This window comes from Dysidea avara, chromosome 11 (genome assembly GCF_963678975.1).
Source record: "Dysidea avara chromosome 11, odDysAvar1.4, whole genome shotgun sequence".
Lineage (NCBI taxonomy): Eukaryota > Metazoa > Porifera > Demospongiae > Dictyoceratida > Dysideidae > Dysidea > Dysidea avara.
In genome coordinates, this window is record NC_089282.1 from 7,391,016 (window position 1) to 7,462,550 (window position 71,535).

General features: G+C 37.9%; 7 protein-coding genes and 1 long non-coding RNA gene across 8 annotated transcripts; 6 read left to right on the top strand and 2 right to left on the bottom strand.

The window, feature by feature from the left end:
- Nucleotides 1-10,142: 10,142 nt before the first annotated feature.
- On the top strand, nucleotides 10,143-12,228 carry LOC136239151 (uncharacterized). Its single transcript, XR_010693371.1, has 3 exons — nucleotides 10,143-11,291; nucleotides 11,350-11,476; nucleotides 11,538-12,228. It is a non-coding gene; the product is annotated as an uncharacterized lncRNA (long non-coding RNA).
- Nucleotides 12,229-12,945: 717 nt separating this feature from the next.
- Nucleotides 12,946-15,210, bottom strand: LOC136237640 (zinc finger and SCAN domain-containing protein 26-like). The gene is made up of 4 exons (XM_066027856.1): nucleotides 15,084-15,210; nucleotides 14,576-15,024; nucleotides 13,336-13,476; nucleotides 12,946-12,960 (listed from the first exon to the last, which is right to left on the bottom strand). Exons 1-4 carry the CDS (start codon nucleotides 15,208-15,210, stop codon nucleotides 12,946-12,948), a joined length of 732 nt encoding a protein of 243 aa, XP_065883928.1.
- Nucleotides 15,211-15,289: 79 nt separating this feature from the next.
- Nucleotides 15,290-17,409, bottom strand: LOC136237641 (uncharacterized). Its single transcript, XM_066027857.1, has 7 exons — nucleotides 17,383-17,409; nucleotides 17,243-17,310; nucleotides 16,818-17,057; nucleotides 16,613-16,699; nucleotides 16,475-16,533; nucleotides 16,168-16,411; nucleotides 15,290-16,088 (listed from the first exon to the last, which is right to left on the bottom strand). Exons 1-7 carry the CDS (start codon nucleotides 17,407-17,409, stop codon nucleotides 15,290-15,292), a joined length of 1,524 nt encoding a protein of 507 aa, XP_065883929.1.
- A 495-nt stretch (nucleotides 17,410-17,904) lies between these two features.
- LOC136238023 (uncharacterized) lies at nucleotides 17,905-19,994 on the top strand. The gene is made up of 5 exons (XM_066028331.1): nucleotides 17,905-18,093; nucleotides 18,142-18,172; nucleotides 18,964-19,079; nucleotides 19,129-19,255; nucleotides 19,308-19,994. Exons 1-5 carry the CDS (start codon nucleotides 18,029-18,031, stop codon nucleotides 19,833-19,835), a joined length of 867 nt encoding a protein of 288 aa, XP_065884403.1. The 5' UTR covers nucleotides 17,905-18,028; the 3' UTR covers nucleotides 19,836-19,994.
- An 8,131-nt stretch (nucleotides 19,995-28,125) lies between these two features.
- Nucleotides 28,126-29,829, top strand: LOC136238776 (uncharacterized). The gene is made up of 5 exons (XM_066029370.1): nucleotides 28,126-28,245; nucleotides 28,303-28,339; nucleotides 28,789-28,910; nucleotides 28,957-29,083; nucleotides 29,145-29,829. Exons 1-5 carry the CDS (start codon nucleotides 28,178-28,180, stop codon nucleotides 29,673-29,675), a joined length of 885 nt encoding a protein of 294 aa, XP_065885442.1. The 5' UTR covers nucleotides 28,126-28,177; the 3' UTR covers nucleotides 29,676-29,829.
- An 8,232-nt stretch (nucleotides 29,830-38,061) lies between these two features.
- LOC136238777 (uncharacterized) lies at nucleotides 38,062-39,656 on the top strand. The gene is made up of 5 exons (XM_066029371.1): nucleotides 38,062-38,168; nucleotides 38,226-38,262; nucleotides 38,666-38,787; nucleotides 38,834-38,960; nucleotides 39,021-39,656. Exons 1-5 carry the CDS (start codon nucleotides 38,101-38,103, stop codon nucleotides 39,549-39,551), a joined length of 885 nt encoding a protein of 294 aa, XP_065885443.1. The 5' UTR covers nucleotides 38,062-38,100; the 3' UTR covers nucleotides 39,552-39,656.
- Nucleotides 39,657-43,234: 3,578 nt separating this feature from the next.
- On the top strand, nucleotides 43,235-50,951 carry LOC136237642 (uncharacterized). Its single transcript, XM_066027859.1, has 6 exons — nucleotides 43,235-43,344; nucleotides 49,684-49,720; nucleotides 50,086-50,207; nucleotides 50,254-50,380; nucleotides 50,442-50,816; nucleotides 50,865-50,951. Exons 1-6 carry the CDS (start codon nucleotides 43,277-43,279, stop codon nucleotides 50,949-50,951), a joined length of 816 nt encoding a protein of 271 aa, XP_065883931.1. The 5' UTR covers nucleotides 43,235-43,276.
- A 3,785-nt stretch (nucleotides 50,952-54,736) lies between these two features.
- Nucleotides 54,737-56,320, top strand: LOC136238499 (uncharacterized). The gene is made up of 5 exons (XM_066029032.1): nucleotides 54,737-54,842; nucleotides 54,900-54,936; nucleotides 55,292-55,413; nucleotides 55,460-55,580; nucleotides 55,641-56,320. The coding sequence occupies exons 1-5, from the start codon at nucleotides 54,775-54,777 to the stop codon at nucleotides 56,169-56,171; spliced, it is 879 nt and encodes a 292-aa protein (XP_065885104.1). The 5' UTR covers nucleotides 54,737-54,774; the 3' UTR covers nucleotides 56,172-56,320.
- The last annotated feature ends 15,215 nt before the right edge of the window (nucleotides 56,321-71,535 follow it).

Consider the following 71,535-nt stretch of genomic DNA (forward strand, 5'->3'; position numbering starts at 1 on the left):
GAACTCTCTACATGGTGGTTTCTTTGTAGCTGAACTCTCTACAGGGTGATTTTCTTGTAGCTGAACTCATTACATTGTGTCTAGTTTCTAGCTGATCTCTCTACAGGGTGATTTGTTTGTAGCTGATCTATCTACAAGTTGATTTGTGTGTAGCTGATCTCTCTGCAGGTTGATTTGTTTGTAGCCGATCTCTCTACAGGGTAATTTGTTTGTAGCTGAACTCTCTACAAGGTGATTTGTTTGTAGCTGAACTCTCTACAGGGTGATTTGCTTGTAGCTGAACTCCTTACATTGTGTCTAGTTTCTAGCTGATGTCTCTACAGGGTGATTTGTTTCTAGCTTATCTCTATACAGGTTGATTTGTGTGTAACTGATCTCTCTACACGTTGATTTGTTTGAAGCTGATCTCTCTGCAGGTTGATTTGTTTCTAGCTGATCTCTCTACAAGTTGATTTGTTTGTTGCTGATCGCTCTACAGGTTGATTTGTTTGTAGCTGATCTCTCTGCAGGGTAATTTGTTTGTAGCTGAACTCTCTCCACAGTGACTTGTGTGTAGCTGAATTCTCTAGAGAGTGACTTAATTGTAGCTGAACTCTCTACAGGGTGCATGATTTGTTTATAGCTGAACTCTCTTCAGTGTGACTTGTAATGTTCTGAATCTCTACACTGATATATTTGTAGCTTAACTCTCCACAGGGTGACTTGCTTCCAGTTGAACTGTCTATAAGAGTAACTGTTTGCAGCTGAACTCCTTACAGAATAACTTGCAATGTAATAGAACTTTATAATGGAGTAAGCTGAATGCTCTATTAGGGTGACTGTTCTATTAGAGTATCTCAATCTCGCATTTGCTACACAGAGTTGGCTTTCGAATCATAACTCAGTGGTTTGTAATCCGATTCTTCTGTACTACTGCAAGAACTTGCTTTCAGACCACCAAAAGGCACTCCTACAGTAGTTGATCTATCCACAAACCGAATTTGAGCTCATTCCATGAAGCGGTTTACCCTGTAGGCGTGACAACAAATCGATCTTGTTTTACGTGAATAATTGGTCATAAATCCTGAACCATTCATTGGATTTGCACCAAATTTGATGCTAGGATTCGCCTTTGGACTCCCTTTCTGTGTGCCAATTTCAAGGCAATTGGAGTACGCGCTTGTGTTTTATAGCAATTTTTGCAAGTGTGCGAAAAGACGAAGAACAAGGAAAAAAAATGAAGAAAAACTGAAACTTTGGCTGCTCTTATCTCGGAAATGGCTATAGTGATTACCTTCAAATTTGGAATGTGGACTCCCCTAGTTGGCAGGCAACTCTGGCAACCAATTTGGTTATAATCGGATAAGTTATCACCAAGATACAAAGGTGACGTTTTCTTTCTTCCTGTCAATATACCCACGGTGTGGCGCGCCGGCTTCTTGGGCCGCACGACACACCATCGTGTGTCTTGATACCATGCATGCTCCTTACGTATCACACAGTATGATAGTAATGCGTATTAAGGATCTGCACTTTCCCATAAAGAAGTGATGATCAGAAACCAGCCAAACGCTATGTATCTTGGCAGTATTTGTTAGCTACAATCAAATCCAAAAATGCCTTCAGTGTGACTATAAAATTGAAATTTTAAAATTTTCTTTTAACTGCTGCCTTCAGACACACATAACTCAACAATGGCTAAGACTATGGGCTTGGTTTTATCACTGTTGGATGTCACTTGACTCTTCAAACTGACAAGTGTCTTTCAGAATGGTCAGAAAGAGTAGAAAACTACGTGAAATGACTACATCACTTATGATTAGATTAGGGGTACATGTTTTGTTGTACATCAGTTTGTAACCTCATACATTTGGCATTATTCTTAGGCCACTCCAAATAAATTCTCTGTTTCCCGTCCTGGACTCAGGCATATTTGCATGCGGGCGGGCGGTCCATTTCCATTATAGTATTGGCAGCTTTTCAAGCCATTATTTGCCTGAATGGCAATTGATAAAACCATAAAAATCTGCATAAAACCATGCTTAAGCTTGTTCTTTTCTTTTTTAAGTTGCAAAATAGCACAAACGTGAAGTCTGCAGAAGTCTGTGCTGAACTGCTGACACGTGAGCCGATACTGTTTCAAGATAGGTCTGTAAGTATGCAAGAATAACCGGAAAATAATGAAACAATACGGAATAATGGACTAATTTAGAGCTGACAGTAACCAGATACGGGCAGTGGACGGGAAACAGAGAATTTATTTGGAGTGGCCTTACCTTGAAGCTGTAATAATTCATAACGATTTCAAAAGGAACATAGCGGATGATTTGTGTAATGGGCGGACTCACAGGCATTTTCCTTTCTTTTCATCTGTATGAATATTATTATTGTTAGCCAGCTAATTTTCCTTACACCTATACAAGTACAAAATTTAATCCCTACTTTAGCCATGGTATTGCTATAGTAGATATGCGTTGAGCTGGATCATTATTTTAATAACTGATGGATTCAATTACACATGATCTTGAAATAAGCATTGCTTGACCTGTTAAACTTATTTCAAAATCTTTTGTTCAAATCTCTGTTGTAATATTTATGGTCAGTCAAAATGTTCACCAAACATTTCCTAGAAGCCATAAAGTACAGTGTCTTGTAATGGAGCCAAACCACACATGTCTGTTGTTGCTGTCACTACTAATCACCTGGTTGTCCTCCTTTGTTTGTCCCATTTGTCTTTGCTGATAGTGCAAGGTGTCAATTTGTGGTAGCACCACGTGATGGTTTCCCTATACTGTACATTTGTAATGGGAGTTGTCCAAGTTTTCCATTGTGACTGGATCAGGTGCGTAGCTAGCCAGAAGGTGATGGAGGGGCAGGCATGCCCCCATGAAATGCTCAAAATCATTCATGATTGTAAGAAAGGCTAATGACCCAATGGTGGGCTATCCAACATACGGTGTTGTATTATTACAGCTTACACAACTAGCTACGTAACTATTTCAGTACTGATTGCTTATCACTAATCAATGGAGGTATATTCGTCGAGCATCATCGCATGTGCCACAACTGTACTCCAACAAATTCATCCACAGTCCGGTAGGGGTGTAACTAATCACTGGACTGGACTACTGGACTTATATATTTTTGGTTTCTACACATTTTGAGGTTGGTTAATTGAATCTTGCTAACCAAGGGCCTTCAGAATAGTTGCAGTCTGCTACTAAAATGATGAGTGTGAGGAGTGGAGTAAGCAAAAACTGACTTCTAGTGATTTCACTACTTATGTTCTTCTACAATACATATACCTATACTCCTTATCAGTATGCTGCAGAGAATGTGCTAGTTTTGGTTAACTAACGATGAAGTCTTGGAGCTGAGATAGTAGCAATGCTATTAAATTTGGTCACATATTACAGTGTGCCAACCAGCATGGTTAAGAACTAATCATGATAACAGAAAAACCCTACAGTTGTGTATATTGCATGTAGGAACGAAGTTAGCTACAATAGATTGTTTTAGGAAGGATAAGTTGTATCTGAGCTATTTAGTTCAAGGATACATAGGTAGCAAAAACATAGTAAAACGATTTTTGGTTAGCTATTGCTATATATTATAATCTCCAAAACACAATACTACACTGTTAAAAATAAAGAGTAACCACCACTCTGAGAGTTCCCAGTGTAGGGAGGATTTAACACCTCATGGAGAGTAACCAACACTCTGAAGAGAATAACCGTTACTCTGAAGAGTAAGCAACACCACCTTCAGAGCATGTGTTACTCCCCAGTTACTCCTTTAGAGTAATGGTTACTCTCCAGGGGTGTTAAATCCTCCCTACACTGGGAACTCCTTGAGAGTTGTGGTTACTCTTCATTTTAACAGTGTATAAGTGTATAAATGCTGTAGAGCATAACAAGTACTGAGAAGTCAGTTTTTACTCCTCACACTCATCATTTTAGAAACAGACTGCAAGTTTTCTGAAGTCCCTTAGCTAGCAAGACTCAATAAAATCAACCTCAGAATGTGTAAAAACCAAAAATATGTCAGTCCAGTAGTCCAGTCCAGTAGTCCAGTCCAGTAGTCCAGTCCAGTGATTAGTTACACCCGTCTGGTAGAGCTATATTGTTAATATTTTAGTGCAAATACAAGTTACTTTACGCCAACCACAGCCTGTGCTGCAGTCCTAGCACACTGCCGACAGGATGACGTGTTCACTCACTTCACTCGATCAGCGAAGTTGAAATGCCACGTATTGCATGAAATCCCACCTGTCTTTTTTGCTAGCAGAACTTGTAAGCTTGTAATGCACCTATCAATGTATTGCCCCACTACCCCCCCCTCGGGCATATATGGGGCTATAGTGGGGATTTGACACAGCCGAATGTCAAATGCCCCATAGTAGGGCAAACCTATCGTGTCAAATCCCCACCTTTGGCCCCAGTTGCAACGCGGGATTTACTCGGGATTTGACATAGCGAAGGAAGTTACAACAAAAAAATATTTTGGTGCTTACTGAACGATCGTCAAATGCCCCATAGTGGGGCAGCAGTTTCGTGTCAATTCCCCCTGTAAAGCCCCACTTACGCCCGAGGGGGGGGTGGTGGGGCAATACATTGATAGGTGCATAACTGATCCGCCTGACAAAGTAAAAAAATAGAATGCACTGCCGTAGCTACAAAGATCCAGTGTGATCAAGTCGAGAAAATAAATTTGGTACATTTAACACTTAAAAAATGGATGGTGCTACAGGGCAGGTTTATTATACTAGTCGCATGCATGAAATATGCGCTTAGTCATCCTTGAGGTGTTGTCAAATCCCCTACTATGGGGGTGGAGACATAGTGGGGATTTGACAGCCGATTTTGCCCCAGTTGTGGGTAATTTGACACTACGATTTGTCAAATCCCCTGGGTTCCAATCGTCTTCTTACTTCATTTATACCCCTATATTAAGGCCACCGTCCACCCCTACCCTCCCACCCTATTACTACCAGCTGTGATATTATTACCCGCTCGAAAAAAGCTGCCCAAAACAGGGCAAATTTTGGGTATCAGGAATGCCGGTATACACCCACTCAGTGATAGCTAGTAAACAGATGAATAATTGGTGCAAATTTTGTTTGCACAGCTGTAGGCACTGGGAAGTAATTACACAATGATTCCTTAAAATCGCCATATCTCCTAACAAAGCTTTGTGCGTCGAAGCCTTGTTTTGTCAAATTCAGTCAAAAATATAGAAGTGTGTCTCTAATATTTTCGTTCGGTGGATTCACGAGCGACTCATTATTATTATTATTATTGGTAATACTGTGCAGACCTCTATTAGAGTATAGTGCACAGGTCACAACATACATACAAGTATACAAATTAAATAATTGCTAGTTTTTGTTTGAACTGATCAATATCATTGGAGTCAATCACATTTTGGGGTAGATCATTCCAGATTTTGATTGCCGAAGGGAAAAAGGAGTACTTGAATGTTGTGTGCGCATTCACTAGCAACCCCTGGTGATACCGCGTAGTAGAGCACAAAATTTATAGGTCAGTTTAATACTGGTAAGCTTGTGACAAAGGTTTAAAAAAAAACACTACGGTGATGGGGGGCAATGGGTCGCCTAACCTGACATAGGCGGTGGAGACGCCCCCCCCCCCCCCCCCCCCCACTTTTTTGGGACACTGTTTGCAAGAAAAGATCGAGATACTCTAATAGAACAGTCAGGATCTGAATACTCTAATAGAGCAGTCACAGTATTCAGAGAAGCCGAGAGAAGCAGTGTAGCAAATTACTTAGCTACGTATGTGTAGTTATAAATAAGGAGATATAATTGGTGGAGAGCAGCTATTGTTAGCAAGCTGTGACCTTTTTGTTTTTGGTCAACTCACAGCTGGCCTGGCCCCCTCACTCTTTGGCCTGCTCCACCGCCCCTGCACCTGAAGATATATACTAGTGGCCCAAGGATTAAAATTAATGTCCACTAGTATATCTTCAGGTGTAGGCAACCTCCCTTGTTTCACTATTTTTATTTCTTTGATCCCTAATCAAACTTAAAATTCCTATTACTTGTGCATCATATGTGCTCGACAATCACCCAGAGCTCTTCCTATTGAATTGTTCTTGGGCTTATATGAAACCTGCAATTACCACATAAAAACCTGCCAACTTTAAATACAGTTTTCACACAACTATGTTAAAGGAAGAAAGTCCTTGTGTCATTTGTCAAAATTAATTCCATGACATTGTACAAAAATGCCTTTTTTTTTTTTTTTACAAAAATGCTAGTGGTCAAAGTTCGTTCTCATAAATGCCTAAATATTATTATTGCTGTAAAAAATTGACATTGGGTTAAATCACTTAAGTGTCTGACAGACAGCATGCATATATCATGGATACTCAACACTCTTTCTGTAATCAATGATTTGTGTTAATGTGATTTATAGATCAACTCACAAGTAGATCTAGATAAAGGAGTGAAGGTGAAATCAATGGAAAGAGTTGGGTCCTCTACCAGTGAGTCGTACAGCACATGTACAGTGTTACTACACGAATCAGTTTATGTTGGTGGAGGGCAGGGGTGTAAGGAGGGGGGTCCAAGGGGTTCAGGAACCCCCTGTAAAAGTTAGACTTCTGCAAGCAGGACCCTAACACACCATTTAGTGTGGCAGGACAAAATGAGTGAGTAATAATATATAGTGTAATGGCACAGCACAACAATTGATAAAGCTTGCATTCATCGCTCAGGGAAGGATTTACAGAGGTAACTTTAGTCTTCTTCAAAACTTGAAGATCAATATACTCTAATAGAGCAGTCAGGTATATACTCTAATAGAGCAGTCAGGTATACTCTTAATAGAACATGCATGTAAACATCCATATGAAGTTTTCAGATTTTCTAACATTAAATGCAAAACTGAGCATGGCCTTATACTGGCTGTAGCTTTGGTTTGCATTGTTTAATAATATAGAACCCCAGTAATTTAATTTATCACTTGTGTTATGCAAAATAAATTCATGCTATGCATATTATTTTGTATAGTTATATTGTTTTAATTGACATTTGTATCAAGGGATTTATGGTTCCTATGCCAGTGAGATAACTTACTTACAGATTACTATATATGTCTCTATGTGTTATGTTGTCTGTTTCCAATCGGTAGCTTTATCTAGTACTAGCTTCATCTAGGGACCCGCCGATTATGCTCATAATTTTACCTATTATGCTATGCTGCACTGCTCAAAAATTTACCTATTATGCTTAAATATATGCTCAATACTTACCTATTATGCTCAAATTATGCCCAATTATTTATGCTTCAGTTCCCATGCTCTAGTAATTAATTTCCAATTTATGGATAAATAATAAGTGGTTGAAGCACAAACTTACTTGTCAAGATGCATATCACAGAAAAGATCGATATACTCTAATAGAACAGTCAGTTATATGATTGTTCTATTAGAGTTACTGACTGTTCTATTAGAGTATATCGATCTTTTTGTGATAGCTATTTTGATAAGCAAGAATTCATACTATTACACAAATATTCTACCTATTATGCTAGCATTATGCTCAATGCTTTCAGACACCTATTATGCTCATAATTATGCCAGCATAATCGGCGGGTCCCTAGCTTCATCCCAGGGGCACTTATATGCATTATAATTCAATAATGTACTTTTTGCATAAAATATAGCAATTTGCTGAGTTTAGATTCATTAGAATATTGAAAGTTTCTCAGCAGCTTGGGGCTGCACCCCCAGATCCCTGCTTCTGGTAACTCGATACTGCTGTTGGAACCCCCCTTCAAAAAATCCTGGCTATGTCCCTGGTGGGAAGGAAGAAATGGCAGTGACACAGCACAGGACTGCTACAGAGTAGATGTCTACAATTTTACTACAAACAAATGGGACCCCTCTCCCATAACCACACCATACTTTTTTGTATACCATGACTGTACTGAATGATAAACTGACCATTGCTGGAGGTCATGATAACATGAAGAATTCACTAACAAGGTGTTTGTTCTTGATTGTAGACTGTGGAAACATTATAACAAAATGCCAACTACAAGAATTTTCGTAACTGCCATCGATCATAAGTCATTTTTAATAACGGTATAGGAGGGATAACCAAATGTCATGGTAATGTTACTACTACTACTGATGGTTGGTGCCTTGGTGGTATACTTGTGATGACCTTCCTGTACCAACTTAAGGTTGCTGTTATGAAGAACTCTGTATTTTTGGGTGAATATAATGAATTTTGCAAACCATCTCCACAAGTGTTCACTACTTCTCTTGGCAACCTCTCAAGTCACTAGTTGAAGTGGCAGTCTCTTCCAGACACTCCATGTTGGCATGTTGATGTTCTGCTCCTGTTGCTCTATGCAACAATTTTCTTTTAACGGTTGGAGGAATATGATCATATAAAATTAATGAGGTATACGCTTTCAACCCATCAACTGGTTATGGAAACCACTACTGCAAGAAGTTTTTCTGCAGTAGTGGTTGTGGCTAATAACAGGCTAATTGTTCTAGGTGGAGTGACTCTACTAAATGAATACTCAAGTACTAGCTGTGTGGGTTGGTGAGCCATGAAATCGAAATCCATAGCACATGCTGCTAAGTGTAACCATACTTGACATGCGTAAAAAGTGATGATAAGCTACAGCATTATGTACTGTTTTTCTGTAAATACAGTACTATGTGAGTCAACTTATTAGCTAAGCATTGTTGTATTTTGTAAACAATTAAAAATGTGAAATGAAATTATATGAAGAGCAGGCATGGGTTTGGCTGCAATACTATAAAGTTGGGAATACCTAGATTAATAGAAAAATACATAACAACAATGTGATCATGGGAATACTTCTAAATGATTTGGTGAGAATTTACTGAAGACATGCACTCTACTAAAACATTAATATAAATACCCATTAAGCACTTTATAGTGACTATTTGTAAGGGCAGTAAAGCTTTTCATTATTATATTAATGGTGGGAATTTATTCAGTTTACTGATTGACTTTAATAGATTCATTGACACTACAAATTAATAATTATGCCATATTTAAATCATTTATCCTTTTATCATACAGTTTGATATAGTATGCTGTATATTAGAGGGGCTTGGGCTATCTGGCCAAAAATATCACCCTAAAACCAGCCTTACAATACCTCTGTGGTGCCTTGGTAGTATATTGGTTGGGTATATAACCAATCAAAAGTGCTTTCAGTATGACCTAATCATGAAACACTTCCAAAAGTTGCTACAAAATAACCTTTTGTGTTTGGTGGAATTTTCTACTGACTAATTGCCTGATGTCTTCAGACAAGTGTAACTTGATAACAGCTTCGCTTAATTCAGTTTGACAGGTCCCTTTTGGCATATATACTGCAGTATGTACAATGTATGCTTCATGGACTTACCTACAGCTGTGCATGTCCTAATTTGGGTCCCAGCTTTCTTTGCTGACAGTGCTAGACATTGGTTTGTGATAGCGCCACGTGTTGGCTTCCCTACATTTGATGGGAGTTGTCCGAGTTTTCCATTGTGACTGGATTAATTGCTGAGGTCCTTCTCTTATAGTGTCCTTTTTATTTTAATTCAGTCATGGATATAGAGTGAATCAGGGATTAAATATTCACCAGTATAATAATGTATATATCTTTAGGTGTAGGTGACCTCCCTTATTTTTTTATTTCTATGATTCCTAATTGAACTCACTACTTGTTTTAATATTATAATTGATCATGCAGCCATTGTGATACCTTAACCTTATGCTGTTTGTGCATGTATAATTATATTGAGCTAATTTATGCTCACATACATGCCTCATGATGCCTGGAAACATTTTATTTATAACATTATATAACAGAGTATAATTGTATCTTTTGTCATTGTCATGAGTTGAGTCTAACACAATAATTTCCCAAAATAACCTCAAAACCATTTATGGTCAATGTTGAACTTTCAGTATGTGATTGATCATGCCTATTTGTCCATGCAATAGTGCCACCTGTATACATCCTCTTTGTTAGAAAACAAAGGAATATTAATAGAAATAAAAGTGTGCATTCACACATATAATTATACCATAAGGATATTCAGGACCAGTTGCTGCTTGTGATCTAAATATAGTCAGACAGGTCAAACTCCAATAACAAATAGTATAGACACACAGATGATTGATAACTGCATAGGCTATTGCAAATATAGCGCGGGAATAAAACTTTCTGATTCACCTTATTGGCTAGGTTCAGTAGTTCTGTCATAATGGTGAACCAAATGCTGCCCTGCAGTACAAATTGTTGTCAAACCTTCAGTGCTATATAGTCAATGTAAAAAGCTGGCTTTAAGCAACTGAAGTGGAACCTCTTTTGTCCGGGCAGTCTGGTACATACTAATGTCTGGCGTATCACAGAAATGTCAAGAATAACATGCTGTTATGCTAACTTAAATACAAGTAATGTTGTATTTCTATCAGTTAGTGATATGCAGTTTAGTGGGCAGAGGGGGAAGTCACTACAGAGCATTCATGGTCACTCCCATGGGCTGTAAAAATCCATTATCACCTAGCAACCAAGTGGTATTTATGTAGAATAAACAAGCCATTGAACAGGTAAACAGCAACCTTTATGCTCCCTCCTTGTGCTTTCATCTAAACCAAACTCCATTATGGTCTATAAACTACATGCCACATGACCAATTGGGGCTGTCCAGACAATGGAGGTGCCTGGATAATAGAGGTCTGGACAAGGGATGTTCCACTGCATATAGCTGGCTGTATTTCTGTTATATATACAAATTTGTTGGAGCATCACCAGTACAATGTATAAAATAAAGCCTTAATTTATGTGACCATGCTGCAGTAGTATAGCCTGTTTTGTGCAGAGCATATCACTATACTGTGTATGAGTGTAGGTCATGAGCTATGTGGTAAAGTATGTAATCGATCACATGATCCATACACTCACTAATACCTATGTAAATGTGTAGGGAAATCTTAAAACCAACTAAAGAAATAATTGTTCGAGATATAATGCTACAAAGGTATGATAATTATATAGTCTTGGACCAGGCAAGCCAGGCCCACAATAATGTATTGTATAGCACAGGCCTAGCTATACCTGGGTATGAGACTACATCGAAAGCAAACAGTTAAATAAAAGTACTTAACACTTTTAGCAAGATATTCCACCTCCTCCTCTCAAAATATGCACAACTACAAAAGAAGGAGAAATCTTCCACAGTACCAAATATGCTCATCAAACTGACACAATGTGGATTTGCAAGGACAATGAATGGATTCCACATCTGTAAGTTTATATATACCATTCAATCCACTGTTATAACATTACCGTAACACATGTACAGGCTGGTCCCATCAGTTGGTCTCACAGAATCTTCCAGTACACATTCATATAAGCAAATAAAAGAAAAGCTATCGTCTAGCTGCACAGCACCTGTTAGAAGTGGGGTCTACTGGGTACAGGGTGTGAAGGTACTTTTTGAACATGCTGGCCAAAAGACTTATTTACACTGTTCTATTTAATCACATGCAGGTACACTGTGACATGGAAGAAATAGATGGGGGAGGATAGACATTAGTGTGGCAACATTCTTACATGGAAGATCTTCCCCTCTCTACCAAAATGACCTACTATAGTGACTATTACAAGCCATGCACTACCAAGGCCTCCGGATGGTGTAACATACCCAACAAAGTAAGGTTTGGTGCTACTGAACGGGTGATATGTGCATATCACAGAGGAACTTTAGTGTACTGTTATGCAAGTCTGTTTAATCGTCTAATTGATGACAACTGGAGAGGTGCCATACTCAGTGATGTTGATCTCAGAAAATTGTGGACAAGGTACACAGGCAAATGGTGTACAGCCAGCTCCTGAAAATGCTTTTGCTGTTGGAATATATTTTTTGATAAATATTCATCAAAGGATTATACTGGTGATACATATCGTGGTTCCTAGTGATTGTCGATAGGAGAACTGCATCCTATGTTTCAGGCCATGACCGCTATGTTCAAATGACCGTAGCAATATATGTCCGTTAAAAGGAATAATGCTGCAAGACTCAGCTTACTCTGTGGTAAAGTACCACAACTATTGCACACATTACACAGTTTATTAGTTTTTAAAACACTATAACTGTAGGTACATGTTCACTATGAAATAATACTTACAAGCACCTATGATATATATGTTTATGTGAAGGATAGATGTTTGCTTGTGTATGAAGTGGTCGGAATTTAACAATTTCCAAGGCGGGTCATATCTGGTAGAATAAATCTTCTAAACTTATGCTTCAAAATTTCCATGTAGGTTAAATGTTTGATACACATGGAAATCTCTGAGACTATTGTCCTGTAGGTGAAGCAAGAGAAACAAATAACTCAAACACTTTTTGACAATATATAATATATTTTGGATATCATAGATAACTTTGACAGTAGGAAGTTATTGGTGAATGAACAGAATTTTGTGAAATCTATTGTAGAATTTAGCTCTTGCCAAGTTTTTCTGTTTTACAGTATTATTCAACATCTGAATTGAAATCTAGAAGATCTTGTGTGTGTGTGTGTGTGTGTGTGTGTGTGTGTGTGTGTGTGTGTGTGTGTGTGTGTGTGTGTGTGTGTGTGTGTGTTGCAATATCTGAGCCTCCAAGTGCTTTAATATAGCCACACACATGTACACCTAGACAAATGTGTTATACCATCTGTAAAGAGCTGGATTGGTGAGATCAAGTAAATTATTGACAAAACATTCGTCCTAAGCAGTCAAATACACATCTGCCACACTCACTTGGTAGTCAGTGCCCATTACAAAACACACTGTGATTTACAGATAAACCTCAGGTCAGTCTAGATAATTCCAAGAACACAGCTGGAGCCAGTGTTGACAGATCAAATGAGACAAATGAGAGACATGTTTATGTATAGTGTAAGTCAGAAAATCAAACAGATGCATGCTAGCAGGAAGTAATACACTGCACTAAAAGTGCACATACTTAAAAATATATTTACTAATAGCATGCATTCACAAAAATAATAGCAAAATAGAAGCTAGGCATATCAGAGAATTCAAAAATTCTAGTAGCATATCACATATTCTTAGCTGCATCAACGTTCACTGTGATTACATATATTTGCAAGAAATTTACTTCTATATTAAATCAGCTAAGACACTCTGCCACTTATTGTAGCAACCACTGTCAACAGTACAATGATATTTTATTTCAAAATCCAGTGTTTTAAGCCCAACTTTCTTACAGTACCAATCAATTCACCCTCAATAGGTAACATAATTACTATAGTTGTGAACACAGAAATACATGATGGGTTACCTGTGATGGAGTGTAGCCAGATAACTTGAAGGCTGAATAACAAAGTGGAGCCTCATCTTGTAGGATCAGCTCAACAAGATGGGTAGTGACTGAATAGACTGGAGGAATGCCACTAAATGCTAGTGACTTGAGAAGGTGTACCTAATTATGTTAAAATACAAATGTGGTATCAGAGGGAAATATACACAGAACTGCATACGATATAGAGGGAAATTTTGGTGGGGAAAACTTTGGCGAATTTGGCGATTTGGTACAAAATTGTCAAAGTATAACCCACCAATTACTCGTAGCGCCTCAGATTAGCATCTTTATAGCTAAACATTGAGCTTGAATTCGCCAAAGTTTATTTCGCCAAATGCAATTTAGCTTGTTCTTCGCCAAAGTTTACCCCCACCAAAGTTTCCCTCTATACAGTATATCAATACAATAGCAAAATATCTTCAAGGATATGCACATTGGTATTAATGGTGAAGGTACAACTTCAATTTTGTGGACTTAAGTTTTATTATCACAAATTTGAAGAGTAAAATCTGAAGTTGAAACTCTTCAAATATATTCTGTAAGCTTACTGACAACAATTATGTCTGCTAAACTGAAAAGAGTCTTATACATACATAAAATTTATTCATGCAAACACAAAGTGTAACACAAGTAGTTTATATCAAAAGATGCATATTGTTTACAAGTTCATTGAATGCCAATACTGTATTATGGTCACTAACAGATTTATGCACTCGTGGTGGCCACAGATAAGCAGAGGTGAACAGATGGGACAAGGCTTGTAGTATAGTCAGTGTAAGAAAGTAAGTAATAAGTAGCAACAGTGATTACATAATTACAATGCATTCAGTCATATATAGAGTAAAGAAACTCTAATGTGCAGATAAGATGAACGTATGGAGTTATGTACAAAGAAACTGGACTGTTAAGACATGACAACAGTGCAAATGGAGAATAATTTCTGTTACATACACAGGAGGAACTGGTCATCTGTACTCAGAAGGTACAGGAAAGGATGAAAACAATGGCCAGGGATAACTTGAACCACCTGCATTCTGAGAAAAAATAGCTTTTATCATCATTCAAATAAATCAGAATTACAGTTAGCTAGCTTGGATATCTACACACACACGCACGCACGCACGCACGCACGCACACATACACACACACCCCTGTTGTGGACTACCCATGCGGGTCACGTCTCCCTTCAATTGAAGAGGCAAAAATGAAGATGTCACACCTGGTGTTTCGCTCTCCAATGTATGGTAAGGCCCCTAGTGTTCTTGAACCAACGTTGACAAGTTGGACACTGCACTGCATCTGACTGGGGTTCATTGCATTTATGATGCTTTAAATCTCCAGATCTCCTGAACTGTCTTCCACAAATTCCACATACTAATGGCACCTGCGGGTTGACTGCTGGTCTATTTATTGCTGACTCATCCTCCCTACATCTGTGCACTGCCAAACCTCCCCTACTCCTGAACCATCGATCACAGAGTTGACACTGCACAGCACCAGCCTGCTCCTGGATTGGTTCAGACCTCTCCACAGTACATTTATGACGTGCTTCGTCACATTCTCTTTGGAAGCTCTTACTACACACATGGCATACTACATTCTTTACTAGTTGATTGGGCAGCTCCACACTTTGGCTACAAATAGATCTCCACTTTTCCCTCTCCTGAGCTTGACAATACCAATAACCATCACTTATTCCCACATTCTTCAAATCAAGATCTCTCCACCACTTCCTTGGTCCACAAGAATGAGACAATCATCCAAAGAGACAAAAATCTTCGGAAAGCAAAAATCTGGCATTCTAGACAAACGTCCAAGCCACTCCAGGCGCCAGTATTCCAGCTTAATGTCCATGGTTTCCATATCACCCCACTACTCTCTAGACGTAATACGTTCCTCCCATTGCTTCGTGCTGGAAAATTTTAATACAGTTTTAAGACATCTGTGATGGAAACAATTTAACTTGATGGTTCTTAAGTGGTACCCAGCACTCACTACCATAAATCAGAACAGACAATACACAAGCTCCATACACATGTCTCTTTGTCACAGTGGATAGATGGGAGTTATCAAAAACAGCATGTCGAAGTGCTCCAAAAACCTTTGAAGCACTTGCAATTCTATTCTCAACATTAACATCCAGCCTTCCACTGTCAGCAATCAATGAGTCAAGGTATGGGAACTCACTAACACATTCAATATTGTTGTCATCTATTACAAGTGGCATCCTGTCTTCTTCCGTCAAATCACACCCAGTCACCAAGAACTTAGTTTTGCTAAAACTCACTGTCAGTCCAAGTGAGCTAACAACATCAACATAAGCTTGGGTGGCAGCAACTGCACCCTGCCTTGAGCACGCCAACAACACCACATCATCAGCAAACTCTCCCTTGTACAGCTGTACTTCCTGAGCATTCCTAGTAGCCCTATGAAATAACTTCTGGTCAAGCTTGTGTAACAGAAGCGTACCCACACCTTCCAATCCTTCCACCCTATGAAGCCATCTCTCAGAAACAATGCTTGCATTAAGGTTAAACAGGGTTGGAGCCATCGTACAGTCCTGCCTGAGACCATTAGAAACATCAAAATCATCAAGCAGTGTTCCATCCACTCTGACCCTGGTCCTCATGCCACTATGGAAGGATTTCACCAAGTCTATCATTGCCTCTGGTACACCTAACTTCTGTAAAGCAATCCAAAGAGCCTCACATGGGACTGAATTGTAAGCTTTCCTGGGGTCCACAAAAATAAAAAAATACTGTTTGATGTTATGTTCAAAGGCTTTTTTCAAATAATTGACAAACCATAAACATCATGTCAGTACAGCCACAACCTCGCTGGAACCCACACTGAGACTCTGGCAATTCCACCTCAGCAAGCTTCTGCAAACGATCTTGCACAATTCTTCCCACTAACTTTCCCACTACATCAAGTAATGCTATACCCCTCCAGTTATCACAAAGGTGTAGATTTCCCTTCTTAGGAATGGGGATAAGGATAGCATTTTTCCACGCCTGTGGCACCTTGTGTTCCTTCCAAACTGCATGCACAAAGTCTGTAAGCATGATCACAAATTCTGCTACATGTAATCCAACCTTCTACATCTCTGGCAAAATACCAGAGCTTCCTACTGCCTTGCCATTCTTTATCTTATCAAGAGCTGCCACTACATCCTCACTGGTAGGTAGGGTCTCACATACTCCAATTCATCTACAGAAAATTGACTAACAACACTCAGCAAAGTGGTGATTCCAACCAACATTGGTGTTGTACCTCAACATCCAAACAAGGAGCACCTCCCTCATCATAAATAGTCACTACCCGTAAAGGGAGCAACCCTCTTCTGCCACATTGCATATTAAATAATACATCATCAAACCCGCTTTCCACCAAATCTATCCTTCTCAATCTCCTCTGCTTTTTTCTGGAACCAAGTATTCTTAGCTTTCCTCACTGCTTACCTGACTTCACCCCTCAACTGCCGGAAAAGAGCAATGTCCCTCTGAGCTCTAATTTTCAACCAGTGTGAATAAGCATTGTTCCTAGCTGTTAGCAATGGCCTTAAGCCCCCAAATGACTCAGCAAACCAGTCAGGCTGGCAGTGCCTTGAAGTCCCTAGCACCTCTGCTGCAGTCGAAACAATGGCAGTACGCACAGACTGCCACTGCTTCTCTATCCCACATTCTGCTGTCCAGCTCTCACTGGATATAGGCAATACAAAAAGTTTGTTTATTTTGAAATATGTACACACAACATGGTATGCAGTATTGTAACACTATAAGTACAAAAATGCATAGTTTAGGTGAGTTAACTTAAATGTCTGACAAACTGGTAGTGAAGCATTTGAATCTCTCAAGTTTTCTGCAGTGACTGTCTCAGCTCAGACCGGTCTTCATTAGCCAACAAGTCACCAGGTGAAAACTGATGTAAGCTATGCATCGGCCTCAGTCGAACCTACACAACGAACAATTAAGAGGTCCTTCTCATTACAGCTCTTGTACTTTACAATGTGAACTCACTTGACACCAAAGACTGTTGATCAGGACTGATCATTAACTGCAGTGCTGTTGTTTAACAACTATAGAAGAATCAAGTGTTAGTCAAACAGGAAAATATTTGATAAGCTCATACTTACCATATAGTCTACAGTACTTTCCACACTTGAAACTATAGACTGATACACACTGGTGTACTTGTAGATGAAACAGCACATACATATTATTTGCATGTGTGATTTTGCTAGTATAAGATCATAACAGAAAATGAACATTTAACAAGTTGTGTTTTTGTGGTAATCTCCTTTAGAGGCACCTTCACAGAAAGCCTGCTGTTTTACTGTGATAATTTTAAATTTCCCCAAGGAGGAAAATTTACATTAGTGAAAATGTGACTTTAACATCGAGGAAATGCTGTATACAAAAGTGTTTGACTGTAAGAAGTCCCTTAAAACCTCAAATATTGTCAGTGGTCAGAGTTGAGGTTGGGGTGGAGTACCATCTGATTATGCCCACACTTACTAATCACACCAACTATATTTCTTATTTGGTAGTAAACAGGAAAAGGTTGTGTACTGATTTGATGATTGGCTGAGATATAAAAGTACACACCCAAAATCTGTATACATGTTACTGCTTGTTCTCTGTTCTTGATTCTGAGAAGGATTGGATCAGAAATGGAACAAATAAAGATGGGACTGATTATTTTGCTAGTGGCTGTAACTTCTGTTTTGTGTGAAGGGTAAGCAGCTTAGAATATTGTATATAAACAGTACCTTTGTTCATGTAGACAAGCTAAAGAATTAGTTGATCTCTATAAGGTAAGTAATAAGCTAAGATTTAGAAACATGTCTGTCTATCTAGGAGTAAAATTACTATGTGTATATTGCATCTGTTTTACTGTGGGAGTTTCAGTGAACTAGGAAAACAACCTTCACGAGTGTAGTCTGTTGTATTATCTTGGAACATGGCACAGGAATTTATCTGTGTTACACATGTATGCTAAAGATTGGAATACATCAAGGAGGGTACAACTCGGAGGTATGAAGATGAGGTAAAGAGTTGCTTGAAAGACTTCTTTCTTTTGGGCAACTGTTTAATCTAGCTACTAAACAAGACTGTATGGCGACTATGAAGGAGGGGTGTTTATCAACAAAACCAACAATCACATATTCCTTGATATCAACTTTATACCACAGAGTTGCACTCTCCTTGATGTACTCCTCTATCCTTAGCATACAACACAGATTCGAGTTTTAGGAAGGGCCAAAAATTGTTTTTTACTTTGTTGTTAATCTCATTATTTGTAGCACCATGCAGAATTATTTGCACTAGGTGTTCATTTGAAATGCGGCGTTTACTTGAAACCTGGAATTTTTGTTGTTGTTGTTGTACAACTCTATTGCTACCACTTTTTTCCTCCAATGACTAAAATACAACCAGACATTGATCAATACAGTACCTTATTTCCATTGTTATCGAATGTATTATGTACATGTGTACATACATAGATGACTGTTATATTTATGCATTTACTTTTTTAGTAATACATATGATTTCTTGAAATTTAATGGCCTTATTTATAATGTCATCTTCTACCGTTCCTATATAGAGACAGACTGCTACTCCACCTAGTGAGACATGTGATAGTTCTAGTGAAGGAACATCAACTGGTGCAAGTGGTGACATGATATGGGTCTGTAGGAGTAGTACATGGACCCCATTCAGGTAAAACCATACATGTTTGGTCTAGCATACTGACACTGTTGATACACAGGTTGACCCCAGCAGTTGGTTCCTCTAGAACAATGAGTGGCAGCTCATGTAAGAGGATCAAAGAGCAATTAACAGGTGCATGTAGTGAACCATTAAGTAGTGGAATGTACTGGGTACAAGGCACACAGGTATGTAAGTGCCACAATATTTTGGTATGGTTCAGTACAACTCTTTGACTAGATATACTGTGACATGGATGAATTAGATGGTGGAGGATGGACCTTGGCATGGCAGCACTCTTATACAGAAAATTATCCATTAACCAACAAGATGACATACTTCAGTAATGACTTTCAGGCTTGTACCACACGAGCATCTGGATGGTGTAACATACCAAATAAGGCAAGATTCAGTGCTACAGAACAAATGATTGTGGCATATCATGAAGGAACTGTAGTGTATGCCTATAAGGGATTATTTAACAGGAATATTGATTTTAACTGGAGTGGAGCTATACTACTAGATCCCGTGAAGATTGTGGATAGATGTACACAGGAAGTTGGAATTCAACCAGCTCCTGAAAACAAAATTGCTGTTGGATTTACCTTTGACAAGTGGACACCATACAACTACAAGGCTAACTGTGACACCTACAGAGGTACTTATCCAAGACCTAATGATTGCCGATGGGAGAACTGCAAATTACCATCATCCATTTCAAGCAAAGCAGACCACGTCCAAATGACAGTGGCTATTTTTATGCGTTAACTGCAGTAGGTGTAATGTCTAGACCAAGACTGAACACTTTCTATTGTATACAGTAACATTTATGTTAGGGTGTAGTAGGTGGTAAGAATATGCGCTAATATATAATTTGATGTCTTTGTTTTCTTTTGCTGAACTTTTAAATTAAAATTATTGTCTAAATTTGGAGAATCATTAATATACATATGTATAGTAGGAAAGTTTGGCAAGGAAAATTTTGACAAATGAATGTAGCAACACATATACCAAACCTTTTAAACCAATTCTGTCCCATACAAGCTGTTTATAGCTTTAGTCAAGCTCTACATGAACAAAAACTTTTCATAGTGAATAACTGAAAGTTTCTTTCTAGTATTCCCACAAAATTTCCATGTTTGAAAAAGCACACACACAATTAACAGCACAGATCTCATGATAGCAATCTTGCATGATGATAACAGGAAACACACTTTAACAAGTTATCACATCCCTCTATTTCAAGTTAAGGTCCAATGTGAATATGCACACGCATTTATCCTCTGGATTATATTTTAGGCTGTACCGATACCAATATTATATTGATATCAGTACCGATATTACGACTATCGGTATCCGTCAATTGCAAGGCTATATATAGTACAGATACTTCACTTGAGTAGCGATGTACTAGTAAAAGTAATATTAAAAGCACTTTACCTGTACAGTGACTTTGTAGACATGTGGTAAAATTCTTGGATACTATGGGTTCAATCCTCCATATGGTCATATATAATTTTTTGAGGGTTTTTTGTACTACTTTTTTTGCTGAAACGTTTACAATCTATGACACTGCTTTGACCTCTTGCACTGACCAAAAACAGACAACTTTACACTTTGTGAACAATCATTGGTTAGGAATTTTAAAAAATTCAACACAACCATAGTGATTATGCTGTGTAATCTTATCATCACAATAATACATATCGGTTACACTTTTCAAGTATCGGCTGAATATTTAATATCGGTTTATTAGAAAACCTGTATTGGAAATAGACAAAAAATATCAGATATCAGATATATCAGCTGTAAAATGTGGTATTGGTACAGCTCTATTGTATTGTTATAGTTCTACTAAAATGAAGCACACATCATTAATGTTGTGTGCTTATTTTCTATTTGGTTTGTTTGTTCTCCACAATATATTAATGTATAGAAGGTCATTGTATATAGGACAGCTTGAACTACACCAACATACATTCCTGCCTCCTGCAAACTACATGATCAACGGTTCGAGTACTTTTACATTCAAGAATTGCAGGTACATAGGTTATGCTAGCAAGAGTATAATATATAATGAGTATAAAATTTAGTTATACCCAATGAAAATGAGCTGACACGAAAAATTTGGACCCTCCTATTTAATTCTTCCAGGTCCAAATATATCAAAATATTTGGAACTAAACGTTTGAAATATATAAACCCCTCTGTAATGTTCTATCTCCCCTACAAAATTTATTATTAACACCATTTGCACGCATTCGGTTGGTCCAGATATTTCAGCTCAAATAATCGATCCCCCTGTATTATCATCCTTGCCCTTAGCTGGTGCATTCAGCTAACCAGAGCCTGATATTATGGTCAGACATCTGCCATTTTCTGACCATTTTTGACTAATGTCTGAACACTTTTAGACATTTTTGTAAGTACTATTGAGTATGTCCGACCAAATAGCAGGATTTGTCAGATCATTTCCAAAACATATTTTCAGGCCCTGCAAACTACCCCAGTTTCTTTGCATTACAGAAACATGACAAACATATAATACCGTAGGTCTATAATCTAGTGTTTAACTATACTTCAGGCAAGTGTTCACCACAGGGTAGAGCCTCAGCCACGGGGAAGCAGGGGAATAAATATTTTAAGTACGTAAGTGAACTTATTCTCCCCACAACTGCACAACCTTACATTTAAATGAAATTTCCTACAGTCAATAAAGTCAATAGAAAGGAGGAATAAAACACTTATATATTTGCTCCCCTACACTCCCAAAACATAAGAGGTGAAACCATCATTGATAAATGATGCAGAATGTGTACAAAAAGAAAAAATAAATGACAGGTAAAGCTTTGGATGCAAGTGACCAAACAGGACCACAGCACAAGGAACCTTGTGTGGTTACAAAAATAGAATTTAGCTACAACAGTAAAATAAAGTTATTAAGTATGGTTGGCTGAGTCCATCCACTCTTTGCATAATTGAGCTAAGAAGTTTATTTCAGAAGATGAAATACTTTTACAGACAACATCATCCAACATCTTCTTAACAAACAATGTGGAAGATGCTGTTAATTCAGCAGATTGTTTCCTGGAAAGGGCTGATTGTATATGATGTACAGAGTCCAGAGGGCAAGTCAATTCTAACATAGCATTTTCATAGCGAAATGAATAATATCTGGGTGATAGCATGTTGTTAGCATGGATATTGGAATGGTTGTTTAAGGTGTTTCAGTAGCTAGCTCGGTAGTTCTGTAGGTTTGCATACACTTGAACAAACGAAATATTAGCAAAAATTTTAATGAGTTTTGTAGCTAGAGTATGCAGTACCATATTGTGATGGTAGGTGTATCTCTGCTGACAGGGGACAACTGTTTAAAATATGTGCAGGTGGATTACACAATAAGCACTTTGCATCACATTGCATGGATCAATGCTGAAAACTGACAACAGTGGGCAAAGTGTTGGCAGAGGCAGCCCGCAAGAGAAATGATAATTGACTACTCCTGCGTTTATATTGAAAGGGGAATTTAATATTTCAATTAAGTGAAACATTTGTTACAACTGTTAAGTGTATATAAGAGTGGACTGTCTATGATACTAAAAACCTTGGAAATCAGTGTCACTGACTATGTAAATCTCATGGTGTCCTTTTCTATTGGTTGCAGCTTGATTTTCAGGGGTGAGGATCAATTAGAAATATTTGGACCCGTAAAGCACATGATACTGGTAGCTCTTCTAGAGGGGGGATAAAATATTTCAGAGGATCCAAATATTTCAAGAAAAAGTGGACCGGGAGTCCACTTTTTTTGGGGGTCCAAATATATCGTTACAGAACCCATGAAGTATTCCAGATATCGCAGATAATTTTTTTATAAACTCACCAGTAGTTGATTGTTAAAAGTTAACGCATTTTGAGCAGCTTTAAGTCTGGATGTATTTGTCCACTTTGAGCTTCACAATGAACAGCATTCCTTCAAGTTGAACATCTTTTGTTCATCAAGTTGAAGAAACTAAGACTGATGATGAAATTCTAACTATGTATGACCATCATGATGATGTGTGGTTGATACTATAGATAGGACAGAGCATATACTGTTGGAATGGAAGATAGTGATGAATTCATATATAAAGAAACTAACAGTAACAACATGGAACAGGGAATAACAACAATGTTGAAAAAGATCATTCCATCATGAAGTTTGTTAAATGAAGCTTGATAAGTTTCCAGGGCTTTATTTTTTCACTAGTCCAGCATACAACAGGTACGTAACTCCATGGTAGTGATAACGCAGTGTACAGTGATGCTTCATCCATCATTCGGCTTATACGCAATTGCCTTTGTTAACCAAGTAAGTAGAAGGATTATAAATTTGAGCATGGATATTATACATATAAATAAAATGTAGTTAAACAAGGCAATGGTTGCAGTCATACTAATACACACTTATTATTCCTAGGGCTAAAACAACATATTCTAAATGCTAATGAAACAAATAATTTTAAAAGGAATGAATATTCAAATATTCTAAGTGTATGCATTGAGCTCACACATACTAAAAAATTATGTTTCCATAGGTTTCCATACAAATTGTATACTTTCATAGGTTTCCATACAAAATAATTTGCTACATTCATGCTTATCCTTTGGTACAACTCTTATAAGTGTTATTATTTTGTAAGAAAATGGCAAAGCATTTCATAAAGTTTTAAAATCTAATGCTTTACCATTGTGAGTATATTCCTATAGAATATTGAATCTGCTCCAACAGCATTCGAATACTTGATTTAGAACGAATAACGAGATATTTAAATGGTTTGCTTTAGCCTTGCTTATTCCTCATAATATTGTGACTGGATCTGGGAAAACCGGTCTTATTGCCCATGTCAGCAGATTCTATTTTTTACCAAAAACATAAAGTTACATGAATAAACTATCTAATTTCACAATCAAAATCAGCTATGGTCTGCTTTTTGCAAGCTCAGTGATGATCTGTACGTGTGGTGTGGGGCCTTAATGGAGCTCGGCTGGTCAGCCTATGGATGGCTGTATGTGGCTGTACAGCTCCGTGGTGTTGAATAAAGGCCTCTGCTGTGAATTTCCTTTCATTTTAACCAGTTTTGAGACCTGAATGGCCCAAAACTTGGCCTAGTTTATACCTATGTCTTCCTTTTCAAATTTTAAACCAGCCTCTAGCCCTCTTTCCAGGCCCCTGCCTCCCTCCCTTGCCTGATACAGTCAACCACAGTTTAAAACCATCTAAAATGACGGGAAACTTAGCTGTTGGCTACTTGCACAGTGGATATCTGGAAGATAAGGAATTGGTGTAAAACATGTGAAAATTTGGTATACATAGCTTCAACCATTGGCGAGCTACAACACACTAAACACTTAAAACCGGCATTTCTCGATACTTCTAGCTAGGCAATAAGACCGGTTTTCCCAGACTGGGTCACATATACAGTAGCTTGTCAATAGTAATGTACAGCCATAATTGAAGTACATACAATTTAAATGTGTACTAATATGGCTGCAGGTCTAGATATCTTCCCTAAGTTCCCTACATTGTATTTCTACAATTTTTTGGAATTTTCAACTAGAGTAAGGGCCATAGCCATCGATAAAAGTACTGAAACAAGCTGGATATTAATTTAAATCACAGTAAAACAATAAGAAGTGTTGTATCCCTACCATGCTCAAGATATCAAAATACACAGTAGGGATATAACACTTCTTATTGTTTTACTGTGATTTAATATGATGCACTACTCCAGCTTATTTCAGTACTTTTATTGATGTGCTATGGTCCCTACTCTTAGACTAGTTGAAAATGCCATTTTTTTTTGTTTACTTGTTTGTTAACTTTCTTTTGTGAAATAAGATTATTATGAATCGCGAATCCATGCAAACTACATCAAAAGCAAGAAATGGTGCCGCATGCCCCAGCTATCAATTATCGTCTGAATAATGAAGTATCCTTTACATTTTGTTGTCAGCTATGTAACCCATTATGTAGCATAACAAATCAAGAACTGTTCGAAAAACACTGCTGCAATCAAAGTAGCCACTATGAAAAATATGGACAATTTCCATTATGAAGGGAAGCCATCATGTGCTGCCAATATGAAGGGAAACCATGACATGGTACTGCCAAATCGACACCTTTCACTGTCAGCAAAAATGAATGGGACACAAAGGATGACACTGGTAAGTCAATGAAGAATGCATTGTATGTACTGTGGCATGCCATGTCTGGCTGAAGTGAGTATCAAGCCCATAGCCTTAGCTGTTCTCGAGTTACACTTGTCTGAAGTGGGGGTCCGCAACTCCTTTGAAATCTCATACAGCCTCTTTGATATCTTGTTGAAATCTCAAATCTTAGCTGATTTTGAAATCTGAAATCTTGAAAACTTGTTGTAAAATTCCATATATTTTACATATACTCTTGTATATTCAGCATTTTGTGTGCTATGCCTTACATCAGTTCAGAATTCTCATATGGCTTCTAGAGATTTCAAAATCTGAAATCTTCACTCATAAAAGTTTCCGTACATTTCTGGATACTAAGTGTCTCTTGATTTAAGTATTCCGGATACCACAAAAATTTTTTTTGTCCTGAAATCATGAAATCTTGCCATAAAATCTTAGAAATCTTGTGAGAAGTTGAAGATTTGAAATCTTGTACAGGTTTTTACAAGTTGCGGACCCCTCGGTCTGAAGGCATCAATCAGTTATTTAGTCAGTCAGTCAGTAGAAAATTCTGTTTAATAATTTAAAAAAATTCATATCAACTTGTTGAAAGCATTTCGGGTCAATCTGAAGGCTTGTTTGGGCTTAGTTTTACCTAACCAAGAAACTGCCTCATCGTTGTCAGGGAAAACCAAGGCTGTTTTGTGGGTATTGTTTATTCATTGGCCGTGTCCAAACCTTTGTGGTCCCTACTATACAGTACTATCGTACTGTACTGTATATCGTACTGTATGATAGTCCCTACTAAATTAAAGCTCCCAAGTTTTCCTATATATAGGAGGCGGAAGGGTGCTAGAGTTAGGGGTGCCCAAAATTTATGTTGGTAGTAGTAAGTGTAATTCTAGGGGGTCTGGGGGCATGCCCCCCCAGGAAAATTTTGAAAATTATGTATCAGGAGATTGAATTTGGGGTCTTTTTGGTGGATTTAGCTGTCAATAAAATGCTATCTAATTTAATACACTCTTGACTGTTGCATTAGGGTGACTGCTCTATTAGAGTATCTCGATCGTAATTGACCAGTTTCTGGAAACCTTGCAGGAGTTCACGTGATGACTATTACACAATACAGCTTTAATTCCAGCACCCCCCTTCTACCGCCTATGTTATATGCAAAATATATTCTTGCTTGTTAAGTTCTTCATAACATAAATTCATGACTACTACCGACTAGTAAACCCAGGTAGAGAAGTATACTTCTGTGCGGGTGGCAGCTCAAGTTTACACCGTATCATCCACAATCAATAATCCTGTGATGCTGGGGTTCTATCTCTCATGGTAAGTGCTCCACGGTAAGTGTACGTCTAACTGTGAAAATAATCAAGGCCATAGTGCTAGTCACTGTTGGGTTATGTTTGGCTCAAGGCAGTAGAAAATTCTATTGAAATGTAGAATGTATACTGCATTTCAATATCATTTTAAAGGAAATTTACTGTGCCAAACCAAATTATGAATTCATCATGTAGACACTTAAAGTAGTCAGTTTATGTGTGTGTGTTCTGCTGACTGTATATGTATCTTAAATTTTTATAACAGATACAGTGTATGTACTATGCACGTACATACTGTACTGTAAAGATGTACAGAAATTTTGAAAACAGTATGACACCTTTAATTTGTATTACCGTACACAAGGAAATTTTGACGTCAAAAAAGTTGACGAATTTGATGAATCGATTTAATCCGTCAAATTTAAATTTGTCACATGTTTATAAGCGCCTTTAAAAGTACAGATTTTGCCTACAATTTGTTGATTTTCGTCAACATTTTATTTGTCAAATCTGCTGAAGTGTGAATTCGTCAAATTTTTTTTACGTCAAAATTTCCTTGCATACGGTACTGGAAGCCTTTTATCAGAAAACAGGTGGGCAAGGGTTGATTACAGTGCATCCATAGTGCCACACCTGTGTTAGAAACAAAATAGTCTAATAGTTAGTATTCTGCTAGTAATTATAGAGGAAACAGATTATCATGTGCATTTGGTAGTACTTAGTACTTAATGACAGAGATACAAAGGTTTGCACCTTCTTGCTAATAAATATCAACCATGCAGAAACTAGTCTTCTGTTACACCTCCACATGCAACCAGACTGCTGAGCAGTCAAATGTTATCCATGTTTACATAGTTAACAAGGAAGTCTGGCATCTACCTCCAGGTGTAGGTGCTACAAGAACAACCGTGAAAACGTTTGAACTGCTTGAAAACTGTCAAGGTGGTAATCTCTAATATTTTCAATTTTGGTCAATGCCAGAAATAGTAACCACTATAAAACTTGTCATTCTCAGCATCTTTGTATAACAACTTTTAACAACGTGGAATTGCTGAAATTGTTAATATACAAATGAGACTAGTAACTAACAAACAAATTGGCTTTCTAGTTGTACAAAACTGTAACTCCTATAACTGGATGACATAAAATTTTTGGGTAGAATGTTTTCAGACACATGTATTAAGTATTTCATCTGCTATGACTCTCCTTCAGTTAAAACACTTGGCAGTGAAACTTGTATCATATTTTACATACATTTCTTAGCATCCTATGAGTTATCGCTAATTAGAAATTGACTGAAGAATGTCCCACAATCAACTAAAAGACTTATTCTCTAAATCATTGTACATATTTAAGCTTCTACAGAGATAATGTGTGCAACATCCAGGATGACAAAAACACAAGAACACCTGCTAAAAATAGCAACAATAAAAGATCAGCAATTACTATTTTTAGCAATTACCATTTATTATAATACAGCCATATGGCCAGCAGTCACACCCACAAAAATGGATGATATAAAAGGAGACTAATCATAGCATTTCATCATAACACAACTGATCATTTACTGACTAACTACAAGTGAAGCTGTGAACAATGAAACACACTGGACTGGTAGTGATCATAATATACACTGTAGTAGTTACTATCACTACACAGTATGGGTGAGTATTGTTTTCTTCAGTTAGTATCAGATTATTAGAATGTTGCTACCCTTTCAGAGAGGGGACACAACTTGTTGATCATGACATAATGAAGGTACATTTATATACATAACTATGCTATGCAAAATGCACTGTTAGGTAAAGCTTACTAACATGCAGCAGCAGCGGCAGCAGCAGCAGCAGCAGCAGCAGCAGCAGCAGCAGCAGCAGCAGCAGCAGCAGCAGCAGCAGCAGCAGCAGCAGCAGCAGCAGCAGCAGCAGCAGCAGCAGCAGCAGCAGCAGCAGCAGCAGCAGCAGCAGCAGCAGCAGCAGCAGCAGCAGCAGCAGCAGCAGCAGCAGCAGCAGCAGCAGCAGCAGCAGCAGCAGCAGCAGCAGCAGCAGCAGCAGCAGCAGCAGCAAACAATTTACTATTAAAGCAGACCATATACAGCATCATTATAATTTGGGCCATGCAATGTTGTTGCTTATACATCCCTATACAGCAACAAGCAAAGCTCATTCATCAGTAGTACTTTGTTGTAATTCAGTACTGCATTTCTGTAGCAACAAAGCATTGCTCAACCTACTAAGCCATGTACTAGTTCCAATGAAGGAGAGTCACTCTATAAAGCATTACATGCTGATATGATATGGATCTGTAAGAGTAAACAATGGACTCCATACAAGTAATCTTACTACATCTATACAACTAACAACATTAATACTTTACAGGTTGTCACCATCCATTGGTACTACTAAGTCTTTAAGTGCTACTTCCTGTAACACAATTAAACAACAACTAACCACTCACTGTAATACACCAGTAACAAGTGGAATCTACTGGGTACAAGATATGCAGGTATGGATGTGTACAACATTAATAATAGTAATAGTCCACATTGTGTGCTGCTGTTTAACAGGTTTATTGTGACATGGAAGAATTGGATGGAGGAGGGTGGACATTAGTGTGGCAACATTCTTATATGGAACATCTTCCACTCAGTCACAACATGACATTCTTTAGTGATCACTACAAGAATTGCACCACACGGGCATCTGGATGGTGTAACATACCAAATAAGGCAAGATTTAGTGAAGCTACTGAACAAATGATTGTGGCATATCACAAGGGAACTGTAGTTTATGCTTACAAGAGTCTCCTGAATAGGAACATTGATTATAACTGGAGTGGAGCTATACTACTTGACTTTGTAAAGATTGTAGACAAGTGTACTAGAAGTAGTGGAGTCCAACCAGCTCCTGAAAATGCTCAGATCATTGGTCTCACTTTTGACAAGACAACACCATACAACTACAAGTATAACTGTGACACATGCCGTGGTTCATTCTCAAGACCTGGTGATTGTCGATGGGAGAACTGTGTACTACCATCATCCATTTCAAGTAGCACAAGCCATGTCCAAATGACAGTAGCAATTTTTGTACGCTGACAGTAAACAGTAATAAATTTCAATAAGAGTGACACAGTATGAACACAAAAGTTAGAACCACTCCACTTTGTTGCTAAATTGTGAAACATGTACTATCTATTGTTGATTGACATGTAATTTTTACATGTTTGCAAATTAAAGAGTATTATGTGAATAAATTACACAACGACACAATCAATCTGAAGCACGTCAAAGAATTTGCTGTTGGATGCATGCTCTTTTGAGCAAGTTCACACTGGAATAGTACAATGTATATACGTATAATTCATAATTTTCAGACTGGCTCTTTTCATAGGTGAAGTCATTAGCACAATCACAAATATGTGGTATACAACATAGCAACTATGCGTAGGCCATTATCACATGTAGAGCACTTAAATACAGTAGACCTACACTGGCTACTAAATTTTATTCTGTACTTAATCCTTCAAAGAGTGATATATTGTGATGGTAGAGAGAGAGTAGGGTTATTCCAGAGGGTTAATATATGATGTATCATTCCTTCACGTGACCGAATAGTATGGCCTCGTGTTGATGGTAGGACACGAGGATATGCAGTGCATTAACAAGCATGCACAAAGGTTACCTTGTGGCAAAACGTGGTCATTTGTTGACTGTGTGCTAAAAACCAGATGCGTGACAATTGAGCCACGTTGGAAACAGTGCCAGGGGTACACACACTTGAGTGATGGAGGTTCCTCCACTGCATGCCATTTTACTACTTAGTAGTTACATTTTATGTAATTGCTTCCGGTGCCAGACCAGCACCAGAGGCCAGTACTGAGGGAAGTCTCTAGAAGCTGCCAGGGCAGAAAAGCAGTATTAAGTGACAGTTAATCCGAAGGATTAATCAAGGTTAATAACTTAATATGCGATGCATTGTTCACTCACATGACCAAATAGTATGGCCTCATGCTGGTGTAGGATACGAGGGTATGAGGCGCACTGACAAGCATCCACAAAGGTTTCCTCATGGCAAAAACCTAGTTGTTTGTTGAATATGTGATCCCTCCCACCCACTCCTTGAGGGGTAGGGGTGGGCGGTATCTCGGTTATATCATAAAACCGCGATATTCTGATGTAACGATACCAGTATCGCCAAAAACTCTTGGAAACGATATTATCGCGATATCGTGATTATCGCGGTGTTCTTCAATAATATTCGTATTAGCTAACTACTGTAAACATAGTGCTGCTGTTTAACTCCAGGAAAGATCGAGATACTCTAATAGAGCAGTCACCTATATACTCTAATAGAGCAGTCAAGTAACTTTATAGAGCATTCATGCGAATATGAAAGTAGCTACTTAAAGGATTTTGCATTTTGCATTTTTATTGAGGAAAGAATATTTCTGCACATTGTGGCATTATAGCTAATAAAATGTGCATCGGTGAATGAGATTTTGTTGCTATAGTTAGCAGTCATTTAGTCATGCATGGGAATCTGTAGAGCTCCTAAATTTATGTCATGCACTTGGGTGTGTAAGACACATCCTCTCCATGCTTAATTGTAGGTCTAGCTAATGTCTATATCTCCATGTATAGTTCAATAAATGGTTAATGCCATATACATGTATTTTTGCACATCCATCATGTTGCTGCAGGTTATATCACTTGTGTAGCTAGGTGTAGTTTCATAGTAGAGCATCTGTCAAAATATGAAAAAAATATCGTGATAATTAGTAATATCGTGATATTTTCCCATGATATATCGTGATAGTAAAATTTCAATACCGCCCAGCCCTACTTGAGGGGTACTTATTTACTTGTTAGTTATTGCTTGCCTTGTGTTGGTGGCTAATGCAATCAGTTGCATAGCTAATTTAAAATCGAAACTGCACAGTTGCATACAGACGTAGCTAGCCTGCTACATGCATGAGGAGACAAGTTTTGAGATAGAGACTTCAGTGAGATGGCATCAGATCTTGGATAGATGAGATGGGTTGACATCAGGACACACCGGTTTGGGCTAAATGACAAAAATGCTAACACCTCCAAAATCCATGTGCAGGTGCTGGTTTGGCTTAGCATCACCCAAGTCAACAAGAATAGAGTATTGTATAGTGTATAGATGAGTACATGTGTAGAGTGTAGATACTACATGCCACTTTACTACTTAGTAGCTAGGAAATCTCTAGGAACTGCTTCCCCCTTCCTATGGTGGAGAAGCAGTATTAAATAGTTGATCTCATTACCATCATAGAGGCATACAGTACTGAAATTTAAATACTTATCTTATAATCTCAGAGAAACAACACAAGTGGACTTGTCCTTTTCTCAACTTTGACCACGTTTTCATCTACTAGGCAGTTACGTACCTGTACATAGGTTGTGAGTGTAGCTATGTCTCAGGACCTACATATGTAACCACTGCATCATGGAGCCAAGTGTTCGAGTTACGTATTGAAACCAATCCATTATTTGCTACCAATACTGTACAAAGTGAATAAAAATTGTATCATTTCTTCATCCATGTAACTGCTCCTTCTTAAGTTTCTTAAATTCTTTTGATGCCATTTTTCTAGTAATGCCACAATCAACACCACTATGCATGAAAAGATTCATCATTAATGATCGGTTATCATTCATCATTAGTTGCTATCCAACTAGGAACCCATGAGAAAGGTACTGGAAATTGTAAAATACAAGAGTCAGACTACCTTATTCATAAAGCTGTTGTTGTCTGTGCAGTTTGCAAAGTTTTTGTATTCTGTTTATAATGTAGTAATCCAATCTGCTTTTATCCAAACAATTTAGGACTGAGTGATATCAAAAATCTTGTTTACTCAGTGACTCAATCATGTATGGTGATTGTGTACCTTTTACAAACTAATAATATGGCTACAACACCTGCAGCTTTGGGTAGAAGATACTAGCTAGTCTGGTTGACATTTGAAGGACTCAATTGTATTACAAATGCTCACACCACACTGTCAAATGTGCCACATTGATGAATCAGACATCCAAATAATAAAGAACGTCCAAATATGGCTATGCACTTTGCAAAAGCCACATTGATGAACCTGTCAATATCCAACACCCAAATAAGGAAGGATTGAGCATATATACATCCAAATATGGTTATGCATTCCACAGGAATGTTAATAGAATCCTTAAAATTACTACTACAATACACCTCCACAACCAGAACCATGAATAATAGCTTATAGTCAAGTGGTAACTTTATTGTGTTTTTGTACTTAACACCAAATATTGGTAATGTACTTACAAGATCATATATGGGAATCTTTTAATCAAATTAGTTATTTCTGGTACACAGACATTACTAATTTAGGTCTTTTTTCCACTGAAAAGAATTGGAAACTGTCAACATAACAAAATCAGCACTTTGAGTCACAAAGAATTGCCAATATTGGTAAATATGATACAGCGCTAACCAAATACAGCAAACAAGAAGTTAAATGTTTAGTTAACAACTGCACTGAGTTCTAGTAAAAGCAACAAAAATTAATTTTGTTGCACCCCACTTGGAAAAATATGAGACATTTTAGAACACTCTTTAACATATAAGACATCTGCTACATCCTTTCAAGGACTCTGAAGTTGATCTGTTCAAATTTCCACTATTACCAAATTCTCTACATACTGTGCAATATATCCAGTGTGTTTGGAGAAAAATTCCTAAGATTCTGTGGTTTTACAATTGGTACAATTAGAACTCCTGAAGGAAGAGAAAATACGTATATAGTCATGTAAGTCTGCTGCAAAAGAAAAATAAAAGTGAAAAGCACTGGATTAGTGTTGTTTTAGTTAACCAAAACTAAAACTAAAAGTGATTTTAGTTAAGACTTTTACGTTTGGTTATCTGAAACTAAAACTAAAATTTAAATTTTTCTGATTTGTCAAAAGACTAAAACTAAAAATGCCTCAATTTTTTACGCAGAAACTTATACTATAACTAAAAATATCATTTAATGTTTACAAATAACTGAAACTAAAAGTACTTGCCAAGTATACAAATAATTAAAACTAAAACTAAAAGTACTTACCACTTACAATTATAAAAGTTGTTATTTGTTTAAAACTAACACTAAAAGAACCTTGCTATATTGTAGTAACACATATTATAGCTAATTGCACATACCATCTGCCAGTGTATATAAAAGTAGCTAAAAGTGTTTTGCTATAGTATTTTAAAAATTGTTAATTTATAAGTGAAGTAGGGAGTGATGCAAAAAAAAGTAGTGAACAAGAGATGAATGATGGTGTTACAGCATAACTCAGTGGAAGTCCCTACTTTGGCATCGAACAAAATAATAATAGCTAATGTGCCACAGTAGGGACTTTCCCACTGAGCTATGCTGTAACACCATCATTCATCTCTTGTTTCACTACTTTTTTTGCATCAATCTCTACTTCACTTTTAAATTAACAATTTTTAAAATACTAGTTTGTTTAGTTTTTTTGTTGTAGCACAGTTAGCTACAATGTAACTTGTATTAGTCCACTTGTATTTTCCGCATCTGTGGGAAAGGTGGATACCAACACTTATAAACATCTTTCCCATTAGCTCAATGAGAAGTGGAGTTCCCCATATTCTGTGGTGATGGGCAGGCTTCGCTGTAGTTTGGGAGTTCTCCTTGCTGCACTCTTCAGTAATGGGATCACGCTTTAGATACAGGCATCCCTGTGTGCTCCAGCCGTCGACCTTGCCTTTGCTGAGGGGTACCTGTCTTCTTTAGAATAATACTAATTTTATATTGTGTTTGTTTCTTTTTCTTATAAAAATAACTACGTCTACCATATCAATGTAACTTGTAACTGTTCTATCATACATGACTGTTGTATTTGGGTTACTGTTGCATTAGAGTATATCTCAAGTCAGCCAAGGGGTGTGCAGCTAGCTAGACCTGAGGTGATCTTAAGTAAATAGCTAGTTAGATTGTTGTCAGGTCTCAGTACTCTTTCGCTATTATAGATCTTTATTTGGTGGGCATTAGGGACCCACCTAATATGCTCAAAATTTTACCTATTATGCTATGCTACACTGCTCAAAAATTTTACCTATTTATATGCTCAAATTATGCTCAAATTATGCTTCATTTCTTAATAAATTTGCAGTTATGGGCACATAAGTGGCTAAAGAACATCTTTGCTCTTCAAAATGTGCATGTGACAGAGAAAATCGATGTACTTTAATAGAACAGTCAGCTGCCTGATTGTTCTATTTGAGTTATTGACTGTTCTATCGATCTTTTTCTGTGATATGTATTTTGACCATCAAGGGTTTGTAGTATGGCTCAAATATTCTTCCTATTATGCTAGCATTATGCTCAATGCTTTCAGGCACCTATTATGCTCTTAATTGTACCAGCATAATCGGCAGGTCCCCTAGTGGGCGTGGTCACAAACCTATCGTGAACCAGATCGCAATTATGAAGTTGCAGATATCTAGCAAGTGTACCTCTCATAGTAGTGCCACTTCTGAATCCAGCTCTGAAATAATTCTATGACGTATAAATATGCTGCTGAAAGAAAGCGTTGATACGGAAAATTAACACCTCGATATGGTTTCATTGGATGAAGAAGAAGACAAACAGCCTGATTGAAGATAAAAGAAAAGACAAGGCACAGAGGACCTACTCTCGTCAGAACCCCAAAAGGCACATCCCACTGGTGAGTTTGTTATTGTGACGTAAAATGGTGACCATACGCTTCTTCATTTGGCCTCTAGCCTTGCGACTATGGTCAGTGAGGTAGTGAGGCAGTCAGTGAGACTAAAATTAGAGTTTTGGTGATTTTTTAAAAAAATTCTATATCCAGCCACCTGTAAGTTTTTTTTGTTTTTTTTTTTCAGTTTTTGATTTAATTGTTTAACTGTTTATTACAATACAAATTACTCTACAACTAAACTACAAACACAATTAATTACAACAGGGGTTTGGGAAAAGGAAAATCAGAGTCCTCACACTGCAAAGCCCAGTACCGTAAAATCATACGGGCATTGTTCGTCCATAAAGAAACTGAAAGTTGTTGTACCAAATGTTTACAAGCCTGTTTGGTTGATGCACCACTTCTGGCTGTGGTGCGTTCAGCGATAGTACGAAGGGATTGAAGCGCAAATGGTGACCAAAAAACCAAGTTTCTACAACAAGTGGGACAAAGTCACACCCCGCCTCCTCTACAGCATCTTGATGTCTCTGGTCCTTGGCTAACTCACCAGTTGCAGCAGCTACCCCAGCACAAGAAGAAGAAAAAGAAATGTGAGAAGGCTGGGTAGTGCTACGAACAGACACATCAAAATGCTGTCAGACCTTCAGTGCTGGTCACTGTAAAGCACTAATACAATACAATACAAAAAATAAGCTGGACGACCATGCTGAAAATCAGGGTGGTACACATCACCTGGGCGAGAATTATCTTCATAAGAAACACGTTGTTCCTTCAAAACTCCTGAGTGACTCTGGGACAAAGCATGACAAACAATGTCAACTAGAGCATCATGGCCACCTGTAAATGTTTTGTTATATTTAATGCTGTAGTATGTATTATATGGACTAGTACTATAAAGGTGATTTTCATCACATAAAATGTTTCTAGGATGATTTTTGAAGGCGGAATTTTGGGCAGCGCGCGAAAGTTTCACCACAATCCCTACTTAAACAGTACAACGGTACTACCATACCGTTTAATAAAGATATTTAATAATCATCACAAGGGTTTAATGCTAAGAAAGTTACTACTGTGACGTTGTCAAGCAGGATGTAGCTAACTTAAACTATCACAGAGTTTAATTATAAGAGCTCTTTTAAAATTAGTGAAATCATGTGCACTGTATTATACTTGTTCTTTCGGAAAAATAAATCATGTAGGTAAGCTGCTGCATTCATTATTGCATAAACCAAATATGGTGGGTTGCATCAAATGATTGAAGGGTGGTATGCACTGACTGCTAAATCAGTCTTCATATTTACTACATTTGTTTTGGCACTTGATGCAGCAAAACATTTTGATTTTGGTACCTTAGTACATTCTGTTGATCTTGTGCTTACAATGTCTATCTTGGCACCTTAAGTGTCACACTGTGTATCTTGTATTTTCAGAAACATTTAGAATATGTTTTGCTGCAACAAACAAGAAAATTTATTATGCTTTTAAATTTGCAGGTGTGTAATTTTTATCAATAGTCAATACAATAACACAAACACTGTTTTCCAAGTGGCACTTGTCCACCACTGTCTAGTGATGGTGGTTGTTTTGGTAAATTGTGCAGGGTTCCACAGTTCTTCTATATTTGATGCCACAGGAATTTCTAATGTCATCCTACCAATCCTAATGAAACCCTGCACTACCACACCTCATGCTAACCTTTGAGTTGGAGGCAAGTCATGGAATGGGACAAAAGTCTACCCAACGAGACTCGCATGTGGGTGTATATCCTCCCCCAGCCTGACATGTATCTTTTATTTATTTATTTATTATTAATTTAGCTTACAATTTTTGTTTGTTTTATTATTATTTGCACTGCTTATATATTCACAATAATATACACATATTTTGAATGTAGTCTAGGGGTGGGCTTAGGTGGGGACAAACATTTTCCAACTTACCATGTGGCCATCTGTGCACTCTTTTCTGATGCATGCATTTGAGAGTTATCCTGATTATAATGGAGTTATCCTGATTATAATGGAGTTATCCTGATTATAATGGAGTTATCCTGATTATAATGGAGTTATCCTGATTATAATGGAGTTATCCTGATTATAATGGAGTTATCATGATTATAATGGAGTTATTCTGATTATAATGGAGTTATCCGGATTATAATGGAGTTATCCTGATTATAATGCTCACCGTTTCCTGCCTACTTTGCATTGTGGAATTATTGCATCTACCTGGTCATCAATTACAAGCTGTCAGTAAGTAACGTTATTGCATACCTCCCTGTTTAAACTCAATTTAAATACATCATTGCAACTAACATTTAAACTGACTTACGTATTTGCATCTAAATCCAAAAGCCATGTGGGTATACTTGCAGCAGTGATATTTTCGGCCAGAAAAGACCAAATGATCATATTTAGTACTATGATATTTGTTTTAAATGGTACCATATGGATAACTGTAACTAAAACTCTTGAAATCTACGATCTAAAACTACAACTAAAATGTATTGAAGATGGCAACTAAAACTAAAACTTTAACTAAAACTTTTTTCTATCTGCAGCTATAACTAAAACTAAAAGTCAAATGTATTACTAAAACAACACTACACTGGATATTAGTTTGCCATATTTGGTAATTGTTGATAACTTTGCCATATATGGTCATTATTATGTGACTAACAGTAGTGAAGGTGACACACCCACAAAACTAGATGGTATAAAAGGAGACTACTCAGAACACTTCATCATAACACAACTGATCATTTACTCACTAACTACAAGTGAAGCTGTGAACAATGAAACACACTGGATTGCTAGTGATCATAATATACACTGTAGTAGTTACTATCACTACACAGTATGGGTGAGTATTGTCTTCTTCAGTTAGTATCAGATTATTACACTGTGACTACTCTTTCAGAGAGGGGACACAACTTGTTGATGATGACATAATAAAGGTACAGTACATACATATTAGTAATAGTCTATTGTACACAGACTATTGATATTAGCACATTATACACAAAAGAGTTGTGTTGCTATGCATTACTAGGCACTATTGTGTAATTGCATGTGTATTTATCTGTATGAATGCGTGTAACAGAGCAGGAACAGACTTTCATGCTCAGTATATGAACATCAAGCAAGCTAAAAGCTAATTAAAAAGTTTTCCTTGAGGCTGTAGCAGCAATGGTAGCAGCATTAGGGAATTCTGACCCGGTCACTTAAATTATGACCAGCATTTATGTGTTGATGGAAACAGGAGACTGTGTGCCTACCCAACAATATCCTTCAGTGTGTACATAGCAACTATTGAGGGGTTTGCATGTACAATAAGATTTAGTGTGGTAATTTTTACAGCGACAAAGCATTGCTCAACCTACTAAACCATGTAATAGTTCCAATGAAGGAGAGTCACTCTATAAAGCATTATATGCTGATATGATATGGATCTGTAAGAGTAAACAATGGACTCCATACAAGTAATCTTACTACATCTATACAACTAACAACATTAATACTTTACAGGTTGTCACCATCCATTGGTACTACTAAGTCTTTAAGTGCTACTTCCTGTAACACAATTAAACAACAACTAACCACTGACTGTAATACACCAGTAACAAGTGGAATCTACTGGGTACAGGATATGCAGGTATGGATATGTACAACATTAATGATAGTAATAGTCCACATTGTGTGCTGCTGTTAACAGGTTTATTGTGACATGGAAGAATTGGATGGTGGAGGATGGACATTAGTGTGGCAACATTCTTATATGGAACATCTTCCACTCACTCACAACATGACATTCTTCAGTGATCACTACAAGAATTGTACCACACGAGCATCTGGATGGTGTAACATACCAAATAAGGCAAGATTTAGTGAAGCTACTGAACAAATGATTGTGGCATATCACAAGGGAACTGTAGTGCATGCTTACAAGGGTCTCCTGAATAGGAACATTGATTATAACTGGAGTGGAGCTATACTACTAGACTTTGTGAAGATTGTAGACAAGTGTACTAGTAGAAATGGAGTCCAACCAGCTCCTCAAAATGCTCGAGTTATAGGTCTCAGTTTTGACAAGGCCACACCATACAACTACAAGTCTCACTGTGACACATATTGGGGTACACTCACAAGTCCTGGTGATTGTCGATGGGAGAACTGTAGACTACCATCATCTATTTCAAGCATCACATATGATGTCCAAATGACAGTTTCCATTTTTGTACGCTAACAATACTGACAGTAAACAGTAACACATTTCAATATGTGTGACACAGTATAAACACAGAAGTTAGAACTATTCCACTTTGTTGTTAAATTGTGAAACATGTACTATCTATTTGTGATTGATATGTAATTTTTACATGTTTGCAAATTAAAGAGTAATAAGTGAATAAATTACGTAGCGATGCAATTGATCTGCAAAAGAATTAGCATGATAGATGCATGCTATTTTGAGCAAGCACACATTGAAATAGTACAATGTATGATTCACTGCAGTCACTGTGATGTTCATACTGGCTCCTTTCATAGGTAAAATCATTAGCACAATCACAAATACATATTATCAAATACATCACCTGTGCATAGGTCATTATCACATGTAAGCACTAAAATGCAGTAGACCTACACTGGTTGATAAAACTTATTCTGTACTCAATCCTTCAAAGAGTAATATGTTATGATGGTAGAGAGAGTAGGTGAGTGACAGTTAATCTAAGGTTAATACGCGACATATTGTTCCAACAAGCAGTGTTTATTCTAGGGCTGTTAGGGGGGAACTTTCCCCCCTAAAATCTTAGACTCACCCCATAAAATTGTGAGTGACTGTTTCACTATACTTAGGTTCAGCTTGTTTTTAAAATGGCACACAAAACTTTTAAAACTATTACATCATTATGTCATCACTATGCGTCGTGCTCTATCAACCAAAGATTTGGTTTTACCCAATTCGCACAAATATCAAAATCAACACTCATGACACAACTTAAATGATTAACCAGTTTCACAACTATTTTAACTGTTTTGAATTATAGTGAACTTGCACAACTATATGTAGACTTTCAGGCACCTGGTCACCCCCAAAACTCCTGATTCCTGATCATAATATACACTGTAGTAGTTACTATCACTACACAGTATGGGTGAGTATTGTCTTCTTCAGTTAGTATCAGATTATTACACTGTGACTACTCTTTCAGAGAGGGGACACAACTTGTTAATCATGACATAATGAAGGTACAGTACATAGATAATAGTAATAGTCTATTGTACACAGACTAATTGATATTAGCATAGCTACAAACAAGAGTTGTATTGCTGTGGATTAATAGGCACTATTGTGCAATTGTATATGTATTTCTGTGTATGAATGTATGTGACAAAGCAGGAAAAGACATTCATCCTCAGCATACAAACATCTGATTCAAGAGCAATAAAAGCTAATTAAAAAGCTTTATTTTATAGCTGCCACAGCAACGGTAGCATTATTACTAACCCCTGTCATTTAAATTCTGACCAGCATTTATGTATAGGAGAATGCTTGTCTACCCAATAATATCCTTCAGTGCGCACATAGCAACTACATATTGAGGTTTTTTTACAATTTTATTTACAACGACAAAGCATTGCTCGACCTACTAAGCCATGTCATAGTTCCAATGAAGGAGAGTCACTCTATAAAGCATTACATGCTGATATCATATGGATTTGTAAGAGTAAACAATGGACTCCATACAAGTAATCTTACTACATCTATACAACTAACAACATTAATACTTTACAGGTTGTCACCATCCATTGGTACTACTAAGTCTTTAAGTGCTACTTCCTGTAACATAATTAAACAACAATTAACCACTGACTGTAATACACCAACAACAAGTGGAATCTACTGGGTACAGGATATGCAGGTACGGATGTGTACAGCATTAATGATAGTAATAGTCCACATTGTGTGCTGCTGTTTAACAGGTTTATTGTGACATGGAAGAATTGGATGGTGGAGGATGGACATTAGTGTGGCAACATTCGTATATGGAACATCTTCCACTCACTCACAACATGACATTCTTCAGTGATCACTACAAGAATTGCACCACACAAGCATCCGGATAGTGTAACATACCAAATAAGGCAAGATTTAGTGAAGCTACTGAACAAATGATTGTGGCATATCACAAGGGAACTGTAGTGTATGCTTACAAAGGTCTCCTGAATAGGAACATTGATTATAACTGGAGTGGAGCTATACTACTTGACTTTGTAAAGATTGTAGACAAGTGTACAAAGCATAATGGAGTCCAACCAGCTCCTGAAAATGCTCAAATCATTGGTCTCACTTTTGACAAGACGACACCATACAACTAAAAGTATAACTGTGACACATGCCGTGGTTCATTCTCAAGTTCTGGTGATTGTCGATGGGAGAACTGCGTACTACCATCATCCATTTCAAGTAGCACAAGCCATGTCCAAATGACAGTAGCAATTTTTGAATGCTGACAGTAAACAGTATCAATACCTTTGGGCTGGAACAGTAAAGAAATGCAACAAAGAAAGTGGAAAAAACCCATGATGCATGCACTGCATCTTTTGTGGTATAATATGATAAAGTCATGCCTCTGGCAAAGCAATGTCAAACTGAATAAATCAAACCTGTAGTGTTAGCCAGAAGGTTTCGGTGGATTACTTGGGTAGCACATGGTCAATCAGTAAAAAAAATTCTTTAAGCATAGAATTTCAATAAAGTACTGATAGTAATCAACCATCAACCAATTGAAAAGCTGGTTTTCTGGTAGATAATGTTTTGGCAAAATAAGAACCTTCGTAATCCTGCTAATAATTTTCCATACTTGTGGGATAAATCCAATGCATTATAATTTCCTTCTTTAAAAGTTTTAATAACATTATTAGCATACATACGTGTGTGTGTGTGTGTGTGTGTGTGTATGTGTGCAATTGTAAATGAACGCTGGTCTGACTGTATGATATAAAAAGTGATTAGTGCCACGGAGGTGTCGAACATACTATTCTCATGACATTATTCATCTCAGTATGTACATACTTATTACAAGGTATGAAAACAGTCAGCCACCAGAAAGGTTACAATACACATAAAACGACTACCTTTACTGTACACCCCCACAATAAGAACCACAGATTTCTAAGTAGCCAAGTAAACTTTCTTGTTGTATTTACATAATTAACAAGGAAGTTTGGTATCTGCCTACAGGTATAGGTACTATGAAAGTATTTAAACTGCTTGAGAACTGTCACAGTGGCAATCTCCAACATTTTCAACTTTGGTCATAGTTCCTTTGGCCAGAAATACCATTCCCAGCAACTCTACATAAACAACTTACTAAAAATTGCTGAAACTGGCAATACATCTTCAAAAACATTACTTTGTAAGTAGAGTAGAAATCACAGAGCACAAGTTAACGTGTTGGAAATCACGAACACAACAACTTTCTGTTGTATACGTAACAGAATAAGCAAAATATAAACAAACATTTGCATAGGATATTTCAGACATCATGTATTACATACCACACCTGCTATGGCTCTCATACAGCAAAGATGAAATTCCACTATAACTTTACAGCCATTTCTTAACACCCTATGTGTTTTGTATTATGCACCAGGAGTGAAAGTATATACATCACTAACTTCAATACAGTGCATACACACATAAAGAGATACAGATTGGTATAGGCAACTTCCATCATAACAAAATGCATCAACCTTCTAAAAATAATAACCACTAACAGTCAGCAATTGCTATCTTTAGCAATTACTGAGCATTGCCATTCATTACTGCATAATCACATGACCAACAGTCAGTGATGGTGATACACCCACAAAACTGGATGGTATAAAAGAGAGACTACTTATAACACTTCATCATAACACAACTAATCATTTACTGACTAACTACAAGTGAAGCTGTGAGCAATGAAACATACTGGACTGCTAGTGATCATAATATACACTGTAGTAGTTACTATCACTACACAGTATGGGTGAGTATTCTCTTCTTCAGTTATTATCAGATTATTAGAATGTGGCTACTCTTTCACAGAGGGGACACAACTTGTTGATCATGACATAATGAAGGTACAGTACATACATATTAGTAATAGTCTATTGTACACAGACTATTGATATTAGCACATAGCTACAAAAACGACTTGTGTTGCTGTACATACTGTGCAACCGCATGTGTATTTCTCTGTATGAGTATATACAACAGAGTAGCAACAGATTTTCATGTTTGGCACACAAACACTGACCAAGCTGAAAGACAACAAAAGCTTTATTTTGAGCTCTTGCAGCAATAGTAGCACCAGAGCATTATTAAATTCTGAGCAGTATTTATGTATTGTTGGCAATAGGGGTCAGTGTGCCTACTCAATAAAACTATTTAGTGTGTAGAAACTACCTATTGAGATGTTTTGTACAATAATGGTATTTTTTACAGCGACAAAGCATTGCTTAACCTACTAAGTCATGTACTACTTCCAATGAAGGAGAGTCAATCTATAAAGCATTACATGCTGATATGATATGGATCTGTAACAGTAAACAATGGACTCCATACAAGTGATCTTACTACATCTATACAACTAACAACATTAATGCTTTACAGGTTGTCACCATCCATTGGTACTACTAAGTCTTTAAGTGCTACTTCCTGTAACACAATTAAACAACAACTAACCACTGACTGTAATAAACCAACAACAAGTGGAATCTACTGGGTACAGGATATGCAGGTATGGATGTGTACAGCATTAATAATAGTAATAGTCCACATTGTGTGCTGCTGTTTAACAGGTTTATTGTGACATGGAAGAATTGGATGGTGGAGGATGGACATTAGTGTGGCAACATTCTTATATGGAATATCTTCCACTCAGCCACAACATGACATTCTTCAGTGATCACTACAAGAATTGTACCACACAAGCATCTGGATGGTGTAACATACCAAATAAGGCAAGATTTAGTGAAGCTACTGAACAAATGATTGTGGCATATCACAAGGGAACTGTAGTGCATGCTTACAAGGGTCTCCTGAATAGGAACATAGATTATAACTGGAGTGGAGTTATACTACTAGACTTTGTGAAGATTGTGGACAAGTGTGTACAGAAAAATGGAGTCCAACCAGCTCCTGAAAATCAAATTGCTATTGGTCTTACTTTTGACAAGGCTTCACCATACAACCATAAGTCTCATTGTGACACATACAAGGGTTCGTTCACAAGCGCTGGTGATTGTCGATGGCATAACTGCCACCTTCCATCATCCATCTCAAGCAGCAAATACAATGTTCAAATGACAGTAGCCATTTTCATGCTCAGTGCATGAACACTGAGCAAGCTGAATACTAACAAAAGCTTTATTTTGAGCAATTATTGCAGCAGCAGGGCCGCCTAGAGAAATTAAGGGGTCCAGGGCGAAGAGTTAAAGTTGGCCCCTGGGTAGCTGTAAGTTGAAGCCAAAAAAGGGTCATTACGTGCTGACAATGATAATAAGTTACCCCTCACCAACTATATCTCCTTATTTATAACTACATACATAGCTTACTATATTGCTCCTCTGAAGAATACTGTAACTGCTCTATTAGAGTACATCAACCTTTTTAGAAGATATTCAAGGAGCCCTTGATGGGTGCCACCGGGGGGCCCCTTTCAGGCAAGGGCCAGGGGAAAAATGCCCCAGTTGCCCCCCTGTGGGCGGCCCTGAGCAGCAGACCATTATTTAACATGCATGCTGCAGATGTAGGAGACCTAAGTGCACGCTATGATTTAATAGTGCACTATGACCTAAGTGAACACTAATGTTGAAATGGTTTCAAGTATCACGTAATTTGTAAGCTGGTTTAACAGGTTTGGGTCACGTGACACACTTTGTTGCTAAGCAATGGTAGCAGCAGACCATTATTAAATTAGTATTGCTCAATAGGAGTCTGTGTGTCTATTCAATTATTTAGTAGAAACTACATATTGAGATGTTTGTACAATCAAACAGTATGGCAGTACCGTTTAAGTAGGGATAGCAGTGAAAATTTCACGCGCTGCCCAAAATTTCATCTTTAAAAATCACCCTACAGACATTTTAATCACAAAAATCACCTTTATGGAATAGTACTAGTCCATATAATATATAAAACAGCATTAAATATAACAAAACACTTACACGTGGCCGGATATAGGATTTTAAAAAATCGCTAAAACTCAAATTTTAGTCACACTGCCTCACTGACCACAGTTGCCAGGCTAGAGGCCGAAAGAAGCAGCACATGGTCACTATTTTATGCCACAATAACAAACTCACTAGTGGGATGTGCTAACAACATTAATACCTTACAGGTTGTCACCATCCATTGGTACTACTAAGTCTTTAAGTGCTACTTCCTGTAACACAATTAAACAACAACTAACCACTCACCAACAAGTGGAATCTACTGGGTACACGATATGCAGGTGTGGATGTGTACAGCATTAATAATAGTAATAGTCCACAATGTGTGCTGCTGTTTAACAGGTTTATTGTGACATGGAAGAATTGGATGGTAGAGGATGGACATTAGTGTGGCAACATTCTTATATGGAACATTTTCCACTCACTCACAACATGACATTCATCAGTGATAACTACAAGAATTGTACCACACGAGCATCTGGATGGTGTAACATACCAAATAAGACAAGATTTAGTGAAGCTACTGAACAAATGATTGTGGCATATCACAAGGGAACTGTAGTATATGCTTACAAGGGTCTCCTGAATAGGAACATTGATTATAACTGGAGTGTAGCTATACTACTAGACTTTGTGAAGATTGTGGACAAGTGTACAAGTGGCATTAATAAAGGAGTCCAACCAGCTCCTGAAAACAATATTGTTATTGGTCTCACTTTTGACAAAGAGTCACCGTACAACTATAAGGCTAACTGTGACACTTATCATGGTACGTTCACAAGTCCTGGTGATTGTCGATGGGAGAACTGTAGATTACCATCATCCATTTCAAGCAGCACACATCATGTTCAAATGACAGTAGCCATTTTTGTGCGCTAACAACACTTACAGCTAAGCAGTAACACATTTCAATAAGAGTGACACTGTATGAACATAGAAGTTAGAACTACTCCATTTTGTTGCTAAACTGTTTATCATGCAGTATCTATTTGTGACTGAAATGTACTTTTTACATGTTTACAAACTGAGAGTATTAAGCGAACAAATTACACAATGGCATAATTGATCTGAAGCACACAAAATTAGTGTGCTAGGTGCATGCACTTATAAGTAAGCACACATTGGAATAGTAGATTCACTGCAATCATGATATTCAGACTAGTACAGTTTAAAATTCTGTACACATTTGTGTTAATAAAAGATACAAATACATGTAGTATACAATACATTGTACATTTTTAAATGTAGTAGACAAACACTGGCTGCTAAATCTCATTCTATACTCAATCCCTTAAAGGAACTGATGCTATGCATATGTTAATCATAACTGTCATCTTACGTTTGGATATGCACACATACTGCATGTATATCAGCTTCTTGCTCCTGACAAAGAGATGATCTATGCCCAACAATTAGACCCACTGGTGTATATTTCAATACATGCATCAGTGCTTTCATCAATTGAAGCCAGTACCTTGCTCATTCATGTACAAAGTATGACCAAGGTTACCAATACAGAAGAGACAACAGAGATCACAAAAATCCGACATAATAGTGCAAGCTAAATTTTTCAATACAAATGTACAAACAATGTATGTGTACCATTTTAAAAGTCCATAAATTTTTAATAGTTTGTTCTTTATGAAGAACAGCAAAATCTTGGATATCATCCTATTTACCTACTCAAGCATAGTTTGAAAATCTTGGTTCATAGCAGTACACTAAAAGAAATGTAAGATATGAGAATTTGTTTACGTATATCTGTTCACACAAGAAAGATAGTAAACACTAACCCATCTCCTTTTTGTGAAGAAATGATACAAGTTTAAACTGAATATACCATAGAGTTATAAATCATTACCATTTAGTTATTCATTTTCCCAATACTTCTTGTACAAGTTAATCTTTCTGTTCTTACCACTTTGTGGTGCTGTAACTCCAAAAGCAGAGCTGTAGCAAAAACATCACAAAGATTTTCAAAATTTATCCCTTTTGAGAGATTGTGATGACTGAAATCGGCAGTGAAAGTCGTAAGATTGTCAACTGAAACCTATAGCTGACTGCTCTATTACAGCTATTCCACTGACTGTTCTATTGGAGTATTTGGATCTCACAATAATTGAAAACTGATCAGAAACACCAGACTAGCCAGATCACTTGCTACTGCTCTGATAAGAATCATAAGATCTCAGTATATGAAGCTGAAACTTCAAACCTTGGTTACATAAATGATAGATTTGATAAAAATAATTTGAAAAGTGTTCTGTTGTGTTGTCGCAAATTCTGTTTACAATTACTACAAAACCCCACTACCTGATACCTCATGCTATATTTTGACAACAAATGCACCTTACATGATTAAAGATGTTTCTACATGTATAAAGACTTCAATTTCAAAAATAGATTGCTGTATATTTAATCACATACACTGCAATTATTAGTGTGGCTGTTTAAGCTTGAGCAATAGCAAAGTCTAAACTGCTTATACTGCATCAAAAGGCAATACAACAGTTTCTTTTTCACTTGAGAACCTAAGGTAGCCAGAAATTTTCTTTACTCACTGTTTTAGCAGTGTACAGTGGTTCCTTTTTTACAAACTAATAATATGGTTGCAACATTACACTTGGTTTAAAGATATTAGTTCAGATGACATTTGAGTGTCTCAGTTACCAATTGTTCAGACCACATTGTTAAGTGTGCCACTGTCAATATTCAAGGACTGAGTGTAAATACAAATGTGGTTATGCACTTTACAAGGATGTCAACAATCAACAGAATCCTGAAATAGATAGTCACTACACCACTATAATACACCTGGAGCCACAAGCAGAACCATGAATAATAGCTGAGTAGTCAAGTGATAACTTGTAAACAAATACAACTAATTTTGGTTATTATTTCACTGGAAACTGTCAACATACTGTAATAAGACAAAACACACAGAGCTATGTAGAATTGGAAACATTGGTAACATCAGCAACCTTGAGCAAAGAAGAAATCAAACAATATTTTATTAAACAAGTATCAACTTTTTTGCACTTGATTATAATGAATAAATATGTAGAAAAGAAACTTGAGACATTTTGTGTATAAAACATTCTTTCATTTATGCATAAGAACATAAGACATCTGTTACGTGTAGGAGCTCTCCATAGTCTGAAGTTAATACGTTATGCCAACCAAACTTCCACCATAATCAGATTTTTCCTACACTGCAATACATCTGGTGTGCATGTCAAGAGAAATTTGAAGTTTTATCATATGTATATGCGTACTCTTGAAGAAAGAAGAAATACATATGTTTAAGAACTTTGGAGAGAAAGATCAAAGCAAAAATAGTGCTATATTTGCCATACAGAACACTTTATGCAACCACACATACAATATTGGTAACTGCAGTGTTATATCAAGGTAGTTATAGCACTGTGCATGGGAAGAAAACAATTAGTTATCCAAAGAAAGCACCCTAGAGGCAAAGGAAAAGGCACCCCACAGGGATATCTGTAACCATCCAAAAGGTTGCTTGGTGAGTTTCAGATAGTTTCATGCATGCTCCAGCTTAACCTTGGAAATTATTCAAATTAGTTTAGGCCATAAAAAATATAGCACTAAAAGAGCAGTCTTGAGATGAAATATAGTGCTTGGCTTTGCCTCGTGTTATAATTGTCCCTCATCTACTCTTTTATGTGATATATTTTTCATATAGATCATTCATGGTAGTGCTTTAACTAATACATATAGTTACACAAGTATTTTACAAAGACAACAGAAGTAAAATGCACTGGACTTTCTTATAGCCTAAAAAACAACAAAAAATAATATTCTACACAATAGTTAATCATTTTTAGAATTTTGAGAAGTTTTACATATATGGTTATTATTACATCATTGATATAGGATAGTCAATGACCAACAGTCAGTGATGACACCCCCACAAAACTGAATGATATAAAGGAGACTACTCATAACACTTCGTCATAACACAACTGATCATTTACTCACTAACTTCAAGTGAAGCTGTCAACAATGAAACACACTGGACTGGTAGTGATCATAATATACACTGTAGTAGTTACCATCACTACACAGTATGGGTGAGTATTGTCTTCTTCAGTTAGTATCAGATTATTAGAATGTGGCTACTCTTTCAGAGAGGGGACACAACTTGTTGATCATGACATAATGAAGGTACAGTACATACATATTAGTAATAGTCTATTGTACACAGACTATTGATATTAGCACATAGCTACAAACAAAAGTTGTGTTGCTGTGTATTACTAGGCACTATTGTGCTATTGCATGTGTATTTGTGTATGAATGCATGTCACAATCAGACTTTCACACCCAGCAAATAAACATTAAGCAAATTGAAAGCTAAAACCTTCCTTTTTGGCTGCTGCAATGGTAGCAGCAGACCATAATTATTGAGTTCTGACCAGTATTCATGTAGTGTTGGTACTAGTTGACTGTGTGTCTACCCAACAATATCATTTAGTGTAATTATTGAGATGTTGTACAATAAGATCTATACAGTGCGGTGATTTTCACAGCAACAAAGTATTGCTCAACCTACTAAGCAATATAATAGTTCCAATGAAGGACAGTCACTCTATAAAGCATTACATGCTGATATGATATGGATCTGTAAGAGTAAACAATGGACTCCATACAAGTAATCTTACTACATCTATACAACTAACAACATTAATACTTTACAGGTTGTTACCATCCATTGGTACTACTAAGTCTTTAAGTGCTACTTCCTGTAACACAATTAAACAACAACTAACCACTCACTGTAATACACCAGTTACAAGTGGAATCTACTGGGTACAGGATATGCAGGTATGGATGTGTACAGCATTAATAATAGTAACAGTCCACATTGTGTGCTGCTGTTTAACAGGTTTATTGTGACATGGAAGAATTGGATGGAGGAGGGTGGACATTAGTGTGGCAACATTCTTATATGGAACATCTTCCACTCACTCACAACATGACATTCTTCAGTGATTACTACAACAATTGTACTACACGAGTATCTGGATGGTGTAACATACCAAATAAGGCAAGATTTAGTGAAGCTACTGAACAAATAATTGTGGAATATCACAAGGGAACTGTAGTGTATGCTTACAAGGGTCTCCTGAATAGGAACATTGATTATAACTGGAGTGGAGCTATGCTACTAGACTTTGTGAAGATTGTGGACAAGTGTACACAAGCAAATGGACTTCAACCAGCTCCTGAAAATCGACTAAGTATTGGTCTCACTTTTGATGTATATATTCACCATACAACTACAAGGCTAATTGTGACACATATGCAGGTTCATTCACAAGTCCTGCTGAATGTCAATGGCATAACTGCCGCCTACCATCATCTATTTCAAGCAGCAACAGCAATGTCCAAATGACAATAGCCATTTTTGTGCGCTATCACCACTGACAATAAACAGTAATACATTTCAATAAGAGTGACACAGTATAACCATACATAGAACTCTCCAGTTTACTGTTAAATCTTCTACATGCAGTATGTGAGGGTGATTGATATGTACGTACTTTTTACATGTTTTCAAATTAAGAGTGTTAAGTGAACCATTACAGAATGGCACAATTAATAATACAGTTATAATGTTCACAGTAACTCAGTGTCAAGGTTAAATTTTGTTTGTATTTACAAGGTAATAAATAGTATACAATTCAGCAACAACGTATGTAGGTCACTATTATATACTATTTAGATACAGTAGACATATTCTTGGTGTCAAATCTTATTCTATACTAGAAGAACTGATACTGTGATAGTAAAGAGAGTGAAAATACCATGATCTCATGACTATCATAGAGATATAAAAGAGGTCATTTCGAATATTCATCAGGGAAAAGTCAAAATATCATTGTTCTGAATTCATTAGGCCAAAGGAGCATTCCACAATCAAACATGAAGCAAAACTTGAATCGCATTGTTTATCATGTAAACTCATAACATTCTGGCTCTCACCAAGGTCGATAAGCTGCATATAGACAGTCATCACTGCTGGCTGAGAACACACAGCTTTGCTCCATAACATACCAAGACCTACTATTAAGTAGATGAGAATGTGTTCAAAGCGGAGGAAGGGAAAGTTTACCTGCACCGGTATATGTTCTATTGTGTGCTATCTCTCTCAGAGCATTGGACAAATAATCGATCCTCAGCACTGCATGTTGACATATATGCTATGCTATAGAAATTATTTCCAAACATAGGGAAGCATTCTTTTTTATCATGATGCTCCTTGCAGACTGTACGTATGAAGTGAGGGTCAGTGATAAGATGGAACAATAATGTGCAAGATTGCATAAGTCATTTGGCTGGTGAGAGTTGGTTACAAGTTGAACAGTGGGCAGTAATTCAAGAAGCTGATTACACTTTTTCAGGTGTCAGAGCCTATGTATGTACTGCATCAAAGTTGGAATAACTTTAAATTAGTGTAAAAAAATTTTTTTTTCGACCTGTTAAAATCTCCAGTAATTTGTAGGTGTTACTTCATCAGTCCTACTATAGGGATCAATCTGTTTGCTAAGAATGGAATTATTTATTATTACAACTTTTAAAGTCTAAGTAGCTAAAGTCTTTGAGCAGGCTGTAGGACCAGGTGTCCTACAGACCTTCAGCACTTGTGCTGTAAAGCATTAATAAATAAACTAGTGTCCATTTGGTTCTACTTGGGGTACTTAGAGATAATGAGTTACTCTCTAGAATTCCTATGGATATAATTACATGAAAATAACAAGGAGAAAACATCCTGACCACCTGGTAGACTCCTGTAAGCGTTCGAGCGTAAATCGGATGGCTGCAGGTTTGAGGCTACCTAGGTCCAGTCATGGATTTTTTTTCTCCTTTCCCCAACTTTTCAAACACACCTTAAGTAGTTAAAGTCTAAGTAGCTAAAGTCTTTGAGCAGGCTGTAGGACCAGGTGTCCTACAGACCTTCAGCACTTGTGCTGTAAAGCATTAATAAATAAATAAAAACAACACTTAATGTTGAAGCAAATAATCAATAGGTGATCTGAGGGGAGACAAGAGGCAAAGTCCCCTTGGCCCTTCTCTTGCCCCCTTGGCATATTGACACTAAAAAACAAGTTGGAAATTATTCATTTCACACTGTATTGAAGTACAGAAAGCCATTGGGAAAGTAAGAAACAACAATTAATGTACTCTATAGTTATAAACTGCAGAAATTGAGGCAAATACGTTTTGTGCAAAGATTAAGATACTCTAATAGAGCAGTCACTACTCTAATAGAATATCACAATTTTAATATCAATTGATAATTTTTGCAAAGTATAACTTATTTTGATTAATACACTTTACCATCAAACATGTTTATCTCAGATAGGCAATAGATGATTTGCAAAGCACACACTTTGTTAAATAACTAACTCAAATAAAGTATAGGAGTAAAAATTTCTTAGAACACATCCAAATAGAGTCTAAGAATGTCCAGTCCTTTGATCATCCAGCTATACCAACCAAAGTTATGTAAATGAATATAACTTTTGTACTAGAGTTCCACTCTTCTCCTCTTAATGAAATCAATACTGTTTTTATAGGATATAAAACTTCTTGCCCCTCCTCAGCTCCCTAAAAGTGTCTCCTACATCTACCTATGCAAAGTATTAACATATATAGCCAAACTCCATTTGATTCTCCTTAAACTTGGTTTTTGAAATATCTTCACTGACAAGTAATGATGTTCCTTGTTTTATTTTAGTAAATGCATATACAAGCCCAGTATTCTGTATATGACTAATTGCTACAAATGACATTTTGATTTAAAACTTACACATCTATACGTTGTACTTTTGTTGCCAGGTTTTTTGAAATGGTGATATGACATGCTCTAAATCCATTTTGCTATATTCATGCTTTACTGCCAATTATGTATCTGAATTTACCAAAAAAATGATGTACCACCATTTTTTTTCTTCATCCATGTAACTGCTGCTGTTGTTACATATAAAAATATCCATGATTAATTACTGGTTATTTGTCACTATCATTCATCATTACTTACTGAGTTGTATCATCTCAGTGGTAATCTACAGGAAGGCTACAGAAAGGCTGTAAATGCAGGAGTCAAGACACTTTACTTCATGAAGGCGATTTTGTCTGTGTAGTTCACAAAGATTTGCCCTCAAATCTTCTGTATCAAAAAACCAAATATAGTAGCCCAATTTGTTATCATCTGAGCACTTTGAGACTGAGGGCACAGCCAGAAATTTTCTTAATTTCCCCATTGAGTAGCTGTGGTGATTTCTCTTGACACTTGCAGCATTACAGATGGCAGCATTACAGATGGTTAATACTGTTCATGTGTTACATTGGTGGATCTGTCCACATCTCAGAAATCCATATAAGGGAATACTGAGTGTACATCCAAACATGGTTGTGCACTTCACAAGGATGTCAACATTTAACAGAATCCTTACAAAAGAAATACAGTCACTACATCACTACTATACACCTCCACAACCAGAACCATGAATAATAGCTGAGTAGTCAAGTGGTATATGTAGTTAACACTGAAGGTTGTTAGTTGTCTGCATCTGTATATACAAGACCAAGTATGGAAACATTGTGAACCTCCTAGAAACTGCAATTTCTGATAAACAAACATTGCCAATTATGGTCAATGTTCCAGAATTAGAAAGTATTGACATAACAAAATGAAGATGGGTAGAATTGGCAAGCACCAGCACCTTACCTCCAAACAAACATTGCCAATTATGGTCGATGTTCCAGAATTAGAAAGTATTGACATAACAAAATGAAGATGGGTAGAATTGGCAAGCACCAGAACCTTACCTCCAAGGCTGCCAGTAGAATTTCCTTAAATACAAAGTTTTTGTGGGTTTACTATATTTACCATGCATATTATGCACTCTTGTGAAATACATATAATAGCTATATATTGCAAGAGATAACAGAAGTGAAATGCACTGAACTATTTTTACAAAAAGTAACAACTACTATTCTACACAACTGGTCAATTTTAGTAATTGTTAAGTAGTTTGCCATATATGGTAATTACTAGTTCATTATAATGGGATATATAGTCACATGACCAGCAGTCAGTAATTGTGATGACTCACCCACAAAACTGGAAGATATAAAAGGAACCTACTCATACCACTTCATCATAACACAACTTATCGTTTACTCACTAACTACAAGTGAAACTGTGAACAATGAAACACACTGGACTGGTAGTGATCATAATATACACTGTAGTAGTTACTATCACTACACAGTATGGGTGAGTATTGTCTTCTTCAGTTAGTATCAGACTATTACAATGTGGCTACTCTTTCAGAGAGGGGACACAACTTGTTGATCATGACATAATGAAGGTACAGTACGTACATAGTAATAGTCTATTGTACACAGACTATTGATATTAGCACGTAGCTACAAACAAGAGTTGTGCTGCTGTTCATTACTAGACTATTGTGTAATTGTGTGTGCATTCTCTGTATGAATGCATACAACAGAGTAACATCAGATCATGTTTAGCATAAGAAACGTTAAGCCAGCTGAAAGCTTTATTTTGAGTTGTTGCAGCAATGGTAGCATAAGACCATTATTAAATTCTGACCAGCATATATGTATCGTTGGCAATAGGAGGCTGTGTGTCTACTATACAGTGTGTAGAAACTACGCATTGAGATGTTTGTACGATAAGATTTAGTGTGGTATTTTTTACAGCGACAAAGTATTGCTCAACCTACTAAGCCATGTACTAGTTCCAGTGAAGGAGAGTCACTCTATAAATCATTACATGCTGATATGATATGGATCTGTAAGAGTAAACAATGGATTCCATACAAGTAATCTTACTACATCTATACAACTAACAACATTAATACTTTACAGGTTGTCACCATCCATTGGTACTACTAAGTCTTTAAGTGCTACTTCCTGTAACACAATTAAACAACCCACTGACTGTAATAAACCAACAACAAGTGGAATCTACTGGGTACAGGATATGCAGGTATGGATGTGTACAGTAATAATAATAGTAACAGTCCACATTGTGTGCCGCTGTTAACAGATCTATTGTGACATGGAAGAATTGGATGGTGGAGGATGGACATTAGTGTGGCAACATTCTTATATGGAACATCTTCCACTCACTCACAACATGACATTCTTCAGTGATCACTACAAGAATTGTACCACACGAGCATCTGGATGGTGTAACATACCAAATAAGGCAAGATTTAGTGAAGCTACTGAACAAATGATTGTGGCATATCACAAGGGAACTGTAGTGTATGCTTACAAAGGTCTCCTGAATAGGAACATTGATTATAACTGGAGTGGAGCTATACTACTAGACTTTGTGAAGATTGTGGACAAGTGTACTGGTGGTAACGGAGTCCAACCAGCCCCTGTAAATGCTGGAATTATTGGTCTTACTTTTGACAAGTATTCACCATACAACTACAAGTTTCACTGTGATACATGTTGGAGTACATTCACTAGTCCTGGTGATTGTCGATGGGAGAACTGTGGACTACCATCATATATTTCAAGCATCACACATGATGTTCAAATGACAGTAGCCATTTTTGTACGCTAGACAGTAAACAGTAACATATCTCAATAAGAGTGACACAATATGAACACAGAAGTTAGAACTACTCCACTTTGTTGTTAAATTGTAAAACATGTAGTATCTATTTGTGATTGATATGTAATTTTTACATGTTTGTAAATTAAAGAGAATTAAGTACATAAATTACACAATGATGCAATTGATCTGAAGCACACCAAAGAATTTGCTATTAGATGCATGCTCTTTTGAGCAAGCTCACACTGGAATAGTACAATGTATGATTCATGATTTTCAGACTGGCTCCTTTTATAGGTGAAATCATTAGCACAATTAAATATGTGGCATACAACATAGCAACTGTGCATAGGTCAATATCACATGTAGAGCACTTAAATAAATTTATTCTGTACTCAATCCTTCAAAGAGTGATATATTGTGATGGTAGAGAGAGTAGGTGAGTGATGGTTAATCCAGAGGATAAACCAAGGTTAATATGAGATGTATCGCTCCCTCACGTGACCGAATAATATGGCCTCATGTTGATGTAGGACACAAGGATATGTAGTACATTAACGAACATGCACAAAGATTACCTTGTGGAAAAAACTTGGTCATTTGTTGAATGTGTGCTCAGCAAGGGAGGACAAGCATGCTCTACAAACCAGATGTGTAAGTGACAATTGAGCCATGCTGGAAACAGTTCCAGGGGTACACAGGCTTGGGTGATGGGGGTTCCCCCATTGTACTTAGCAGAACCAAGAATAGAACACTGTATAATGTATAGATGAGTATATGCGTGAATTACAAATACTGCATGCCACTTTACTACTTAGTAGCTACGTGTCATGTAATTGCTTCCGGTGCCAGACCAGCACCAGAGACCAGTACTGAGGGAAGTCTATAGAAGCTGCTTCCCCATTCCCACGGCAGAAAAGCAGTATTAAACGACAGTTGATCCAGGTGATTAACCAAGGATAATAACTTAATATGCAATGCATTGCTCACTCACATGACCGAATAGTATGGCCTCATGCTGGTGTAGGATATGAGGGTATGAGGTGCACTGATGAGCATCCGCAAAGGTTTCCTCAAGGCAAAAGCAAGGTTATTTGTTGAATGTGTGATCCCTCCCACCCACTCTTTGAGGGGGTACTTATTCACTTGTTAGTTATTGTTTGCCCTATGAGGTATGTGTTGGTGGCTAATGCAATCAGTCGTATAGCTAATTTAAATCGAAACTGCACAGTTACATACAGACGTAGCTAGCCTGCTACATACATAAGAAGACAAGTTTTGAGATAAAGGCTTTACAGAGATGGCACCGGATCTCGGATAGATGAAATGTGTTGACATCAGAACACACTGGTTTGGACTAAATGACAAAAATGCTAACACCTCCAAAATTTGTTTGCACGGTGCTGGTTTGGCTTGGCTTGGCATCCTCCAAGTCAAAGAGAATAGAGTATTGTATAGTGTATAGATGAGTACATGTGCAGAGTGTGGATACTGCATGCCACTTTACTACTTAGCAGCTAAGAAGTCTCTACAGCAGATTTCGCTTGCATTCGAATTTCTGTATTCCATATTGTGCATGTGCCTTCACCTTTAAAGCCTGGTATGTGCGCTATAGAAAATTCGAACACAAGAGAAATCCGCTGTAGAAACCACTTCCCCTTTCCCATGGTGGAGAAGCAGTATTAACTAATTGATGTCATAACCATCATAGAGGCATACAGTACTGAAATTCATATACTTTTCTTATACTCTCAGAGAAATAGTACAAGTGGACTTGTCCTTTCCTCAACTTTGACCACATTCTCATCTACTATGCAGTTACGTACCTGTACATAGGTTGTGAGTGTAGCCTTGTCTCAGGACCTACAAATGTAACCACTGCATCATGGAGCCAAGTGTTTGAGTTACGTATTCAAACCAATCCATTATCTACTAACAATACTGTACAAGGTGAATAAAAATTGTATCATTTCTTCTTCATCCATGTAACTGCTCCTTCTTAAGTTTCTTTAATTCTTTTGATGTCATTTTCTAGTAATGCCACAATCAACACCACTACGCATGAAAAGATTCATCATTAATGATTGGTTATCATTCATCATTAGTTACTATCCAACTAGGAACTCATGAGAAAGGTACTGGAACCTGTAAAATACAGGAGTCAGACTACCTTATTCATGAAGCTGTTGTTGTCTGTGCAATTTGCAAAGTTTTCATATTCTGTTTATACTGTATCAAAAAACCAAATGTAGTAATCCAATGTACTTTTATCCAAACAATTTAGGACTGAGTGATATCAAAAGATCTTGTTTACTTAGTGACTCAATCATATATGGTGATCATGTACCTTTTATAAACTAATAATATGGTTGTAACACCTGCAGCTTTGTGTAGAAGATACTAGCTAGACTAGTTGACATTTGAAGGACTCAATCATGTAACAAATGCTCACACCACAATATTAAATGTGCCACATTGATGGATCAGACATCCAAATAAGAGAGAACATCCAAATATGGCTATGCACTTTGCAAAGGCCACAATGATGGGGTAAGTAGAAATCGGGGAAAACGGGAACGGGACAGAAAACGGGAACAACTCACGGAAAATGCCTGATAAAGGTCATCACGCAATTGTACAGGTTGGACAGGTCAGATTTTACAGCACAATGTTTCTTTGTGGCATTGTTTGGATCATTTCACTAAAACGATCAAAATGCTCTAATAGAGCAGCCACCTGCATTAAAATACTCTAATAGAGCAGTCAAAAATGTTTGCTAACTATCCAACCAGGAACCCACATTGATGGCCTCTGAATCGATGGACTATAGCTGTCATAGATTAGGTATACAAATTAGCTAGTCATCAACATTGAAAGTTAGCTACTCCTTTAAAACCATAATTTTTTTAAAATATTCAACTATTAAATTAATAGATATGAAACCGAGATTCACAAAGTACTCTAGTTAACTGACAGTGCCTATTATAGGCTTCAAAAACTTCACCTATACTGCTTCCAGATAAGAAATCATAATGATGGGTGTATGCATGCAGCACTGGTATGCTTGTCAACAGAAGTGGCTCCAAGAGGAGTCCCCATGACTACTCATATAGTCCATAGTCTAGCCATGCACCCACACATACTTCAGCTGCCACATGCCCATCATGTGACTTTTTCCTGAGATTGCAGGTTACAACTCCCGCATCTATATGTAGGCACTGTCGGTTAATTAGCTAACTTTTAATGTTGATGAATCTATGACAGCTATAGCCCATCAATTCACAAGCCATCAATTTGGGTCTCTGGTGGGATAACAAAACTTTTTGACTGCCCTATTAGAGTATTTTACTACAGATGACTGCTCTATTAAAGTGTTTCGATTGTTTTAGCAGAAGAATCCAACAATGCTGGAAAGAAGCATTGTGTTGTAAAATCCAACCTTATGCTGTAATATCAATGGCATGATGACCTTTATTAGGCATTTTCTGCTGGTTGCTCCCGTTTCCGCTTTCCATTCCCATCCCATCCCCATTTTCCTAGAATTCTAATTACCCACATTGATGGACCTGTCAATATCTGACATCCAAATAAGGGAGGATTGAGCATACATCCAAATATGGTTATGCATTCCACAGGAATGTCAATAGAATCCTTAAAGTTACTACTACAATACATCTCCATAACCAGAACCATGCTAAACAGTCAGGTGGTAACTTATTATTGTGTCTTTGGTAACACTGAAGATTGGTAATGTACTTACAAGATCATATATGGAAATCTTTTAATTAAATTAGAGCTGCTGTTATTTCTGGTACACAAACATTACCAATTTAGGTCATTTTTCCACTGAGCAGAATTGGAAACTGTCAACATAACAAAATCAGCACTTTAATTAGAATTGCCAATATAGACAAATATCATACAGTACTAACCAAATACAGCAAACAAGAAGTCAAATTTTTAGTTAACAACTACACTGATTTCTAGAAAAGTGACAAAACTTAACTTTGTTGCATCCCACTTGGAAAAATCTAGAACATTCTTTAACATATAAGACATCTGCTACATCCTTTCAAGGACTCTGAAGTTGATATGTTCAAATTTCCACCATTACCAGATTCTCTTCATACTGTTCAATATAACTAGTGTATTTGGAGAAAATTCCTAAGTTTTACAATTGGTACAATTAGAACTTTTGAAGGAGGAGAAAATACATATATACCTATGGAAGTCTGCTGCAAAAGAAAAATAAAAGTGAAATGCACTGGAAATTTGTATAGAATAAAATAACAAAAATAATCACAGTGGAAAATATTTTGCCATATTTGGTAATTGTTGATAACTTTGCCATATATGGACATTACCAGTTCATTATTACATGACTAAAAGTGGTGATGGTGATACACCCACAAAACTAAATAGTATAGCGTAAGCAACCAATTAATGGAATGTTTATTCCCGCCACACGTCCCTTCTCGTACGAACATCCCTGAAGAACAATTTTTGGCAGAGGTATTCCACTTGACTTCGTCTTCCTGTGTATCAAGTTTGGTGTCAAAAGGTGCTTCCCCTGACCAGTAACAGCTGAAAACGTGAGAAGTTGAAGTAACCATTTATTGGAACCATGGCTCAATCACCGGAACTCCGTAGGCTTGCATGTATCAATTATCGGACATTGGTCCAATGATTGGTCATGGCCTCACGATGGAAGCTCACAAAAATCTGAAAAAAATCCAGCACATTTATGAAGGTCAGACCAACATCCATGCAAAATTTCAGCACGTCAGATCGTGTAATGTATGAGCTACAACTTTTTTCTGTAAAAATACACACATAAATTGCTTGATAATTAGACACACAATGGTCACTTAAGGGCCCTACAGTATTCAACAGTACAACAACTAGCTCCCAACCAATTGTAAATCCTTCTCTTGGTTCTGTTCTTGATCTAGTGGATTCTAGCTAGAAGCATTGTAGGGAAACCATGGTGGCATGGCTACTTGAATTCCAGTCGTGGCGATTAGGTTCCCTACGCTTCTCAACAGTTGACTAGATGGTAGTACACTGTTTTGGACTACATCCACATCAATCTTTAGCTTCATTACAGCCGCCATGTCATCTTAGGCTATGCCAGTTTAACTCCAAAGTATGACACTAGCCGTACCATGTTTTTCTGTGGAAGTTTCAGTGACTGCTGGTCTTGATCATGGCTTTGCTTGTTTCTTTTATTGTTTGGCGACTAACACTGAAGTAGAAATTACCAATAGACTGTCATCGGTACTCACAGTGACGAAGAGAATACGCCATTGATGATGCAGGCTGAACTTGCTTCTAAAAACAGCTCCAAATCTAAAGTACGAAGATAACATGAATTTGTTAACCTTTATCCAATCCTTTATCAGTAAAAGTACAACCTTTAACAAACATAAGAACCTCTTTGTGTACCATGCCACTTCTTGTGCTATGGAATTTTACCGTTTTCATTAGTATTACACCCATCCGATAATTGAAGCATACATTTCCGGTAATTGAACCCATCCGGTAAATGGTTGCTTATGCTAAAAGGAGACTACTCATAACACTTCATCATAACACAACTGATCATTTACTGACTACCTACCTACAAGTGAAGGTGTTAACAATGAAACACACTGGACTGGTAGTGATCATAATATACACTGTAGTAGTTACTATCACTACACAGTATGGGTGAGTATTGTCTTCTTCAGTTAGATTATTAGAATGTTGCTATTCTTTCAGAGAGGGGATGCAGCTTGTTGATCATGACGTAATGAAGGTACAGTACATACATATTAGTAATAGTCTATTGTACACACGACTATTGATATTAGCACATAGCTACAAACAAGAGTTGTGTTGCTGTGCATTACTAGGCACTATCGTGTAACTACATGTGTATCTATCTGTATGAATGCATGTGACAGAGTAGGAACAGACTTTCATGCTCAGCATATGAACATCATGCAAGCTAAAAGCTAATAAAAAAGCTTTCTTTTAGGCTGTTGCAGCAGCGGTAGCAGCATTATTAATGTTGAATACTTGACTCACCTTTGACCTGTCCGGGGCGTATCGCACTGGTAGCTCTTCGCCTCCCACCAACTGGTGTTAGTGGTGGTGGTTTGGTATCTGCACCTGGTCCCGGTTGCCGTGTTGGATTTAAAATATTTTTTCAGTCCTAATATTTTGGGGTAAAATGTCTGCCAGGTCTTATATTTTCATTTTCCAGGTATACTGATACTTGGGCAGGGAAGGAATTTGGTGCCTAGAGGCATTCCACGCACCAAAGGCCTTCCTTTAAGCCATGACTGGGTCTTAATACTATAAGCAACCTTCCTAGAGACCAGGTACTAATCACATTCCCTCTATCAGAAATGGAGATGCTGCATATGCAGCTAGAGCTGTTTTAATGCTCTGCTTCAGAGTGGCATGACCAACATTGGCACAGGGCAGCCATGTGTTGATCTGCCCTCTGAAATGTGTGGAATTGGCCCATGAGTGAGTCATAGGGGCGGCACTCCACTTGGAGAGGCAGCAGTTGTTTGGATAAACATCATGCTGGGCTCTCTGAAGATCAGAAGCTGAAATGTGCCCATAAAGAGCAACACCTCCACGCTTCTGTCTAAGAGGCAACACCTGCTGGGAAGCACTGTGTTACGCTCTCTGCAACAGGGAGCTGACACTATCCAGCTGTGGCATAGCTGCGAGTCAACACTCCTGTTGGGGGAGCTGGCATTGACCCGTGACGAGGGTCACACGCCAGGCGCTCCCATGTTTGTATCAACACTCCTGTTGGGGGGGGTGACATCGACCCATGAGGGAGTCACATGTCAGGCACTCCCATGCTTGTGGAGGAATTGACAGTGGCCCATGATAGTGTTGTCAGTCGGCACTTGGTCACCTGCAGTGAGCTAATGAGTACATCAGTGTAACAGTAACATGTAACAACAAAGTAGTAATACAATCTGCAGCATTGGCTAATCACTGTATTGGCACTGGCAAGGCAGAGCTGAGGGGGAGCTGGCATTGACCCATGACAGAGTCACATACCAGATACTCCCGTGTTTTAGAATAGCTGGTAATGGCCCATGATAGGTGCCTGTCTGCACCCCCGCTTGGAAGAGTGGAGATATAGGTTCACCTGCAATGAGCTAATGAGCCCCTGTATGTATGTCAACCACATTATTTTGCCAGTGATGTGTGTCTTTTGAGCGTATGTTGTTATTTAGTCTTGTGGCTGTGAGAAAGAGGTGAAGTACAAATACAGGGATGGGAGAGGAGAGTATCTCTTGACGGCCACTTGTCAAATGGCTGACGCCACGTGCTACTGCACATGTGCTAGCACTCTTATAAAAGCACTGTTATTCCTATTATTGTCTCGTGTCTATGGATGATTATTTGGGGCTGCTGTCATCTTCAACCTTAACTTTGTTTAAAGGTATTTTTTAAACTACATTTAATGTTGAATACTTGACTCACCTTTGACCTGTCTGGGGCGTATCGCATTGGTAGCTCTTCGCCTCCCACCAACTGGTGTTAGTGGTGTGGTTTGGTATCTGTACCTGGTCCTGGTTGCCGTGTTGGATTTAGAATATTTTTTCAGTCCTAATATTTTGGGGTAAAATGTCTGCCAGGTCTTATATTTTCATTTCCAGGTATACTGATACTTGGGCAGGGAAGGAATTTGGTGCCTAGAGGCATTCCACATACCAAAGGCCTTCCTTTAAGCCACAGAAAGGGGCCCCGCAATGTGCAAGGGTGGGGAACCTTTCACCCAAGTATCTGGATCTTTGTGTAGGTAGCCAGTCTGCAAGTTCAGTGTCATGCGGGAACAGCACTTAGCGCATATGAGTAATGTAAATGTCTGAATTTTTTACTTTTTTTTTTTAAATTAACTAAATTTTTTTAATTTTTTTAAATTTATTTATATATATTTTTTATTTTTATTTTTTTACAAAAAACAAACAACAACAATGAAGGATTAACGAATTCTGCCATGAACACATGTACTGAAGTGAATATTATGCATCAAGTTGTGTCTAGTGTGTCATTGATAACCTGCTGCAATAATCTTGGACATTTTTGCTACCTCGCTGGGAGGAGGTCTGATATAGCATTGAAAAGCGTTGCTTCTCCAGCAACCAAGAGTTTGTATGTGAGCATCTGGCATTTTGGCTAGCGATGAAGAGGTTGCTGCTCCTATGCGGAAGCTATGTGTGTTGTAGTGGCGCTTATCTAGTTTGAGGTTGTCCAGCAGAGACTTGAGCCCTGCGCGAAACATAGCTGTGGTCCAGCCTTTACCATCCTTAGTGATGAAAAGTGGGCCTGGTTGCCTGCTCCTTTTTTCAAGGTTTGAGAGGATTGCCTTTATTGGACAGACCGGGCTATCAGTGGCGCCCATGTACACTTTGACATCCTACCTGAATGGGTCTGTTTTGGACTGCTTTAGGAACAGTTGTAATAGACCGGGGTTTTTCCTGTTATCAACTGCAATGTCACTGAGTGATAAATGGCAAGATGGGTCATATGAGCCTTCTGTAGGAATCGTGAACTCACTGATCCTTAGGAAGCCAAAAAAGGCGAGACAGCACATAGCCCAGAGTGTGGTGTTGTTGTAGGAGGCACTTTCCTTAGACAAAAGGGATCTGATGCTATGGAGCATTTGGACAGTGACTGGCAGGCGAGTTCTGGTAGAGTTCATTCCTGTTTGGCACTATTTAATTCCCCTCAAGATGAGTTGGAGCCGTGGGGTGACTTGGTGATTGAAATGGTTATGTAATCCCTTACAAATGTGCATGTGTCTGACAGCTGATAGATATACCTTTATAGTTCCCTGTGAGATGTTAGAGGTAGCCAGGTGTGTTATGAACAGAGTTAAGGTGCACTCAGATGTTGGGATTGGCTTGATCCTTGCCATTTTACAGAAATTGATATATCTTCTTCTGCCCGCCGCATAGGTATTCCTGCTTGACTTGGCCAAGGCATAATGCAACAACATCTGGGCTTTGCTAAATAGCTTATTGAGGCGAGTGCTCCTTGGTGGTTTCAGAAGATCTAAAAAAATGATACAATCAATGACTCAAGTGTTACTTTGTTTGCAATTGTTATTATTTGTAAGATTAACAACAGGGATAACAACCATATGGTCAACTACAATTGCTTACAATAAACTACAGATATGTGAATTAACTACAATGTAGCTTCATCTTATATGAGTTTTTTGTTTGCTGGTGGGTGGAGGCTCTTGAAGCCTGTTGATGGTACGCTTGAAGTGGCGCATGAAAGAGGGGGAAGTCCAGTCTCGCCTTTGGGGAGATATGAGCTTTAGGAGTGATGATGGGATAGATGTGGGGATGCTGGAGATGTGAGGGTTCTGCTTTAAGAATTCTAGTGATCTGTTTCTGGACAGCTGGTCTGCAGCAGTGTTCAGTATGCCCGGAATATGGCAGGCCAAGATTTTAATATCAAAATGGGCTGAGAAAAACCAAAGACAGTGCAAAAGGTGCAAGACCATTAACTCCTTCAAGGATCCTTTGGTGATTGAGTCCACGACACTGCTGTTGTCACACTTGAATTCTACACTGCTGCCTGATAGTAGTGGTCCCCACACAGCACAGCTTAAAACAATTGGCACGAGCTCCTTTGCCATTATGTCCATACGTGCCCATTCCTTCGACCACGCCAGCTGCACCCACTGAGATCCAAATACTGCTCCACAACCCCAGAACCCTGATGCGTCTGTAACGATTATGTGGTCTGGGGTGGATCCATTGATAAAACTGAGCTCATTCCAGTGTGTGGCAAAGAGGTGCCACTACCTAAGGTCTGAGCGGAAGCCCCTAGTAAGACGTGTGAAGTGAGATAGTTTCCTTAGACGAGCTGCTGCCCTGTACATTCTTGACACAAAAGTCCTTCCTGGTATTACCACCTTTATGGCATGTTGTAAAAGGCTTACCAAAGATAGGATATCTCTTTTTGTAGCCTTTCTGCGGGATAGCCAGGCTGCAACTTGCTTTCAAATTCGTACAAGTTTGTCATCAGGTAGGCAAGCCTGCATGAGTTGAGTATCCAAGGTGATTCCTAGAAAGGTCAGACACTGGGAAGGACCCTCAATTTTTCTAAGGCAAGAGGTATTCCTAGCATGGAGAAAGTGTCCCTGATTGCCTGAAGATTATTGGCACACGAGGGGGAATGCGGCGGTCCCATGGTGAGGAAATCATCCAGGTAATGCATGACTGGTGTCACCAGCTGTTGCTCAAGGATCCATTACAGCAGATCAGCCAGGACGTTGAACAATTTAGGAGCAGACCTGAGCCCAAGGGCGTAGCCAGGATTTTTTGAAGGGGGGTTCCAGCACCAGCATTGAGTTAATAGAAGCAGGGGTCTGGGGGCACAGCCCCCAGCCGCTGAGAGACTTTCAATATTTTAATAAATCAAAACTCAGCTAATTGCTATATTTTATGCAAAAAGTACATTAATTATGATGCATTAAGTGCCCCTGCGATGAAGGTAGTACTAGATAAAGTCACCTAGTGGAAACAGACAGCATAACACATAGAGACACATATAGTAATCTGTAAGTGATGGTTATATTTCACTGTGGTATAGGAGCCATGAATCCACTGATACAAATGACAATCAAAATAATATAACTATACAAATATGCATAGCATGAATTCATTTTGCATAACACAAGTGATAAATTACTGGAGCTCTATATATCTTTAAACACTGCACACCAAAGCTATAGCAGTATAAGGTCATGCTAAGTTTTGCATTTAATGTTGGAATGTCTGAAAAACTTCATATGGACATGGATATTCACATGCATGTTCTATTAAAGTATACCTGACTGCTCTATTAGAGTATATACCTGACTGCTCTATTAGAGTATATCGATCTTTTTAACAAGTTTTGAAGAGGGCTCATGTTACCTCTGTAAATCCTTCCCTGAGAGATGAATGTAAGTTTTATCAATTGTTGTGCTGTGCCATTATACTACATGTATATTGCTCACTCATTTTGTCCTGCCACACTATTAAAATGGTGTGTTAGGATCCTGCTTGCAGAAGTCTAAATTTTACAGGGGGGCTTCCTGAACCCCCCGGAACCCCCCCTCCCTACGCCCCTGCCTGAGCCCAAAAGGTAAGCAGGTGTCAATGAAAATCTGTTTATCCCATCTCATTGAAAGAAAGTGGCGATCGGCCAGATGAACTGGCAGGAGGCAAAAGGCACTTTTAATGTCAATTTTTGCTAACAGCGTGCTGCGGCCTGTGCGCTTAATGTAATCAATAGCTGAGTCCATTGTGATATACTTTAGTGAACACAATTCTTTTGGGATGCCTCCATTGACACTGCCATCAGTTGGATGGGAGAGGTCAACAATTAGTCTCCACTTGTTTGGTTGGTGGTGTTTGGGAATGACCTCGAACCTGCTAACATGTGCATGTGGGACTAAAAATTCTTGGAACGGGCAAGCAACACGTCCAAGAGCAACCTCTTCGGTTAGGTAGCTCTCCACTGTTTCAGGGTGTTGAAGAGCACAACTTAAGTTTCGCTTGGAAGACTTCAATGGGTGTGATTGTTGCTTGAAGCCAATGTGAAATCCCACTGTGATTCCAGAGAGGAAGAAGTCAACCAGCGGTCTATTAGGGTGATCTTCCAGTGATTTTTCCCAGTTACTTACATCTAGTGGTGTTTTCGTTGCCTGGCTGCAGGTGGTATTTTGACATCAGATGGTTGATTGCTTAAGTGGTTTGTCCAAGCTGAGATCCAGTGAGTGTAGTTGCAACGCAAGTCCTTAGTGTGCACACCAATAATGTGCCGCTCTGTCACCACTGCAGAGGAGAGAAGGTGTTGATAATTAGACTGTAACCATTGCGTGGTACATGCATGACCTATACATGAGATTCGAGTGCACTAACTCACAAGTTACTAAAATTATCCCAACATTGCATGCACAACGTGTTCAATATATGGGCTTGCCATGCACAGTGCACCATCAAGATCAAGCCAGCTTGAGATATATGTTGTGCCTACACTACAAACACATGAATGCACAAGCCTTGTATTTGTAACAATGTCATTTGCACATAAACATAAATACAATAGTGCACATAAAGGAAGGGAAAAAATGAGTCAGCTAATTGAGATGAATACGAGTTATGACTAGTTATTGTGCTACCTGTCCTTCTGCTTGTATGTACACTGGGAAGCTTTGTGGTGCTTGTCCTGAGCTCTAGGGTTGTGGACACAATGGTAGCTTATATGTTTGTAGCGGCAGGAAGCCCTGGAGCAACCGTTTGGGCTGTCATTCCAGTCCAGGCAGATTGGTTGGTTTTGGCGCTGTGGCTGTTGAGGAAGGTTCGGGTTAGGTGTGTTGTAAGGGGCAGATCTTTGCGGTTGATGACACTGAATAGCTTTCTCTGGGAAGGTCATATTCCAGATGGTGACGTCTATAACTGACCACTGACTGATACGAGAGGCTGATGCTTTAAGGCGAAAGCGGTGATCATAGGTTACCCACTGGCCTTCATGACAGTCCTGTGATGCCCCTATTATTAGACTTTGATATCCCAGGAGGTCAGCAACCCGCTTGGACTTTTGGCGAGAGATGATTGCCATGTAGATTGCAAAGCACTGGACCCAATCAATGATATGGGATACCACAGGGAGTCTCTTACGGGTACGCTGGTCATCAGTATTGAAGTCAGCTGAGTCCAGGTAGCTTGGCAAGAGCTCTGCCATTTCTACAAACAGTCCATCCTCCACACGCTTCACAAGCCTAAAAGGGATGGGAGGGAGGCCATTGCTTATTAACACCGGTGGATGTAACTTCTCGGATGGGAATGGAGTGTCTGAATCATCGCTGTCCGTGCTGAGAAGTTCATCATAGTCCGAATGGAGTCCCAGCTGTTGGATATGGGAGAGTTGGCTGCCACCAGGGGACTCATCGTAGGCTGTGGGACAGGACACAGAGGCAATGAGACAAGGGGGATATGCCAGTATAAGAAAACTGCCAGCTTTTACATTGTATATTATTTGGATTGAGTTACATTGTATTGTAAAGGCTTAGACATGCATAGCACAAAGCATGGTGTACATTAATTGGGCATGATACACATTATAATTAAGGAATGGTGCGCATTACAAAGGAACATGAGCATGAGCATGGTGTGCGTTATATAACGCTTGAGCATGGCGTGCCATCCAATAATTAACTGCCACAACACAACACATACTATATACAATAACTTACCGAAATCTTCGTTCTCGGCGTCTTCATCAGTGCTATCCTGGGGGTCAGTGATGGGCAGAGTGCTGCGGTTGCATGTTGATTGGCTGGCCTGATCAGTAGTATCCTGCACGCGACGGCTTGATCTTTGGGGAGTAGACGAAGTTGCGTCCTGAGGCTGTGGCATAGCCTTCACCACTGCCGACACGATGTCCGGGATGTCTGCTGCTGTTAAGGGGCGCGTCTTTGATCTCTTCGCAAGGGGAGATCCAGTGCTTTTGGTTTTTCTTCTCTTCTGTCCTGTCCTGGTAGAATCCCCGGATGTTTCGCTGGCTCGCGATCCAGTCTTGGCTGGAGGCTTCTTGGGTGGAGCTTTCTTCTTCTGCCTTGTGGTCTTTTCCGTTGAATGTTTCGCATTCGACTGAGATTTCTTGCCTTTTGGCTTCGGAGGCATCTTGATAACTCTTGACGGCCACTTGTCAAACGGCTGACGCCACGTGCTACTGCACATGCACTAGTACTCTTATTAAAGCACTGTTATTCCTATTATTGTTTCATGTCTATGGATGACTATTTGGGGCTGCCGTCATCTTCAACCTTAACTTTGTTTAAAGGTATTTTTTAAACTACATGTAAATTCTGACTGTATCACTTAAATTATGACTAGCATTATGCATTGTTGGAAACCGGAGACCGTGTGCCTACCCAACAATATCCTTCAGTGTGTACATAGCAACTACTGAGGTGCTGTACAATAAGATTTAGTGTGGCAATTTTTACAGCGACAAAGCATTGCTCAACCTACTAAGCTATGTAATAGTTCCAATGAAGGAGAGTCACTCTATAAAGCATTCCATGCTGATATGATATGGATCTGTAAACAATGGACTCCATACAAGTAATCTTACTACATCTATACAACTAACAACATTAATACTTTACAGGTTGGAAGATGGACATTAGTGTGGTAACATTCTTACATGAAACATCTTCCACTCAGTCACAACACGACATTCTTCAGTGATCACTACAAGAATTGTACCACACGAGCATCTGGATGGTGAGATAAGGCAAGATTTAGTGAAGCTACTAAACAAATGATTGTGGCATATCACAAGGGAACTGTAGTGTATGCTTACAAGGGTCTCCTGAATAGGAACATTGATTATAATTGGAGTGGAGCTATACTACTAGACTTTGTGAAGATTGTGGACAAGTGTACAAGTAGCAATAATGGAGTCCAACCAGAACCTGCAAATCAATATATTATTGGTCTCACTTTTGACAAGCATTCACCGTACAACTACAAGGGTAATTGTGACACATATAGATGATCATTCACAAGTCCTGGTGACTGTCGATGGGAGAACTGTAGACTACCATAATCTATTTCATGAAGTGATGATGACCATTTCCAAACAACACTAGCTATATTTGTGTGATAACAACACTGACATTAACATATTTCAATTAGAGTGACACAAAATGATTGTAAAGTTAGGACTCCTCCACTTTGTTAAATGGTATTGTTCACATGCAGTAGTACATTGTAAGCAATATGTACTTTTCATTTACATGCTTGAAAATTATGTAAGAGCATTAAATGAACGTTTTGGTACTAATTATAGCATAGCACAGTTACATCCAAAGCACAAGGAATTTGCATGTCATGGCCACACTCAGGGTGTACATTTATTATAAAGTATTAGTCAAGGAATGATCAAGGTTAACATTCTAATGTAGAATGATGATAAAGTCTTGATCCTGCCCAGCAACTTCCAAATAGATTTGTGTCACCACATAAAAAGCTAACTACTCAGACTACCTTTTAGCTTTAAACCTGTCTTCTTTATACTATCCCCATAAGCATAAAATAACCCATACGACAATTGATGGTTTGGTCAATTTGCCATCTTCAGATCTGTTTGTAAGGAAGATTGTACAGCAGCACAGATAATGGAGCAGAAAGTAGTAAAATGAGTGAGACTCTTTAACTGATTATAATTTATTGTATGTAGATGCTCCAGATGTCATGACTTCTATCTACATCATCGTTGGAAATTTGAAGTAAGGTTCAATGTTGGTTCAATCCTAGTTTAATTGGTTTTTACTACCTTAATA

What these genes read in the sequence shown, in the direction of transcription:
- LOC136238776 (XM_066029370.1), top strand. Translation starts at nt 28,178, where the DNA reads ATGAAACACACTGGACTGGTAGTGATCATAATATACACTGTAGTAGTT. An exon ending in TTGATCATGACATAATGAAG is followed by an intron (nt 28,340 to 28,788) that starts GTACATTTATAT and finishes GCATTTCTGTAG; the next exon opens with CAACAAAGCATTGCTCAACC. An exon ending in AAACAATGGACTCCATACAA is followed by an intron (nt 28,911 to 28,956) that starts GTAATCTTACTA and finishes AATACTTTACAG; the next exon opens with GTTGTCACCATCCATTGGTA.
- LOC136237642 (XM_066027859.1), top strand. Translation starts at nt 43,277, where the DNA reads ATGAAACATACTGGACTGCTAGTGATCATAATATACACTGTAGTAGTT. An exon ending in TTGATCATGACATAATGAAG is followed by an intron (nt 49,721 to 50,085) that starts GTACAGTACATA and finishes TGATTTTCACAG; the next exon opens with CAACAAAGTATTGCTCAACC. An exon ending in AAACAATGGACTCCATACAA is followed by an intron (nt 50,208 to 50,253) that starts GTAATCTTACTA and finishes AATACTTTACAG; the next exon opens with GTTGTTACCATCCATTGGTA.
- LOC136237641 (XM_066027857.1), bottom strand. Translation starts at nt 17,409, where the DNA reads ATGATCAGTCCTGATCAACAGTCTTTG. An exon ending in GTCCTGATCAACAGTCTTTG is followed by an intron (nt 17,311 to 17,382) that starts GTGTCAAGTGAG and finishes TTCGTTGTGTAG; the next exon opens with GTTCGACTGAGGCCGATGCA. An exon ending in TTGTTGGCTAATGAAGACCG is followed by an intron (nt 17,058 to 17,242) that starts GTCTGAGCTGAG and finishes GCCTATATCCAG; the next exon opens with TGAGAGCTGGACAGCAGAAT.
- LOC136238499 (XM_066029032.1), top strand. Translation starts at nt 54,775, where the DNA reads ATGAAACACACTGGACTGGTAGTGATCATAATATACACTGTAGTAGTT. An exon ending in ACTATCACTACACAGTATGG is followed by an intron (nt 54,843 to 54,899) that starts GTGAGTATTGTC and finishes CTACTCTTTCAG; the next exon opens with AGAGGGGACACAACTTGTTG. An exon ending in AAACAATGGATTCCATACAA is followed by an intron (nt 55,414 to 55,459) that starts GTAATCTTACTA and finishes AATACTTTACAG; the next exon opens with GTTGTCACCATCCATTGGTA.
- LOC136237640 (XM_066027856.1), bottom strand. Translation starts at nt 15,210, where the DNA reads ATGGACATTAAGCTGGAATACTGGCGCCTGGAGTGGCTTGGACGTTTG. An exon ending in TCTTGTGGACCAAGGAAGTG is followed by an intron (nt 15,025 to 15,083) that starts GTGGAGAGATCT and finishes GGTATTGTCAAG; the next exon opens with CTCAGGAGAGGGAAAAGTGG. An exon ending in ATTGGAGAGCGAAACACCAG is followed by an intron (nt 13,477 to 14,575) that starts GTGTGACATCTT and finishes TAACATAATTAG; the next exon opens with GTACACCTTCTCAAGTCACT.
- LOC136238023 (XM_066028331.1), top strand. Translation starts at nt 18,029, where the DNA reads ATGGAACAAATAAAGATGGGACTGATTATTTTGCTAGTGGCTGTAACT. An exon ending in AATTAGTTGATCTCTATAAG is followed by an intron (nt 18,173 to 18,963) that starts GTAAGTAATAAG and finishes GTTCCTATATAG; the next exon opens with AGACAGACTGCTACTCCACC. An exon ending in ACTGGGTACAAGGCACACAG is followed by an intron (nt 19,256 to 19,307) that starts GTATGTAAGTGC and finishes CTCTTTGACTAG; the next exon opens with ATATACTGTGACATGGATGA.
- LOC136238777 (XM_066029371.1), top strand. Translation starts at nt 38,101, where the DNA reads ATGAAACACACTGGATTGCTAGTGATCATAATATACACTGTAGTAGTT. An exon ending in ACTATCACTACACAGTATGG is followed by an intron (nt 38,169 to 38,225) that starts GTGAGTATTGTC and finishes CTACTCTTTCAG; the next exon opens with AGAGGGGACACAACTTGTTG. An exon ending in AAACAATGGACTCCATACAA is followed by an intron (nt 38,788 to 38,833) that starts GTAATCTTACTA and finishes AATACTTTACAG; the next exon opens with GTTGTCACCATCCATTGGTA.